General features: G+C 35.1%; 7 protein-coding genes, 1 long non-coding RNA gene and 1 other non-coding gene across 13 annotated transcripts; 4 read left to right on the forward strand and 5 right to left on the reverse strand.

The window, feature by feature from the left end:
* Positions 1 to 16958: 16958 nt before the first annotated feature.
* Positions 16959 to 17179, forward strand: LOC125582851. Its single transcript, XR_007320295.1, has one exon. It is a non-coding gene; the product is annotated as a small nucleolar RNA U3 (small nucleolar RNA).
* A 4152-nt stretch (positions 17180 to 21331) lies between these two features.
* LOC125581569 lies at positions 21332 to 27512 on the forward strand. 4 transcript variants are annotated; one of them, XR_007319173.1, is made up of 4 exons: positions 21332 to 21593; positions 21666 to 21815; positions 22111 to 22292; positions 27312 to 27512. It is a non-coding gene; the product is annotated as an uncharacterized LOC125581569 (long non-coding RNA). The 4 variants fall into 4 exon arrangements; XR_007319175.1 differs by lacking the exon at positions 27312 to 27512 and adding an exon at positions 23025 to 24405; XR_007319174.1 differs by lacking the exon at positions 27312 to 27512 and adding an exon at positions 23030 to 24405.
* LOC106380959 (NDR1/HIN1-like protein 26) lies at positions 25114 to 27058 on the forward strand. Its single transcript, XM_048747228.1, has one exon. It carries the CDS (start codon positions 26280 to 26282, stop codon positions 26919 to 26921), a length of 642 nt encoding a protein of 213 aa, XP_048603185.1. The 5' UTR covers positions 25114 to 26279; the 3' UTR covers positions 26922 to 27058.
* On the reverse strand, positions 27476 to 29326 carry LOC106377904 (RNA-binding protein 38-like). 2 transcript variants are annotated; one of them, XM_022695986.2, is made up of 4 exons: positions 28132 to 29326; positions 27908 to 28040; positions 27799 to 27826; positions 27476 to 27670 (listed from the first exon to the last, which is right to left on the reverse strand). In XM_022695986.2, the coding sequence occupies exons 1-4, from the start codon at positions 28291 to 28293 to the stop codon at positions 27598 to 27600; spliced, it is 396 nt and encodes a 131-aa protein (XP_022551707.2). In that variant the 5' UTR covers positions 28294 to 29326; the 3' UTR covers positions 27476 to 27597. The 2 variants fall into 2 exon arrangements, with proteins under 2 accessions (XP_022551707.2, XP_013673574.2); XM_013818120.3 differs by having other exon boundaries at positions 27799 to 28040.
* A 947-nt stretch (positions 29327 to 30273) lies between these two features.
* On the reverse strand, positions 30274 to 35483 carry LOC106379296 (retrovirus-related Pol polyprotein from transposon TNT 1-94). Its single transcript, XM_013819293.3, has 3 exons — positions 34548 to 35483; positions 30712 to 34461; positions 30274 to 30624 (listed from the first exon to the last, which is right to left on the reverse strand). The coding sequence occupies exons 2-3, from the start codon at positions 33286 to 33288 to the stop codon at positions 30274 to 30276; spliced, it is 2928 nt and encodes a 975-aa protein (XP_013674747.2). The 5' UTR covers positions 33289 to 34461; positions 34548 to 35483.
* LOC125575344 (growth-regulating factor 7-like) lies at positions 33593 to 34444 on the reverse strand. The gene has a single exon (XM_048748742.1). It carries the CDS (start codon positions 34442 to 34444, stop codon positions 33593 to 33595), a length of 852 nt encoding a protein of 283 aa, XP_048604699.1.
* Positions 35484 to 40578: 5095 nt separating the features above from the next.
* LOC106379297 lies at positions 40579 to 41490 on the reverse strand. Its single transcript, XM_013819294.2, has 2 exons — positions 41100 to 41490; positions 40579 to 40864 (listed from the first exon to the last, which is right to left on the reverse strand). The coding sequence occupies exons 1-2, from the start codon at positions 41220 to 41222 to the stop codon at positions 40766 to 40768; spliced, it is 222 nt and encodes a 73-aa protein (XP_013674748.1). The 5' UTR covers positions 41223 to 41490; the 3' UTR covers positions 40579 to 40765.
* Positions 41491 to 43010: 1520 nt separating this feature from the next.
* Positions 43011 to 46908, forward strand: LOC106380340 (putative FBD-associated F-box protein At5g53635). Its single transcript, XM_048748061.1, has 3 exons — positions 43011 to 45071; positions 45204 to 45344; positions 45452 to 46908. Exons 1-3 carry the CDS (start codon positions 44118 to 44120, stop codon positions 45731 to 45733), a joined length of 1377 nt encoding a protein of 458 aa, XP_048604018.1. The 5' UTR covers positions 43011 to 44117; the 3' UTR covers positions 45734 to 46908.
* A 4140-nt stretch (positions 46909 to 51048) lies between these two features.
* Positions 51049 to 51949, reverse strand: LOC125581261 (auxin-responsive protein SAUR32-like). Its single transcript, XM_048746351.1, has one exon. The coding sequence runs from the start codon at positions 51712 to 51714 to the stop codon at positions 51328 to 51330; it is 387 nt and encodes a 128-aa protein (XP_048602308.1). The 5' UTR covers positions 51715 to 51949; the 3' UTR covers positions 51049 to 51327.
* Positions 51950 to 72089: the final 20140 nt, after the last annotated feature.

Consider the following 72089-nt stretch of genomic DNA (forward strand, 5'->3'; position numbering starts at 1 on the left):
CCTTTGGAATGTGCAAAAATGCCCTCGCGAATCAAACCCAAAGTTTCCAATGTGCGATTTAGCCCAAGCGAATATTACGAATTTGCAACCTTGGTCCCTGGGTTCTTGTTAACATCACAGTGGACCCAAAACTTCCAAACTTTGCAGTATAACCCTTGAATTTCGCCCCAAACTTCCAAATAAGCATTCCAACCCCTATGATATGCAAATGAGTATGCAAATACAACACAAAGACCTAAATGCAACCTAAAATGATCATAATAAGCTAAAATATGAATCTAAAACTTATAAAAATCATGAGATATCAACTCCCCCACACTAGTCCTTTACTTGTCCTCAAGTAAACTTTTCAAAAACATGGGAAGTGATGTTTCAATACACAAATGGAAATTCATGACCTTAAGAAACTCTTCAATGCCATCGTTGTGATATCCTTACAAAATCATACCAAATAGCAAGAGCAATTTGTTTTTATTAGCTCTAACTTCTCTCGGCCTATCAATTCCTTTGATATTTTAACTCAGTATCATGAATCCTCAAATCAACCAACTCTCACATTCAATAAGAAATATCATAACTGAATTCTCGCAAATTGACAATTGGTCCAAATCATTTGGTTTGGTGAGAAAAAAAATGGCTTAATGTGAAGAATGAGAAGGGTCCAAATACATTTTGCTATGGTGACTTACACTCAAGAATAGGAGTTTGATCATTATGCAAAATTTATCTAAGAAAAGGAGCAATTAATGCATACATAAATCGGTTCTCATCATTGTACCCTTTTCCTAGACAATTTTTAAGTTCTACCCTTTCTTTTCTTCATCTCAAATCCCAAATGTACACCCATTTTTATCTCTTACCCAATGAACACTCTTTTCTCTTTTTTTTTCTTTTCTTTTTGGGGTTTTTATTGACACAATCTGAGCTATATATATATATATTTATTTATTTTAGACACTTTTTTTTTTTTTTTGATTTATTTCCTTTACATAATCTTTCCCAATTCAATCCTCAAGATCAAAATAATTAAAGCACATCATTCCAACCACCATCCTAGATTCTAGCCCAAAAGAGGTCCTTATGCTAGCAAGAGATGAGAACAAATCAATGTCGCTCCTAATACTCTCAAGATTTTGCACATGACAAGCTTTCACAAAAAGACCTCACTCAACAATTAATGATGGTTTGAAAGAAGGGAAGGGTTTAGGGTATGGACTACCACTTGAGTTGTCAAAAAGATTGGTAAAATGGTTTATACAAGCTCAAGTGTGTGTAAAGCCATGATTTAGTACTCAAGAGACCATAAGCAAGAAGCATTAAGTTCATTTTAGTCAATTAAGATCGGAGTTGGTTTCAAAGAGTAAGATTCAATGAGTCTTAAGAGGAGTTTTCAAGGCTCGAAGTCTACAAGAAATTCAGAAGAAGCTCAAGCTACTTATTATGATTCAAAAGGGTATCAACAATGAGTTCATTGCATGAGTCCTGCATAGGGATTTTACCTATGCATTATATATGATCTAGACTCAAACCTAAAGATGCAAATGTATTTTTTTTTTTATGGATTTTCTATGCAAATGGATATGCAATGCTTATGACAAGCAAACAAAACAGAAAACATGTGAGATAAGTAGACTCTCCCCCCCACACTTACTTCACACAGTCTCTTGTGTGAGAGCAAGGTGAAAGAAGAGGTCTAGAAGAAACAAACAAGAAGACTATATATTTACAATGGTTGTAGAGACACTTAGCTTGGAGTTGCTAGAAGGAGTTGAATAATTTTATCACTTGTAGCTTTGCAGGATGGCCATCTTTCTCTTTGATTAAGAGGAGAATCACCTAAAAATTTTAAACACATTTATTAAACACACAAAAGAAAAACCACACAAGTAAAACAATAATATATATAGGGATAGACATGGGACTTCCTCCCAAGTGAGCTTGTTTTAAGTCTCTAGCTTGACTTTGTGTGCTTGCTAATCATAAGTATCAAAAGGCTGAGCCAATGCACCTTTGGTCTTTCTCCTACAAGAACAAGAAACCAAGTGTGCAAAGAAACACACTACTGTCCATAGAAAATAGACAGATTTTTCCTCAAAGAGCTTCACTAAAGATATGATATGAGTTATGAAATGCTTCTTGAGGTTCAGATGATCATGAGAATCAAAAGCAATAGGTGGAAACACAAAATCAACTACAGGTTCAAACGAGGTTTTAACAAAGTAGTCAACTCTATCTCCATCAATCAAATAATTCACAATGTTCACATTCTCATGATAGTTTTCAGCATGGGGGTTTTCTATCTCAAGCAAGAGCTTATCCACATCAAGTTCATCCCCTAAATCAGCAAGTTCAAGAAGAGGTCTAGAATTCTCAAGCAGCAAAAAGTTGGACTCAAGATCAAATGAAGCACAAATATAGTTCTTGACAAAGCAAACTTCAATGTGATCTTTAGCAAGCTTTTCTACTCTCAATTCATCTAGTTTCCTAGTTTCACATATCAGATCAAGACATTCATTTATGAGCACAAGAGAATTAAGACCAGAGACATTATTCTCACCACAAGGCAAGCATATTTCCTCAAGTTGAAGTTTTAAAGTGAAAATTTCTATACCTTCCAGCTGGAGTGGTGGAGCCCAATACATTACCTCATCAAGGGCACAAGCAGCATCAAACTCATACTGGTTAACATCTCTTCCTTCAAACTCTGCTCTATCCCTAATAAGGTGTATCCGGACCATTTGTGCTAGTTGTCTTATTGGCTTGCCCCAACACTCTTTCGTTCTCTGAAGCCGGTGTAACTCCACTCTTTGATCTGGTGTGAGTATGCGTATATCAAAGGGTGGTGGCTTCACATATGGCTGATCTTCAATGCGATCTTCAAATGTCTCATCCTCTTCTTGTGGTTTCTCAGAGTAGCTTGAAGCCATCTCTACAAATAACAAAAGCTAGAAGAAGAGGTTAGTAGCTATACAAAAGCAAAACAAAGCATAAGAAAATAAAGCTTAATCTCAAGAAAGTTTGAAATCTTAATGACAAATCTACTTAGTTCCCCGGCAACGGCGCCAAATTGATTACGCGTTTAAGCACACACCAATTAACCTAATGTGCCAACAATACCACAATCGAATGGTATGTCATTGTAGCATTTTAGGATCGAATCCACAGAGAACTAGAGACTTATAACACCAAGAATACACAAACCTTCCTAATTTAAGCAAACAAGAAGATAGATGATTTGTAACAAACTAATATCCTAGAAATATAAATAAGGTGATCTCAAATCCAATCAAGAAATAAGTGCAAGAATTCAATCAAATACTAAGGATGGATCCATGGTAAGGATAATTGATATAAGGTGATCAAGGTTCAATCTAAAGGTGGCAACTTTCAATCAAAGTAATCTCTTAAGTCTAAACACAATTCTAGACAAGTCCTATGTCTAGGTAAATGTCCATTTGCTTAGAAATCATTAAACATCAAATGTCTTTGGCTTAATTCAATCAAGCAATCTTTAAGTTCAAGTTCAATAACTATCTAGCAATTTTAACATCAAGTGTCCTTGGCTAATCTCACTAGAGCTTAGTTGAGCTGATTCAAACACTTCATCTAATCATGTCTGATGAGAAGTGTTTAGAAATCAGGTTTAGAGTGATCAAGACTAAACAAGCATTAAAAATACTCAACAAGCAAGTTCATACAAGGATCTACAATAAAACACCCTAAATCTACACTTAATCACCCTAATCTACCTTAACCATGAATCCAAGGAGTGTCTACTCTCTAATCTCCATGAGAAACCTCAAACCCATGATGGATTCAAGGCTCACCATGTTTATGAGAAGGAGAAACAAGATATAAAATTAAGAACTTCCTTAGATTATGATATAAAGATTCAAGCTTTTTTACAAAGGGAGGCAAGTTCTTGAGAGAAAAATGAGATTCTTTTAGGTTTTTAGGTTTAAAACTATATATAAGAGATGCCAAACTCGAGCTGGTTTAGTGAATTAAACCGGGTCAAACCGGAATAAACCGGTCAATCATTTTTGAGATCGCGTTTTTGTCTTCTGCGAGCGACCTTTGCACCTCGCTGTGGCAAGTCGCTGTGATGCTGTCTTTGATGATGGATTTCCCGAGCGAGTTCATCACGTCGCTTCAATCACTCGCTCCAGCCAACGCTTCGTTCCAAGCTGCGTTCGAGATACAGCGACCACAACACCTCGCTCCCTTGAACTCGCGTCCGAGCCCGCTGAGTTCCCGAGCTGTGTCCCAATCTCTCTCCGTCGCGGCTCGTCTCACTTCACCGCGAACCACCACGAACTCCTTCTTCCTCGCCTTGATCAAGCCGTGACTGCGCCACCGTCTCCTCCAAGCCGCGACCAAGCTTCCTCCGTCCAAGCCGTGCTCTCAGGTGCTCGAGTCTCATCGTCGTCGAGCTTTGCCGTGGTTGGAATCAGCTTCACCGTCGTTCGCGTTGAAACCAAACTCTCGATCTCCTCCAATGGAGACTTCTTCATTATTTTCAAGACAGGTCCCTGGCCTTTTGATTCTTTACAAAACGGACCCAGCCTTTGGAATGTGCAAAAATGCCCTCGCGAATCAAACCCAAAGTTTCCAATGTGCGATTTAGCCCAAGCGAATATTACGAATTTGCAACCTTGGTCCCTGGGTTCTTGTTAACATCACAGTGGACCCAAAACTTCCAAACTTTGCAGTATAACCCTTGAATTTCGCCCCAAACTTCCAAATAAGCATTCCAACCCCTATGATATGCAAATGAGTATGCAAATACAACACAAAGACCTAAATGCAACCTAAAATGATCATAATAAGCTAAAATATGAATCTAAAACTTATAAAAATCATGAGATATCAGTAAGCGACACTATTTTCCTTTGTTAATACAGGAATGATTTATTTTTGAGAAAGGAAATTCAGCATGCATAATTTTTAATATGATTTTATAACATAACAAATAATTGCAACTTGCACGTATAGTAAAAAAAATATTTATTTTTTCTATTTTATATAAAATGTGGCTTCATGGAGGGAGCTTTGAAAAAAAAAATGAAGGGAAATTTAAAAAATTTATCTCGTACATTCACTAGACTTTATTGGAGAATTGATTGATTACATATCTTCGCCACAATCATTCTAACAAAGAAGTGATGACAAAGCCTATTAAAAATGATAACATGAATCCTATCTAATTATGTTAATTTTTAACACAAATATGAAACAAGTTCAATTATAGAAATTCAAATATAAACAATAAAAATATGGTAATTACTATAACTAAAAAAAATAATGAGCAAATTAATTCAAATCATAGATCAAATTTATCATAAACTGATACACTATACAATTTAATAAAAATAAATAAAATTATTCTATTTTTGTAATGTTTCTGATGAGAAGATATTTCATTTTTATACTTATATTTTCATGATTAAAATTTTCAGTTATGTTTTTGATATTTTTAAATATAGTTTTTACATGATACTATAATTAAGACATAAAATACCCGAATATAAATTATCATATGTAAATAAATAGTGCTTTATATTATTTTATTTAAAATATTTTAAAATTGGCAAATAAACATTTTTCCCAAAATACTATGTGCTTCATATTACAAAAAGTTATCTATTTTTTAAAAAATATATTTCAAAGAATATAATATTGCTTTTAGAAAATTATGTCATTACCATATCTCTATAAATAATTTAATATTACTTTTCAAAAGTTATTACGTAATATTAATATTGTAATATGATCAATTTATTATAGATATTTACATTCTGAAAATATTTAAAACTTTTATAATCTTTTCATCATTATCAAAGATAATATAAATTATATTAATATTTATAATTTTATTTATATATTTTTTTGTTGGATAGTTAAATAATTCTAATCAAGTTTTTAAATTACTGAACGTATTTCAAATTTAGTTGCGATAAAATCATTTTATTGTGTGATTAGCATGATTCATTATGTTTAGTAAATATTTTTGTATGTTAAATCTTTTTAAGTAAAACAAAGAATTATTTTTTATTTTTTAAATAAAAATCAAGTTTTTAAATTACTGAACGTATTTCAAATTTAGTTGCGATATAATCATTTTATTGTGTTATTAGCATGATTCATTATGTTTAATAAATATTTTTGTATGTTAAATCCTTTTAACTAAAACCAAGAATTTTTTTATTTTTAAATGCAATCAGATTAGAAAACTAAACTAAATAAAAATACAAATGATTACTTTATATATTTTTTAAACTAAATGTAATGAATATATATATATATATATATATATATATTCTTAAAAATAAATATTTGTTAAAAAAATAATATTGCAATGAATAGCGCATGAAACCATTTAGTAACGTGGTAAAACCAAAACATTGTAGATGTTGGTTGAATTGTAGCTGTATAATTTAAGGTGTGTGATTTGGATGAAACTGTAAATTTTTTTTTTTTTTTTGTAACTTTAAACTGTAAATTTATTAATATAGACTTTTGTAGAATTTTTTAATATAGTTATATTGGTTATAGCTGTAAGCTTTTGGCTATAGATATTTTAAGATATAACATATGAGATATGTGATGTAAATAAGAAATAATTATTCTATATCAGTTACAATACTTTATACTAATAAGAAATATATACTATTATTTAATGTACTATATAATGATTTATGTTATTTAAAATTTTATAAATTCTTCAAAAGTAAATAAAATTATGTATTTATTTTTAAATCATAGTAAAAGTTAATATCTATATATAAATAAATTTTACCTTAAACTGTCTAATTTATTTGCTATTATACTTGAGTTTTCATTTTAAAATGCTACAACTTAAATAATAAATATGTAGAATTTTGCCTAATTTATATTATAAGAAAAAAACAAAATTGTAAACAATATTTAGAAATAAAGGTAATTCATGATTGACAAGAATTATCAGAGTTTTGATGTAGACTTTAAATTTTAAAATCAAAATCATGATTGATAAAATTAATGATTTAAAAATAAATAAAGCTAAAGAACAAAAGATAAAATCCAACCAATCACTTATGATTGTGTGTTGTCTATGTAATTATCTATTATCTATTATACACCATATAGACTTATAGTGTCCTCTATATTTTTTGATGAAATGTTTAATATATTGATCATTTAGAAAAGAATGTTTATATACATAAAAATACTTAATGAAATGAAATAGCTTGCCTGAACTAGGCCTGACCAATATGACCTCCAAACCAACATTGCAGCAACCTCTTCAGCTTCGGTTTCTCAGTATAACCAGTAGATAAAATTCTCTGCGTTATTGTTTTGTCTATGATCCTTGCTAGTTGACCCACCGGATGAGCAGTTTGAGAATGCCTTCTATCATTTCTCTCACGCCATGACATATGTATACTGAAACTTGAAAAGATAGTCTCAGAAGAATTGAGGGTAACAGACCATGAGTGCCTGTCATAATAGCATGAACATTCTCCTCTCAATCAGGGCCGTCTAACAGCACGGACAAATGGAGCGGTCGAACAGGACCCCAAAATATAAAAATAAAAAATTTAAGGATTTTTCAAAATATATAGATAAATTATGGTAAGAAATTTTAAAATTTTAGATATAATGCTAAGTTTAGAACTTATAATTAAAAAAAAATCAGACAAAGTTATTAAATTTTAAAATTACGTGATAAAATGTACGATTAATATTTTTTTTGAACAGGACCTAAAATTAATTTGAGACGGCCTGCTCCCAATCCGGAGAAGGAGCAGGCTGCAGCAGAGTGCCTATCACCTGTAACCAAAGAGTATAGGTGTATGGACACTCGAAATATAGTGTCCTGTATTTTCTCTATTGATGAACTTTTCATAACTATAAAATTTGTATTTCTCCAATTTTATATTGAGTTTATGGAACTAACTAAGTCATGATTACTTTATAATTCTTTTAGGTAAATCTAAATTGTGGCACAATCATGATTGCTTTATAATTCTTTGGGCAGCTATTTGTTGAACAGATAATGATCAGTGGCACAATCTTAAGATCTCCCAGATGAATTTTGTAGAACAAATTGGTATTTATTACTTGTTCGAGTCAAAACTTTGTTACTTTTATAACACCAGAGTGTCTCTTACTGGAGTTGTAAATTTTGTTTTCTTTTTAAATGGTTTTTAAATATATGAAAGTTGTAAGATTTGCCAGAACACTACAAGAAAACACAAATTTAACGACGGCCAAAATCGTCGTTATTTCCTCGGAAAAGAAGAGTTACGAGGAAATGGCGATGAAAGGCGTTTCGTCGTTATATGATTGTCGTAAGAGAAGATTCGTCGCCATTTCGTCGTTAATTAGCGAGGTTAAATTTTCCTCGTAAAGAAGAATTAAGATTTCGTCGTAAATACCACGTTGGGTTTCCACGTAACGCGGTCGTTGTTTTTCCTCGTAAAAAACTCGTAAAGGATTCGTCGTAAAAGACTCGAAAAAACCTCTAAACAAATTCTTCGTAATAAAAACGTAAGGAACACGAAAAGAATTCGTCGTAATAGAATCGTAACGGAATCCACGTAAAATCCTCGTTAATTAATCCTCGATATTTCGTCGTTAATTTTCCTCGTTAATACATCGGGAATTAGCGACAAAATTACTTTGTTTTCTATTTACTGAATTTATAAATAAAAATTATATTTATTTAATTTATTAATAAAATTTTAATTGAAATTAAATCGAATAGAAAATTTTTTTTTGGCCGAATCAAAATGAAATTATATAATATATAAATAAGTTTTGAATTTTAAAATACAATAACAAAAAAAAAAACTAATGCTGCATTGCCGCGTCGTAGAATTCCTCGCTCCTTCTCGAGAGATCTTCCTCGTTGACTTGCACGGATGTCTCGCCTGGAATGGGGTTTTGTTGTCTCATGGTCCTGAACATGGCCTCCCATTCCGGATTTGTGGCCGCTATGACGTCCAAGAAGTTCTCGAGACCAGTCATACGAGCTGTGAACGATGATTTTGTCGAGGCCAACTCGTTTTGTGTCGACGACAGCTGATGTTGTGTCGTCTCCAACACGTCGCGCAGCTGAGAGACTTCATCATCCCGTCTCTGGCCATAAGAGGAAGTCGCTCTCGGAACATCGTTGACGGAACCAATCCCCAACACACGTCCTTTTTTCTTAGGAGCGACCTTAAAAAACAATAAAATATATATTAAAATTTAAATTTTAAAGTAAAATGAAATTAATAAAAAATTTATATAAAATTTACCTCCTCGTAAATTCTATCCACTTCTATTGTGGATAAGACGACGGGTGATCCGTCGGCGGACTCCTGCGCCAGCTGGGTCTCACGCTCGTCAATACGAGCTGCCACATCATTGTAGATCTTCTCAGACCTCTCATCTACAAATGCGCCCGCCTTGTTCTTGTGGGTCCGATCGAAAAGTTCCATAAGAGTCGGTAAACGTCCCAACTCCTTGGCCTAAAAAGAGTTAAGAAAGTTTTTATTATATATATATATATATATATATATATTAAAAATCAAAAAGTTAAATATTTAAATTACGTACCATTTCCAAACGGACGCGGGCGTGTGGCTTTTGGCCCGTACTATGTTGCATCGCCCTGTGGCCGTGCTCATCTACCGAGTTACGGGAGGCGGAGCAAGACTGGGCGACTCTCATGGCATCAGGATCCCTCCAGTAACGGATGAGGCCATCCCACACGTCCGTGGTGATGGTTGAAGGTTTGCCCCGCTCATAGCCCTTCACGATCCAGTCACCCTTCCAGTTGGAGACCGTGTCCAACAAACGTTTCTTCGCCTTGTCGATAAACTCTTTCCGCACCTTCTCAGTGACCCCGATGGACCAATTAAATTTTTGCTGCAAAAAAAAAATTATTAATAATTAGTTTAGAAAAATAAAATTTAAAAAAATATAAATCAGGAATAAATTGTAAAAACTTACAGCGTAAATCTTGAACCACGTCCTTCTGATGTAGATCGGAGTGGATTTCCAGTTGGGATGTGCCATGGAGAAGTAACCTTTAATCGTCTCGGTTACTTCTGTTGCAAGGCAGTTATCAACCCCAAACCTGGAAAAAAAAAACAAATTCAAAGTTTTAAATATTTATTAAAATCACAAATGAATTTTAAAAAATAAATGTAACATACATACCAAAGAGTTCCTTCAGGTCGGTCGGGGTCTATGATCGGTAAGCCTTCTCTGCCTGGGAAACCGAGAATGTCCTCAACAGTGTACTGAGAGTAAGGACAACTCGCTGGCACCATCAAATCAGCATGAACCTGATGGGCGGGCATCTGAGGAGGCACATGAGGAGCTGGCATCGGAGGAGGAGGTACCGGAGGAGGCACATGAGGAACTGATGGCGATGCCGTAGAAGTAGGCGAGACTCTCTGAGAAGATTGAGTCTCGGGGACGGTCTCCTGCTGACCCGAAGAACCGGGAGCTGAAGAAGAACCGGGAAGTGAAGGCAGGTCTAACCGACTACCCGGTGGACCGAACATCTGCGAGTAGTGAGCACTACGCTGGTGCCTACGAATAGTCTGCAAAATTTAAATTTATAAATTAAAGTCAAGAGTTAAAAAAAATTATGAATAGTATTAACTACGTAATTAATAAAATGAGGAAACCTAAATTTTGTAAACTAATTTCGTAAACTAAATTCCCTAAACTAACCACCTAATCTAAATTCCCTAAACTACTTAGAGAGGAATGAGAGACTTACCATTTTCAGAGGAAATGGAGAGGCTGTAGAGTGGAATTAGAGAGGAAATGAAGAGGGCTGCGGTTTCGCCTATATATAGAATTAGTGTTCGTCGAAAATTCGTCGCAAAATCACGAGGAAAGACAGAGGCCCGTCTTTCGTTTCGTCGTAAGGGCCACGTAAATTAACGAGGATATACAGAGGCCCGTCTTTTATTTAACGTCGTTCTTGCGACGATTCTTGTTTTTATCATCGATTTTACGTGTGAATAGCGAGGCTTTTTTTGCTAACCCCTAAAATCTTAAACCCCAAACCTCAAACCCTATCTTTCTTATCTCCAAACCTCAAACCCGTGTACGCTGTAAAGTACATTGAATGTCATGCTCTTGGGGTCTCCTTTGACCCTAAAGACTTTGCTAGGTGCAACGCGAAGAAAATGAGGGATAACGAGCGAAGTATTTGTATTTCAACTTGTCTTTGTATAGATTTGTAAATATATAAGTTGTCTGGAAGAAATAAGTCGTCTGGAAGGTTTTCCAACTGGACGACTTACAAATAAGTCGTCTAGAAGGTTTGGACGACTTATTATAAGTCGTCTGGAAGGTTTCCCAACTGAAGAAGTTCAATAAACATAGAGAAAATGAAGAAGTTCAATAAACATTGCCGCAGACGACTTAGCATTAAGTCGTCCAGAAGAGGTAAGTCGTCTAAAGAGGTCACTTTTGCAATTGAAAATTAAAAGGGACGACTTAATTATAAGTCGTCCGGCTTTGTTTGTTAAAAAAAAAACTTCAGACGACTTATAAATCATCTCTAATTCCACGTAAGTTAACGAGGCTCTTACGGCGTTTGCTTTCCCCGGACGACTTTGCTTTCCCCGGACGACTTTAAATTAAGTCTTCTGGACGACTTCTAATTCCGCTTTTTTATTATAAATCGTCTCTAATTCCACGTAAGTTAACGAGGCTCTTACGACGTTTACTGTTACCGTGAAATTTTAACTTTCCCAGAGACGACTTTAAATTAAGTCTTCTGGACGACTTTGCTTTCCCCGGACGACTTTAAATTAAGTCTTCTGGAGCGAACCTCGCTCTTTCCACGTAATTTAACGAGGCTCTTACGACGTTTTGGTCTTACGTGGAAAAAGTGATGTCCGCTTTTTTAATTATAAATCGTCTCTAATTCCACGTAAGTTAACGAGGCTCTTACGACGTTTACTGTTACCGTGAAATTTTAACTTTCCCAAAGACGACTTTAAATTAAGTCTTCTGGACGACTTTGCTTTCCCCGGACGACTTTAAATTAAGTCTTCTGGAGCGAACCTCGCTCTTTCCACGTAATTTAACGAGGCTCTTACGACGTTTTGGTCTTACGTGGAAAAAGTGATGTCCGCTTTTTTAATTATAAATCGTCTCTAATTCCACGTAAGTTAACGAGGCTCTTACGACGTTTACTGTTACCGTGAAATTTTAACTTTCCCAGAGACGACTGAATTATAAGTCGTTCCCGTGAGGTAACGTGGAAAGTACGACGAATGTCTCTAAACCCCTAAAACGAAACCCCAAATCCCAAACCACATCTTCTTTATCTTATACTTCATATATCAAACACTTCTATCCTTTAACCTCAAGCAATTCATTCTAATCCAAACCGAAAACTATAAAAACACAATTCCTTTACTTATAATTAATATCGATATCTTATTTATAAATAAACTCCCATTATCTTTAATTATATATAATAATTCAAACTCATACAAATATGAAATACATTAATCGGATTCATCGACATTCTCGTCATCACTTGAAACATCATCATTTACATGAAACTCGTCTTCAACAGCTTCCTCCGTGGGATCTTCGGTAAGATCTTCATACTCGTGATTATGCGGATCAATGAGAAGGATGTCATCAATTTCTTGTTCAGGTTCATGAACTTCATTTATTTGTTCTTCTTGCAATGGTGGTTCTTCTCCTACGATGATTCGTCCTCGAGGTGTAACTTTGATCACGGCCAACCAATTTATACCCGACTCTCTCATCCGTGGGTATGGAAGGAAGCTAACTTGGTCTGCTTGTGAAGCTAAGATGAAGGGCTCGAATTTGTTGTACCTCCGGCCACCGTTGACATCTACTACACCGAATTTGTTCAACCGAACACCTCTATTGACGACGGGGTCGAACCATTCACACTTGAAGAGGACGCATTTTAGCTTCAATATCCCTGGGAATTCGACTTCAATAATCTCCGTCAAGATTCCGTAGAAATCTGTTTCTCCTTTCACACAAATTCCATAGTTACTGGTAGCCCGCTGTTTACCATACTCATATGTGTGAAAAGTATAGCCTCGTGTGAAATACATCTGTGATGTGGTGACCTTTACAAGTGGAGATTGAATTACTTCGTGTAACCACTTAGGATAATCTGCATCGTCGTCATAATCAACCTATTTAAAAATAAAAAGAACGTTGAAATACAAATCATTCATGTATGAAAATTTTAAAAGTATTTGATTAATACCTGATTCTTCAACCACTTAACAAAGTGTTGATCTTTTCTTTTGTCTACGTCACTTGTGGATATACCAGGAAATGTTTCTTCGACTTGTGAAACAAACATGCTGTAAATTCACATTTTACATGAATTAATCTCTCTCAATTATATAATGTATACTCAATTTAAGTTACCTTTCAAAATAACGCATCAATGGATCCTCGCAATTGAGTAGAATATAGGTGTGTGCACTATGAGCGTCTTCTTCACTCGACCACCAAACCTGTTTTGATTTCCCACCAAGTCGTCCAATCTGGCTAAAGATTTCTGGAACGCCAACAACTGCATATGTGGGCGCAACGCCACCATCATCATATCTTCTTGGAGCTCTTCTTCGGGTACGTACTTTTGACGCAAAGTAGTACGATGTGAAGTGAGAAACTTCTTCTGTCAAACTTCCAGCAATTATAGAACCTTCAACTTTGGCGAGGTTCTTTGCTTTTCCCTTCAAATATTTCATGGCTCGCTCGTACTGATACATCCATCCGTAATGTACCGGTCCACGAAGCAATGCCTCATATGGGAGGTGGATAGCTAGATGCTCCATCACGTCAAAAAAGCCTGGAGGAAATATCTTCTCCAAGTTGCACAATAAGATAGGAATGTTCTCCTGAAGCTGTTCTACGACTTCTTCTTTAAGAGTGCGTGTGCTCAAATCCCTGAAAAATGCTCCAATGCCTATTCCAAAAACAATTAAACACATTGTTAGTCAAATACTATTATTGTAAACTAAACCAATTTAATATTATTGTCCTATTGTAAACTACCTGCAAGTGCTTCATGTACGTTTGTTGGAAGTAGCTCCGCAAATGCAAATGGCAGAAGTCGTTGCATAAAGACATGACAATCATGACTCTTCATCCCGGAGAACTTTTGACCCTTTTCAACACATCTTGAAAGATTTGAAACATACCCATCAGGGAACTTCACTTCTGATGCCACCCAATTGAACAAAACCGACTTTTTTTCTGAAGACAATCTAAAAATTGGAACGGGAACTTGGCCATTGCTTTTTATATGTAACTCACTTCTTGAGCAAATATCCGGCAAGTCCAACCTCGATTTTATGTTGTCTTTTGTCTTCCCTGGGACATTCAATATTGTATTCATGATGTTCTCAAAGAAATTCTTCTCTATATGCATCACATCAAGGTTGTGGCGCAGAAGAAGATCCTTCCAATATGGTAACTCCCAAAATATACTCTTCTTGTGCCAGTTGTGATGAACACCGTAAGAATCAGGCATATTACGAGGGACATGCCAATTACCACCCCAGCGAACTGTTTCGTTAGCTCCGTAGTAGTCGATTTGCGCTTCAATTTGTTCTCCAGTTAGATATGGAGGAGGAGTGTCTCTCACAACCTTTTTGTGCCTAAACAAATTCTTGTTTCTTCGGTACGGATGGCCAACTGGAAGAAATCGACGGTGACAATCGAACCAACTTGTCTTTCTACCATTCTTCAGTTGAAATGCATCTGTCGTTCCATTACAATATGGACAAGCTAATCTCCCATGTGTAGTCCATCCAGACAACATCCCATAGGCAGGAAAGTCACTTATGGTCCACAAAAGCATAGCTCGCATCGTAAAATTCTTCTTCGTTGAGCAGTCATACGTCCTCATCCCTGTTGACCACAAATCCTTCAACTCTTTTATCAGTGGTTGTAGGAAAACATCAAGTGACCTTTTTGGATGCTTCGGACCGGGTATTAATATGGTCAAGAATAAAAACTCCCGTTGCATGCACATCTCCGGTGGCAGGTTGTATGGCGTAAGAAAGACAGGCCACAATGAATATTGTCTCCCTGACATTCCAAATGGACTAAATCCATCTGTGCATAATCCGAGGTACACATTCCGGCTATTGCTAGCGAAATTCGGATGTACTTTGTTAAAATGTTTCCAGGCTCTTGCATCTGATGGATGAGTCATCTCACCATCCGTCTGAGTATGCTCGGCATGCCACCTCATCTTTCCAGCAGTCTGCTCCGATTGGTACAATCTTTTCAATCTATCTGTAATTGGTAGGTACCACATCCTTTGGTACGGTACCCTATTACGTCCCCTTCCTTGCGGCTTGAATCGTGGTTTCTTGCAGAATCGACATTCTTCCAACTTCTCATCATCTCCCCAGTAGATCATGCAGTTGTCGATGCAAACATCTATCATCTCCGAAGGCAACCCAAGACTATAAACCAGTTTCTGAATCTCATAATAAGAATCAGCAGACTCATTGTCTTCCGGCAAATACTCTTTAAATAAATCTGCCCATTCGTTCATGCAACTTTCAGGTAGATTGTGATCAGTTTTAATATTCATCATTCTAGCAGCCAATGACAATTTAGAGAGACCTTCTCTACAACCACTGTAAAGTGGTTGATTTGCCGCATCTAACATTTCATAAAACTTTTTTGAATCTATGTTAGGTTCTTCATCTTCATCATCATGAGCTACGAATGCATCAGTTACCATATCATGAACCCTATCATAATCTACCATCGGCTGATCCTCCTGATGGTAACTATGTGCATTATGCAATTGATGATCAACCGGTTCTTCTTGAAAGTTGTTATTACTACTACTAGCTTCATTCTGATCATAACTATAACCTTCTCCATGTTGAAACCAGATATAATAATTTGGCGTGAAACCTCTATTTACTAAATGCTTCCAAACATTTTCACGGTTTGCCAACTTTGAATTGTTACATTTCCTACAAGGACAGAATATTTTACCGCTTTCTTGGGCGAGCGGTGTAGAATCTGCTTGATGCATAAAACGCTCCAACCCAGCAAGATATTCTTTCGTCACTCTCCCGTTAGCATCTCTATGCATATACATCCACCTCCGCAACTCGAAAATATTTCCCAAGCCCGACATTTTTTTCACGTTTTTTTTCTTGTTGGTGTGCGTAAAATTATGTTCAAACCTCCATATATATAGAAAATTTTCGAATCTGGTAGTTGAATTTTGCTAGGAATTTACGACGAAAAATTAGGTTGGTGGCAAAAAAAACGTGTTAAGTTGGTGGATTTCTCGTTCTTTCCTCGTAAGTTATTTCCTCGTAAAACTCATGCTAAAATTACGACGAATTTGCGACGAAACACATTTTTCTCGGAAAAACCACGTCCACTTACGACGATTTTACGAGGAAAAGCTTTACTCGGTATTTTACAAGGCCATTACGAGGAAACTTTATTTCCTCGTAATTTCATCGTTAAGTCATCGTAATTTCACGAGGAATAGTTTTCCTCGTTAAATTTCCTTGCTAAAACTGTGTTTTCTTGTAGTGGAAACTCAAGATTTCAAAATATTAGTGTAGATTATAAAACCTAAAGCAAACATAATACATGGAACTCTTAATTGTGATTGTGACTTGCATTCCTAGAGGAGACAGTTGGAGAAAGCCAGAGAATTTACCATCTAATTCACTTCAAACGTAGATGGACCGTTCGGCTTAAATAAATGATTTTCTAACCAATTTTTGTTACAACGTAATGGAGAAATAAAGTTTTATAGATGGGCTTTATACAAATGAACGGGCTTTCGCCCATAACCTATATATGGTGAAAAATCTCGTGGATAACTCCCACATCAGTACATCACTGGTTTGTTAAGAACCTTTTGTATATTAGTATATAAGTCAGAGAAGGCAACGAGGATCACGACCTTACTTGAAAAGGATCTGTTCTATAGGCTCGTACCTTTGTGTCCCTGATCTCTAAAGAGTCAGACCCTAAATCATGGTGGATGATGACTCATGTCCGTGCGATTAGAGAGTGATTAACGGCCACGATCATCTCTAGATGTGTCTGGTTCTGTAGAGGATCGTTCTCGGCTCAGTTCTATCCTTGCCGGGGTGGTCGCACAGCGGCCTGATAGATTTCCTTTTTGTGCTGAACGAACCAAAATGAATTGAACATAGCCTGTTCGACGGAATATCCCAGAGAGAATAGTTCATTTATTAATTAATGTAATTACCAACAGTCCTTGAGTGTTGGTTTACGTTTCCGATCAAAGACACTACTACTACCAATATCTTCCGAGAGCTACACTTTTGACTTAAATTTTCTGAATATTTTTAATACTACTAGTTTCAGTTATGTGAGGGAAGAGCTGCAGTGATGCTAGAGCAATCACGCTTGTAAAAAGAGGGAACAACGGATTCAAATGGGAACATTTATGGCCATCACTTTGTTTTCACATAAACGATATGCAGTGACCAAAATATTGTGTGATCATGAGAAAAACATGTATTTATAAGTTCCTACTAAACAGGGTCAATTCTCCTGAAAACATACACAAAAAGTTTTTATCACAAAAATACCAGACAAAAAAATGATCAAAATAACATATATTAAAGAGTCGAAAGACTAATTTACTTTTAATACATAATATATTTAATGTACATAAATATTTTACAATAGTTATTAAAAATATGATTATTAAAATTATATACTCTAAACATTTAGTTATAGGGCTATTCAATCTGGATTTCGGTTTCATTTCAGTTAGTTTTCGGTAATTTGGATTATTAAGATTAACTACCATATTCAGATCATATCTATTTTAGTTTGATTTGGTTTATATACTTTTAGTTGTTGGTTTATTCAATTTTATACTGAAAATCATAAATAATAGAAATTGAGTTTATATAAATAGAAATTGAATTTATTAAAACAAATATAATTTTTCAGTATTCTATCTAATATTTTTTTCTAATTTATTTAACTATTATTTAGTAATTTCATAAAATGCAAATAATAAAAAGTTAGTAATATTATAATATTATTAAATAACTAAATTTAGCTTAAATATGTGTCACCAATATATATAATTGAATTAATAAAAATGAAATAAAATATACTTTTATTTAAGGCAAGATAATAAATTATTAAAATTAGCATTTTAAATATTAAATTATTTATATAAAATAAATCATATATATATATATGCTCATTTTATTCTATAATTTACATATAACTATACTATTATATTATTTAATTGATTTTGGTTTACTCAGTTTGATCGAGTTATATACTAAGCATATACTGCCAGATTTTAAAAACAGCATTTATTCTTTTTATTCAGTTACCAAATTCAAACCACTTTTCAATTATGTTCGGTTTTCTCTTTTAATTTGTACCATAGGCTTAGACGATCATATAATGAAGGCTATAAACATCCGATGAATCCTATCATCTTTACATGCATAATGTGAAGTTCTGATTTGGGCTATGAAATACATGAAGACCATACAAATCACATAGGTTGTTTTTACAAAAAATTGTTTTCAATTGATGGAAATGTTGTCGACACCATAAGAATGACCAGCTTTTGCTACCCATACGGACGAATTTTGGCGATGTAAGAATTTTTTTCTTTAATTTCTCGATCAAGCATATATCAAGAGCAAATAATACAATGACAGACAAGCTTGCATGCGGTTTTAAGAGTTATCTTTCTGTTATGCTATATGTTGATTTATTACCTCCGATTTGGTTATCCGAATCAGCGAGTATGTCTACTTAGTTGTAGTTATTGTTGTAAAAAAAAATTGGTTCAGTTTTACCGGATTAAACACCTTACTAAATCTTCGTCCCCAAAAATCTAAACTCTATTTTTGTACTATTTAACCCTAAAGCTATGTGTATTTATACGTTTATAATTTTGGTGATTTTTTTTCTTTCTGTGCTAGTTTTATGATAAAAACTATTTTATGCTAGTATATGGTATTTCTCTTTAAAATTTCATACGAGATGTACTGTTTGTATTTATATCATTCTATGAGTACTGTTTGTTTTATTATCCTAAAAATCTCTGTACTTTTCCTTCTTCCATGAGGAATGGTTTAAGTAGAGCGATGCAATGAAGATTCTAAATCGCACAAACGTTCATTTAGCTTCGCAACATATTCACGCCTTTCACATCATCCTGCCCCATTCAGTTGGCCGCCAAAAGGGCGAATCCACAAATTATTTAAATATGGACAAACGAAACAAATATCTTAAAATTTTAAAACAATATCGAAATATTTTAGCTAAGTTCAATACCTCAAATATATTACTAGGGAATTTAGTGTCTAATCTTCAAAACATCTAAGGAATTTATGGTGACAACTCTTTCAACTCTTTTTTATGGAAAACTAATGATATTTGAATATTATCAAAAAATAATAATATTTGAAACACATACTAATCGCAATTAAGCATTGTCGAATATTACATATTGGCAAACACCGATCGAGCCAAGTTTATTTTGTTTTCTTTCTTTAGTGTTCTTTTTTCGTTAACTTCAGTTAAAAAAGTGTTCTTTTTCGTAAACTGAAACCTGACGAATAAACAATGTGGAAACGGGCTGGTTATACTGATTTTTGAATGCGCGCAAGACTTACTTTTGTACTTGTTGAAAATGTTCAACTTGTCCCGGTGTTTAGGTTGCATTTAAGTCTTCTAAACAACCATACAGGAAATAACATTACTCTCATATATTTTTTCAGTTATTTAAAATACAAAAAGTTGAATCTGTGTGGGAAAAATCAACAAAAAGTGACTTTTAAATACCAAACGAAGAAAAAACATAATCTCTTTTTCCAACTTCATTGTTTGATTAATTAAACCGTAATGCACCAAAAGCTAGGTCCAAAGCAAGAATATCATGATGATAACAATGAGCAATTTTGAGAAAGTATTTCAAAAGAAGTGGAGAAAATTATAAATCGTACACCACCAAAGTCATATGGGGTCATTTCTTATAAGTTTATTTAATTTTTGCACCTAAAAGCATATAATATAACCCGTAGATCAATTCACACAGTAATCTACGCTGAGAATTGTCAATATAGATAACAGAAGATGCTAAAATTTAACACTGATCCCCTGTATATTATTTGAGAAGCATTACAACTTCTTTTTGTAACCACATGTCATCACTAGAATGATTTTTAGAATCATTAGAGAAATATGTTGGTTCATCTAATTATATAATAACATTTTTATTAAACTAACAATAAATTCATCATTAATGTACTTTATTATTTCCTTAAATAAAATTTACGGAATTGCCTAATGTGGCTAAAGTATATATGAGAATTAATGATTTTGAATAATAAAGATTTGATAAAAAATAGTGTACCTTCTATCTTATTTGTTTAATTTTAAACTATTAAATAAATTAAACAACCACAATAACCATATAATAAAATTTAGATTTTTATGTATATGTTATATTTTGAAATTTTACAAACGGCTATAAATTACTAAAACTGTTAAAAGTCTCACATTCAAATTTTATGATCCATGGTTTAAAATTTTTGTTATGACAAAATACAAATGATTACAAAAATTATATAAGTAAGAAGTCTAATTTAATTAATTATTAAGATTAATATATATCATTTTAAATTAAACTATAAACAATATAAAATACAATATTTTAGTTTCAAATTTTACTTTGAACAATTTTTTTGATAAAAGTTTTGAACGATCATTGACAACTTATTTTTTTTAAAATTATAAATTACTAAACTATTAATCCCACTATGAAAATTTTGTTATCAGTAATTTAAATTTTTTCTATAAAAGATACAAATGATCAAAAAACTATATTAGTAGAAATCATCATTTAATAGACATTAATATTAAAAATATACTAAAATATATTATCTATGCCAGTGTCATTTAAATTTAATAACATATCCTATCAAATATAAAAAAAAATATTTTTTAGATTAATAAAATTGATTTATATGTTCGCACCAATTTAATTATATATTTAATAGTTACTGACTTTTAATTATGTAATATATATTTTTTATTTCATGTAAAAATATTTAATACATAAAATAATTTATATATATAATGTTGATTCCGCGCAAGGCGCGGATCTTAACCTAGTTATATAGTATTTTTTATAAATGTACTTAGCCACTTAGACCATCTCCATCTGGAGGTTTTAAAAGGAAAGGAGGTTCTTAAAAAAAAGACAAAAAAAAAAATCAAAAATAGGCTAAATGCACAGAACCGATCTTTAATATGGTGTTTTTAGAATCGGTTAAAACCCCTGCGTGTCCCTTTGCCATTGGGTATATAATTTTCCATGTCTTTCTTCATCGCTCTTCCTAGATGTTCCAAGGAATCAATCCCTCTTTCTCCTCCAATCCCAATCACTCCATCTTCTCTCTAGCTTATGATCTCCATATCCTTCTCTTTCAGAGAGGTTGATGTCTGGCGTTGGAGTAATCGTTTCGGATCCATGACTACAAAGCCAGTTCATGCAAGTCGAGCTTCGTTCTCTCAAGGTAACTCTGGATCCATGGCTACGCAATCTCGTTTTACAATCTGTATATAAACCTTTCTGATTCGTGTTTTAGTTTGCGGCGTTTACGTTAGAGGATCTTCCACTTGTGTTGGTGAAGTCACTCACCTCTGCGTTCAAGGAGAAAGAAATCAGAGAGATCTTACCATATTTGGCTTCTGATTACGCAGCCTACGATGATCTCGATTTCGAATCGTTTCTCACGGTTAGTTTTATGAATCTCTTTCGATGTGTTAAATGTGGTTTTTGGATTTGATGATAATTTAGATAATGTTTTCCTTTTAGTAATTCAAATCAAAAAGTCTCTTCCTTTTATCTCCTGAACGGATCATAGAAATCGATTGTCATGTTATTAGTCTGTGTCATACATCTAAAGGTTTATGCTTTATTGATCAAAGTCTCTCTCTTTTGTACTTGCTGATCACAGTGTAACATGTGACACAGACTCTTATTGTGTGTCTGTGTGTGTTGTTTTTTCTTTAAATTTGGTTTCTGTGTAGCTAATCTAGCAAGAGCTTCACTGGATTCTGGAACACAGCAGCAAGATCCTAGCAAGCAAACTCAATGTTTCACATACCGAGAACTCGCCACCGCAACTAACAATTTCAGGCTCGAATCTATGATCGGACATGGTGGCTTCGGTTCTGTTTTCAAAGGAAAGTTAGTGTTTCCTCCTGGACAGGTAACTCTCAACATATATCATCTACAGTTGTGATTTAACTGTGCTCCTCTTCTTTTACTCTGTTACTGTGCTCACTCACTCTTAGTTATCACTTGTGTATCACCATAACACACAAGTACACACTCATACTCTCTTGACTCTCACGTTTGTTTTCTTATCGTAGAGAGAAGAGAGAACACACGTATGTCTACATTGTTAACTCTTTTCTTATTGAATTGGATGCACATATTTATAGTAGTTTTATCTAACTACTACACACACATATTTAGACATTTAACATGACCACTGAAATCCAATAATTAACTTACAAAAAAAAATAAAAAATTTAGGAACCTCGATGAGGTTCTCCCATTGGACGATACAAAACTTAATTAGACTACCAAAAGTTCTAAACTTTTCAAATCACAAAATTAACTATTAATTTATTCATTAGAACCCATAAAGGTTTCTAACCAATGGACTTGCTCTTAGGGCTAGTATACATAAGAGAATCCTATAATATTCTATGGTTCCTCGAAGTTCCATTACTTTGAAATATACATCTCTTCAATTTAGAGCATGATTAATTGGGAAAAACCCATTTTGAGTTCTTAGAGCATAATTTGATACCTTTCTGCGAAGATACATTTCTTATATCTTTTATTTAGAAGACGTTTCTTAATTAAAAAATAAAAAACATATTTTATATTACACTAAGAATTTCATTCTAAAAACATGCATTGATGGTCTTAGAACAGGATTATCGGAGAGCAAGAGGGGTTTTTAGTGGGGTTTTTAAGGGGGGGAGGCGGCACAAGAAGGAAAAAACCGGTCGCAGAAAGCCCAGATTAAGGATCGACTATTGTTGGGGTGTTGGACTTTTCGCGGGCCCCACTGACACGTGGCGGCCCGCGGTTGGTGCATTTTTTTAATTTTTTTTTAACCAAGAAAAAAAAAATTTTAAAAAAAAATTTAAGAAACCCATTAAGGATTTTATGGGATAATCATGGTCTTAGTTTTCCATAGAATTGTAAGGGCATCATTAACCCCGGTCTCTTAGTCGGATTCTTAACTCATGATTTGACTTTTTTTTTTTTTTTTACACTTTTCGGATAAGAGACGGTTTTTATATCTCTTATTTAAGAGACGGTTCTTAATTTTTTTTAGTTAAAATCTAAAAAACGGTAAGAACCGTTTCTTAGTCAAAAAAAGCTAAGAGACTGAGGTTAATGATGGTCTATCAGCTTACTTGGTGAACAATGTTTTCATAAGTATATGTCTACGAGAGTAATAGAAACCTTTATTTAAAAACTAAAAGGTAACTGTGACATGACATCTAAAGAAATTTGGATGCATACACGAGTTGCTCTATCTTTCCTTAACGTAAAAGGCACGACCACATAAAGACACAGAAAGCCTCCATGAAATATTGAAATGATTGAGATTCTCCCACGGCTTTTATTTCCTTCTTTTTCTCTCTACAAATTAAAACTTTCTTCTCTTAAAAGGCCAATTATATATTTGATTCTTCATGTCGTCTATGACATTAACACATTTAGACAGTTTTTCTACTCTGCTTATCCAGTAGTAGTCTTTTATTACAACTCACAGACCAACCGGACCTCGTGGTCTGGTGGTAAAGGAACCTCAGCTGAGATGCCCGCCATCACGAATTCAAACTCCGGCCACAGCGGATTTAATATGGTTTCCGTTTGGTTTCCAGGACCTTCCTCGCCAGTTCCGATTGGATGCGGTAGGATAGTCGGACTAAGTGAGAAGTCCGGATACCTGGATTATTAAAAAAAAAAACTCACAGACTGTGGTCTGCTAATTTTTAATTTGAATGATGATACAGATTTATAACACTAAAACTTTGGTTAGTCTCCAATCTTTCACATAATAACCAAAAATATATATGAAACTTAAGCTAAGAAATAAGTAAGGGATATTGTTCAATACATTCCTCTAGTTTGATGCTCTTTTTATTTATATAATAAAAGATGTCCAACTATTATAAAATAAATGTGGAAAAGCTGCTTTTGTGGAAGGAAAACAACTAAGCTTTTCATAGGATGAAAGTTTATAAAGCAATTTGAGGTGTTGATTCTTGTACTCGTACTAGTTTTATAGTATACTAGGTGTTTTGCCCGCACTTGCGGGCTTAATAATTTTATAAAATTTTATAAAGAAATATATTATCAATTCAAAAAATTTGAATAAGTTATTTTCATGTTTTTTAAATATTTAATAATTAATTTAATATTAAATTTTCTATATGCGCTAAAGTTTTTTATTTTAATAAAATATCTATTATTATGTAAAATAATCCTCAAAACATTTATATATACATAAAAATATACATAAAACTATATACATGAGTTTATATTTATTTTAATATAATATAGTAAAAGATAGAAGATTTATGGGGTTTTAACGTTAAAACCTCTCAACTAAATTTTTTTTATATTGATATGTAATAAAAATTATAAAAAAATTATTTATTAAAATTAATAATTGAGTATAAAATATGATTAATATTTTTTGAATAATATTAAGTTATATGTTTTCTGTGTGTTTTTAGTTTTAATTTTTTAGTATTTAAATTTTTATTAAAATATGTTTTCGGATAACAACACAAAATATATAGGAATTATCTTTTATTTTAAAATATATCTTTCAGATTTTGGATAAGTTTTTTTTATTATTAATAATAAATTATCTAACCAAATAGTTTTAAATTCGTTTTTATGTTTTAGTTAATTTATAGATTTTATTCATTAAGGGTATAAACGATATTAACCACTCTAACTTTTAACGTGAGAGCTCGATTCCAAAAATTCTTGTACTCGTACTAGTTTTATAGTATATAAATTTAAAATAAGAAAATAATACGTGGCGCCTGTTTCATGCAAATACTACAAACCGGTTGGGCAAAAAAAAATACTGCAAACCGAGCAGGATAAGCATATAACGGTTTATTCCAAGGAAAGGATCTTCGACGCCGTCATTCACGTACTATAAATAAGTAACATGAGAAGATGTTTATTGCCGGTCTTTTAAGTTGGATCTCTTAGCATAATAAGATACAGTCTCTTATTTAAGAAATGTTTCTTAGTTTTTTTAGTTAAAATCTAAGAGATCGTATCTTATATTACGCTAAGAGACCCAACTTAAAACTTACGATAATTATGCTCTTAGGCACGCTCTTCTTATGTGTATATTCATGTGAATAAGAATATTTAATAAAGAGTTCTTAATTTATTAAATTAAAAAATATATTGTTTACAATATTGCCATGGAAGTTTGGACCAGATTTCTATAAGATTTCAAGGCGCTTTTTACCGGTTGTGGAGCTAAAGTCTAAATCACATTATTATTGTAGTGTACTGTAATTTTTCTTTTTCTCTAAAGAAAGACTAAAACAAAGACATTTTAAAGATAACAAGTCAAATAAAAATAGATTTTATACTTGCTGTACAGCTTAGCTAGGTCTTTTGGATTTATTATATCTGTTTCTTATTTTTTCACGAGGTTTTTTCTTTTAACTTTGCATGATCTCACAAATTTTACCATTCATATATCCCAAAAAGAAGAAAAAAGTTACCATGCACTCACCCAAGTGTGCAAGAAAAAGAAAACGTTTTAAAGTCACACAATGTGTTAGTGTGTTACCTTCATTGATAATTTGCTTGTTTGCCTTAACTAGTCCAGCATGTTTAATAATATAAGTAACTATAACGTTCACGCAAATATATTAAAAAGGAAAAAGAAAACACAGTCCATTCATCTGTTAGTCCAAAGGTTAATCTTTTCACACCATCACAGGTCACAAGTAACCTCTCAAGTCATAAAAGCATTTTAAAGACAAAGATAATTGCCGCTTAAGTGCTATAGCTTTCTGTTCGACCAAAAAAAAAAGTGCTATAGCTTTCTATTCCATTACTTCTCCCTTTATTTAACACCTTCACCTCCTCTCTTTCTTAATTCTATCCCTCTCTCCCTCATAAAATGTCTACAATATCTGAAACTTCTCCAAAACATTGCGCCAAGAAAGGAGGGATTAACATCAACAACCGTCGCAAGAAACTATTCTTCACGTTCTCTACTTTCTTCAGTGGCCTTCTCCTCATCATCTTCCTCATTTGGCTCATCCTCCATCCCGCGAAACCCGAGTTCTCCCTCACGGAAGCCGATATCTACACCCTCAATGTCTCCTCCTCCACCACTCATCCCCTCAACTCCTCAATCCAGCTCACTATCTTCTCCAAAAACCCTAACAAAAAAGTAGGAATATACTACGACAAGCTACTCGTATACGCAGCATATAGAGGACAACAAATAACATCAGAGGCTTCTCTACCGCCTTTCTATCAATCTCACGAGGAAATCAATCTTTTAACAGCGTTTCTCCAAGGGACTGAGCTTCCGGTTGCTCAGTCCTTTGGTTATCAAATGGTTCGTGATCGGTCAGCCGGTAGAGTAATCATCGGTATGAAGATGGACGGGAAGCTAAGGTGGAAGATTGGGACATTTGTCTCTGGCGCATACCGGTTTAATGTGAATTGTGTTGCACTAGTGGCTTTTGGACCGAACATGACCACTTCTCCATTAGGTTCAATACAGGGGACTCGTTGCTCAACAGATATATGAGACATATATTGAATAATCAACCATAGATATATACTATAGTTTCTTTCACTGTATTTTTGTGCTGGTCATTAGTACTACTTGTAAAGATATATTAAACTGTTTATCTATAATTATATAAACTATACTCTTTTGATGCATGCTAACAAAAACATAGCACATCTTTTGTTGCAATGTATTTGCCCAATTGACCAAGCAATTCACCTGATTAATTTCCCCCACTTTTCTTCAATAATGCATGGTGGTTGTATCTTTTTCAAGCTTGACGCATACAGTTTTCAGATGGTTGGGTCCATATATTGTGTGTGCTTCTTGAAATCATTTACCCTTCTTTTTAAATATATTGACTCTACTTTCCCGAAGAATCTAATAAAGTGCTTTTCCCTCTTCTAGTCTTATATTATTTTCAACAGATACGAGCGGCGCAAAAGATTCATGGAAGCAAAGCATATTGCAGTTTAAGGAAGGCGTTCTTGCAAGAATAGATTCTTTTATGCTCTTAAACTAGTCTTTTTATGGCATAAATGATACTATGTTTCAGCTAAAACAGAGGAGAAACAATTCTGTAGATGCATAATAAATAAATTTTACCAATATAAAGTCAGAAAAATTAAACCAAATTGACTATGATAATGTAACAGAACAAGAAGCTCTATATATCTCATGATTGAGATTGCGTTTAATACGGATAGGTGCTAAACCAAGGGTAATGTTGGTAATACTGCTGATAATACTGCCAATAATACTGGTTCCTGAATATGGAAAAACCATAAACTTATATTAGTTTCATGCAAAAAAGTACACACAAATTCTTGAAATAATGATCAATTTTGGTTGTTAAAAGAAATATTTTGACAGATGAAGAAGAATGAGCAAATACCAGTAGGGTAATACACAAATAGCTAGACCTGCGGTTACGAGAACAACTATTATAACGTGAAAGTATCGCTGCAAACAATTAATCAAATTGGGGAAAATTGAGACTAAACCGTTTTTGTTTGATTGATTATTGTGAACCCTAGCACCAAGATAAGCAAGTTTGCAATTGGTCTTTCGTCCGTCTATAGTCGGATTCGGATCCTCGCAAGCTCTATTTGCAGATTCAGCTTCTTTAAACGTGATCTGAGAATATTAACTCAAACTCATGATTAAAGAATAATTTCTACATGTTACAGTAATTACTCTACATGTTACATAATGTTTTGATACTTACAAATCCGAAACCCTTTGATCGTTTGGTTGCTCTATCACAAACAACATTTGCATAAACAATTTCTCCAAATTGTTCAAAGTAATTCCGAAGGCTTTCAGTTTTTGTGATCCAAGGCAAACCCGCAACATATATCTTTGTCTCTATATCGTTTGGTAGAGACATGGCTAGAAAAATTAGTGGAGAGTCGTAGAAGAGATTAGAGAATGTGATAAGTTTTTGTAACACAAATCTCTTTATAAGAAGAAGATATAGGCAAAAATAATGATGTGGATAAGCATGTATGAAGAGATAGCAACATATTGTTCAATTACATGTATACCATACTATAAAATATATAAATATTGAAAAACTAAATTGAATAAGTTTTAAAAGTTTTTTTGTTGCTAAAATATATAACCTTGTTAAGTTAACCAAAAGTCTGAATTTCAAAACAATATAATAGACTTTTGGGATTTATGTAGATAAGATGAAGATATATCATGATTATATCTTATTCTGACAGTTAGACAAATAAAACTTAATTTGATAATATAATAATCATAGAATTCTCGATATTAAATTCTTAATTTTATCCTTTTATTCTTTATTCAATAATATGGTAAATTCTAATTAAAAATAGCATTGACCGATTAAAGTCCATCTTTATTTTGGGATTAAACGTTAAAGAAAGTAATTAAAAGTAACTGCTTCTTAACAGTTTACAAGTGCAAGATTTAAATAAGAAAGAGGCAAACGAAGACAAAAAAAAAAACAAAGCCGTCATCACCAAACTCTCCATAACTCCTAAATCTGGCTGCTTTCATCAGACACTGAACCAGTCACTTTCTTCCCCACTCTAGACGGCTATTGAAATCGTATACTCTCAAGATCCAAATATAAAGACTCATTTTATTATAGCTTAAACTCAACTCAAAACTTTTTCTCTAAATTCACAAGTTATGCCACAAGATTGACATCTCCTTATATAACTCATATAAACTCCTAATTTCATTAGGAAACTTATCTTATGGATAACTATCAATATTCCTAAACTCATTAGGATAGCTTATAAACCAAGCTATGTTCAAGCTAAGTCAACATTCTCCCCCTTAAGCTTGAACTCACCATCCTTCACATCTTGAACTCCAATGAGATCCCTCATCTCTTTGAACTTGATCCTATCAAGTGCTTTAGTCTGAATATCAGCTTTCTGGTCTCTACCAGCCACAAATTCCACGTCCACCAATCCATCTTCTAATGAAACCTTGTGTGAATATGCTTGCTCCTCCCGTGAAACACCGGATTCTTAGAGAGCGCGATCGCAGATTTATTGTCAATACGAATGACTGCTTTCTGAGCTCCTCTGTTCATGATCTCCTCAAGTAGTTCTTGTAGCCACAAGGCCTGTTTAGCTGTCTCCGTCGCCGCCATGAACTCTGCTTCACAAGAGGATAATGCAACAACCTCTTGTTTTTGAGAACACCAGGTAACAGGGCACTCATCCAAATAAAAAACGTGTCCAGTCGTGCTTCTACCATCATCAGGGTCTGCATTGTAACTACTGTCGCTGTAGCCAATGATTCCTTTCTTGTTTCCACGCTTGAAGTGCAGCCCGAGTGAACAAGTGCCGCGGAGATAACGTAGAACTTGTTTTAACGCGGCTCCGTGTGAAGTCTTGGGGTCGTGCATATACCGGCTTAGGACTCCCACAGACTGCGCAAGATCAGGCCTAGTATGTATCAGATAACGAAGGCAGCCGATGTTTCTTCTGAACTCCTTTTCGTTTACTCCTTCTTCCTCGGCTTTTGACAACTTGAGCCCTTGATCCATAGGAACATGAACAGCATTGCATCCCCACATTCCTGCTTCCTCCAAGATTCTTGTCGCATATCTCTCTTGATTCAAGAAGATACCTTCTGTAGTTTGGATCACTTCGATCCCAAGATAGTATGTAAGCTTCCCCAAGTCACTCATTTCAAATTTCATCGCCATCTCCCTCTTGAACTCTTGAATAACATCTAGATTAGTACCTGTAACGAGCAGGTCGTCCACATATACTGCAACCAACAAAAGACAATCCTTCGTTTGCTTTCTAAAGAGAGACGGTTCTTTAGAACACTTCACGAAACTAAGCTCCTTAAGTATTGACTTCAACTTAATGTTTCAGGCTCTTGGCGCTTGCCGGAGTCCATAGAGAGCCTTGTGTAACCTATAAACCTTGTTCTCACTCCCTTTAACCTTGAATCCCTCAAGCTGCGAGACATATACTTCTTCTAATAGATCTCCATCTAGAAACGCGGTTTTTACATCTAGATGATGTATTTCCCACCCGTTTGATGCTGCCAACGCTATAATAACTCGAACCGTTTCTATCCTTGCCACAGGAGCAAAGACTTCCTCAAAGTCTATGCCGTGACGCTGTACGTAGCCTTTAGCTACGAGCCTTGCCTTATACTTCTTTATGGTTCCATCTGCATTCCGTTTGATTTTGAAAACCCATTTTAAACCTATCGCCTTGCAACCATCAGGGAGATCGACAAGAGTCCATGTTTTGTTTTTTCTTATCGAAGAGAGTTCGTCTTCTTACGCCTCTCTCCAGACTCTCTCGACTTTTGCTTCGTTCCAATCCCATGGCTCCTCATTGACAAGCAAAAGAATATGTTCTGTCTCAAGCTCTTCGAGGAACAGAACATAGTCATCCAAGTAACTCGGACGTGTTGTTTCCCTAGTTGATCTTCTCAGAGAAGGTTGTTCTTCTGTTGGCTCGTCATCTTCATCGCTATAGGTTTCCTCTTTAACAATAAAATCATCGTTAGCTGAATCCTTGATTGCTTCATCATCGTTAGCGGCTTCTTCAGTCGCAATTCTTTCATTCTCACCATCAAGACTCGGGTATGTGATCAAACTCTGATCTCCTGTTGCTTCCTTTCCTTTTGTTTCCCATTCCCAGCTCCTGAGTTCATCGAAAACAACATCCCTACTGACGACCGCTCTGCGCACCTTTGGGTCAAATAAGCGATAAGCTTTTGTTCCTGGTTCAACACCAAGATGCACCAACACTCGAGATCTATCGTCTAGTTTCTTTAGATGAGGAGCTTCAGTTTTTGCGTAGCAGACACAACCGAAAACACGTAAGTGACCCACGTTTGGCTTCTTCTTCTTAAGACTCTCGTATGGAGTCTGTGTTTTCAAGGTTCTTGTTGCTACCCGGTTGATCAAGTATGTTGAATGTCTGACTACCTCACCCCACAACCAATTTGGCACTTTCATATGCTTCATAATGCTTCTTGTCATCTCCATTAATGTCCTATTACGTCTCTCTACGACTCCGTTCTGTTGTGGTGAGTACGGAGCTGTTAGATGTCGCTGTATCCCTTGACTCTTGCAATAGGCTTGGAACTCGAGAGACGTAAATTCACCACCTCGATCTGTTCGGAAGGTTTTGATTCTTTCTCCAGTTTCTTGCTCGACAAGATTCTTAAATGCTTTGAATTTGACAAATGCCTCGCTTTTTTCTTTCATTAGGATGGTCCACATGTATCTGGAATGATCATCAATCAGAACAAATACATACCTATTACTTGCTGCGGTTGGAGGTGAGATGGGTCCACAGAGGTCTCCGTGAATGAGCTCCAGAACGTTGGTGGCACGGTACGTCGTTGCTTTGGGAAATACTCGACGCGTTAGTTTTCCCAGAAGACAGGAGGCACATGTTTCTTTCTCAATAGATATTCTCGGAATACCTGTGACAATGTCTCTGCTTATCATTGTTTTCATGGTGTCGATGTTTACATGTCCGAGTCTTGCATGCCACACAGCCGAGTCATCTTCCTTCGAGGCCTGCAAGCACCTATTGTTCTCCACGTCCATGGCCACTTTGTAGAGTCGGTTTTTAGATCGAACTGATTTGATCAATAGGTTGCCGTCACGATCGTATAGAGTCAAGTAATCATCTTTCATTCTTACATCACAACCAGCCTCCGTTGCTTGACCAAGACTGATAATATTACTTCTTAGATCCGGAATGAAGTAGACATCAGATAGTATTTTCTTCTTGCCATCCTTACTAGCAAAAAGAATTGATCCCTTCCCTTTTATATCTATCCTGGAGTCATCACCAAACCTAACTTTCCATGTGATCTTTTCATCAATCTTAGTGAAATAATCACGGTTTCCAGTCATGTGATTATTTGCCCCATTGTCCAAATACCATATGTTGTCTTTATCGGAATGAGACTCGAACCTGCTTGGCATAACTTTCTCTTCGTTGAGATACACAACTTCGTGCATCATTAACTCCTCTGCTTCTCGTGTGCTTTCGTTTTCATTCTCCTGTGTTTCTTGGAGTTTAAGTAAACGATCAGGGCAATCGTAAACATAATGCCCTGTTTTATCACACCGATAACATACAACTTTAGACGCATCTCTCCCCTGTCTCCAGTCACGCTGATTATATCTACCACGCCCCCTTCCTCGATTGTTGTTGTAACGTCCTCTGCCTCTACCATAGCTGCCCTGCGGATTTTGACTTTGTGAATCCATGTTTGTATACATAAGCTTTCCTTGCTCTTCCTCTTGATCACTATCTTGAATCCGTTCTTCATAGGCTTTTAACCTACCGACGATGTCTTCAAACGTCGTTGTATTCAGGTTTAAGACTTGTTCCAGCGCAGATATGATATGGATGTACTTCTTTCGTGGGAGACTGCTCAAAAACTTCTTCACAAGCTTGGATTCTTCGATATCTTCACCTAGGGCTGATGACTTGGAAGATAACTCAGCAAGTTTCCCAGAGAACTCATCAATGGTTTCTGATTCCTTCATCTTCAATCTTCTGAAGTCTTCCATTAAGGTTTGTAGTCTTGCCTCATGAACTCTATCTGCTCCCACATGTCTAGCTTTTATCGCTTCCCATACGTCTTTTGAGGTATCCAGGTTGCCAACGGTTAGTATTAGGGTTTCTGGTATTGATTGAAAGAGAAGTGCTCGAGCCATGTCGTTTTTTTCGACCTCATTCACTCCTGGTTCTATCGCTTCCCAGACTTTATGTACCTTAAGTGTCGCTTTCATCCTCATGCTCCATACCGTATAGTTTGTAGTTGTAAGCATTGGGCATTGAATTGACGATGAAATTCTCTCCTTTGCCGTAGGTGTTGTTGCTGCTATTATACCCCCCATGTTTTATCTTCTTACTAATAACTCTGTTTCACGAATTTGGATGCTTTTGAACCGATTTCAATAGAAGCTCTGATACCAATTATTGAAATCGTATACTCTGAAGATCCAAATATAAAGACTCACTTTATTATAGCTTAAACTCAACTCAAAGCTTTTTCTCTAAACTCACAAGTTATGCCACAAGATTGACATCTCCTTATATAACTCATATAAACTCTTAAACTCATTAGGAAACATATCTTATGGATAACTATCAATATTCCTAAACTCATTAGGATAGCTTATAAACCAAGCTATGTTCAAGCTAAGTCAACAACGGCGACGAGCTCGGAGTAGGAGTCGCCGTCAAGCTATTCGCTTCCATTTCGCCAGAAAACGCTGAACTCGGGTTCGGCCTCAGTATCTCCGCTAATGGTCCCCCGGGCGTGGCGGAAGTGGGAGCAAGCCATCTCGACATCTCATCAAGTGAAGAAGACACGACAGCGCCATATGGACCATACCCGTGAGGATCATCACGGCCCGGCCCAATTACCCTTAAGCCCAGTTCATCGTGGCCCATTAAGCTGTTTCCTCCCATAGAGAGATCAAGCGAGTAAAGAGAAGGATTGCCATTGGGGGAAGAAGAAGCAGGGGTACTCAGTTTCTCAGATGATCTTACTCCATCGGACCACACATCTATAAAGTTCAGATACTTGTTTTCTTGCTCGTTTGACGCCGATGCAGGAAAGATCTCGATTCCTCTGTAGTTTGAGAGGGCTGATGAAACCTCCTTTGGCTCGACGACTGTTGTGTCTTTTATAGAGCTAAGAACTCTGTTTTTCTCGGAACCACCACCAATGTTGCTAGGGCGAGAGTAAGGAAGTTCCACATGCTTTCTTGAACGAGGACGGCCTCTGTGCAAGTGTCTCTCACAGTATTTGTGATTAGAGACTACTTCTTTCGAGCATCTCCATTTCTTCCCGTCTGTTCTCCGACATCTCCCCGGCTCTAAGTCTCCGACAGCGTTTTTATTATTACAGGGAGGTGCATAGGATGATGAGACAAGGAGATCAAAAGGAACGGGAATGGATGCGATCATGTACTTGTAGATCATCGCTTGTCTCTCGAGCTCCTTTAGTTGCGCGTTTGTGAAAGGGTAATAATAGTAACATCCCATAACTCCATTTCCTGCATCTGTTACAAATCATGAGAGGAACATTCGTTAGTCTATGTTTTGAGAATCAAATCAAATGAAGAGAACAGAGAGGAGAGATTGTTACGAGGAGTAATGACATGAGGATGAGGATGAATCTCCATTTGTTGTTGATTCAACCCAAATAGAGAGTTATTTCTATAGAGAGTTGTTGTCTTGTCAGAAACTTTGAGAAAGTCCATGAGGATTTGAAGTTTAAAACTATTGTAAAGAGTATGGGAATATTTTCACTTTTTTATCTTGTTGAGAATAGACTGAAGGATCTGAAGGTTGCAGGTTGTGAAGATCATTATTTCAACATGTGGCTTTTTTCAAAAGAAAGAAAGTGAAGATCAGTTTTACTGAAGGTTGCAGACTTGCAGATTGTGTGGGATATAAAAATTGGTGAGAAATGGAGATGATGATTAAATGTTCCTTGCCTTTACTCCGTATCATAGTAATGTAACATATATATACATTGAAGAGAGAGGGAGAGAGGGAATGGGTTGGATGCAATGGATGAGTAGTGATGGGTTGCCGCCAAGATTGTCCTATAGTATGCCTCCATGCTTCCGACATTTGGATCGATCCTTAAAAGACAGACCCATCTTGAGACCATTATCAGTTAGGGGGATGTAACGATCTTACGGTGGAGAAGTTTTCTCTTGAATCTCTAGTATGTAGATGGATAAAAAGTTTAAAGATTAAAAAAGATAATTAAGATCATATAAACATAATAAATGGTTGGTTATTAGAAACGTTTGGTCTAATGGATATGGTGGACTTTAACTCATTGCATATGCTAAATTCTGAGATGTTGTGGTGGACCAAAACCCTGCGGACTGGTCCGATCTAGTCTGAAAAAAAATCGGTAAATAAATGACCCATCAAGCCAGGCCAAAAAACCATCATATTTCTCAATTTTTGTGTTTGCATTTGGCTACTAAACGCAAACCAACCTGTAGATCCCATGGTCGACAAAGTTGATTAGTGTACTAGCTAGGGGAGCTCATAATCATGTTCAATATAAAGAGAAGATGAATTTGTCAACATCCTGAGCTTAATAGCGTATACAATATTAACTCTAATATACACTACCCGTCTGTATCAAATTGCTGAAATATCTTTTCTCTTTGTTGTAGTTTCTCAAAAGGAATCATGATACGTTGGATAGATAAGAAATGGGCTTGAGATTGTGACAAGAGCACAGAAAGTGAAGTTGTTGGGTAGCCAAGTAATGTCTTTCCGTTTGTCTCAAGCTTTGAATCCAAAGAAGCACAAAGCCACCAGACAAAATAAGATGGTAAAAGTTGATGTGTACACTCTCTTCTTCAGGACCCATGTCCCCATTTATTGTCTTTTTATTCTGACTTCTCAGTCTTTTCCCATTTCAATATTGATGTTCTGTTCTTTCACATCCAATTAAAAGTTGATCTTTTATTTTAAATGCATATGTTGTTTTGGCTCTTTGAAAGCAGACTTTTTTAAATAATGTTTTTTTGTTAACATGGGGTATTTCGTTTTATGAAAAGGTTTAGACTAATTCTTTAAAGGGGGTGTAGCTCAAGGATAGATTTTTATCTGGATTTTCAGATGAATTTCAAACTATGATCTTATATCCGGACAGCTACACAAATTTAGTGTCGTAAAAAATTTCAAACCTAGATCTCTCCAAAACTAGACCATTCCCATCAGAGGCAAGCCTATTAAATGAAATGGAGTGTTATATGACACGCCTTAAATCTTGAAAAACTATTAAGTGTATGCTAGAACAGTATGAAATTGGTAGCAGTTTTGGTAAAAGTTGCTTAATGACCGCACTAAAATCTAGAGTACCAATGACTTTTTTTGTTGATTAATTTTTGGGCTGGTTAAAGTGGTAACTGGTCCGTCACTAATTCCTATATGTTTTCTTTTTTCTAAATAAGGTTGTTGATTTGTTAAAAGTTGTAGTTTGGATGTTTTGCTTTAAAATTTAAGCCGTAAATTTTTCATCTTCATTTTTAGATTTTATTTAAGTAGAACTATTTCAAGGTTTAAAAAAAAAATACTAAACATAAAATTGTAAAAAAAAAATAGAGAAAATATATATATATATATATATATATATTTAAAAAAATTGGACTGTACCTTTAGATTTTCTAACTAAAGCTTAATTGCTCTGATTTTATTATTACGGAGAAAATTTAGGTTATGTAGAACAGCCATATCCATTACCAATCGCCTCCAATGTTTCGTTAAATTTAAATGTCAATGCAGATAAAATCGTCAAATGAAACTATGTCTTCATGTGTGAATAGAAATGTACTAAAGAACTTATATAGCAACTATTGTTCCATCAAAGTAGTTTTTACCATATATTTCAGGTTTTCAAATTCATAATTTCTCATAGTATTTGAAATCAACTTTTAAATATTCCACCATCTATTTTGAAAGGGATTAAATATAATAATAAACAAAAACGGTCCTTTGTAAAATAGAACATATTAATAATATTATTGAAAAAGTAGTAATATAATAATATTGTATTATTTAAAAACTTTCCAAACAACCATTTAACTCTTTTTTATAAAACATTTTTATTTTATTTTTGATATATTTTGTAGAAAATTTTATTTTTGATATAACATTCTCGATTTTTTATTTCTGATAAAACATTTTTCTTTTGCTACATTTTGATTTTTGCAACATCTGCAAAATCAGTTGGAAAATCCGTCATTCATTTTAAGCTACATTTGAATTTATTTAAAATGTAGCTTGAATTTTATATAAAATTATAAATATTCCGTTCAAACCAATTGCTATTGCTACTTAGTTGTGACTCTAACTTTTTCCTATAGTGAATTTTCTTTAGTTCAATGATTTAACTATTAATAATTGTACACAAAAATCGAGTTTGAATTTTAGATAAAGCCAATGATGTAAGATTAATGGATAAATTGTTTACATAAAAAATTTGACGTAAAGAATACAGTTAGTATAGCGATTCAAAATGGTACATATAAACATAAATTTCGTAAAACAGAAAAAAAAATGTTTTGTTTTTAAAATGGTTTATACAATATTTTGTAATTTATAGTAGTACAATTAATTAGTATCAAAACAATATGAACAAACCAAGTGGTTTTGGTCTAATGGTAAAAAACTCATAGATGTGAGTATTGTCCTGCATTCAATTTCTTTTGGTCATTCAGGTAGGATTGGTTATAAAAAAAAAACTATGAACTGATCGACTTTTTAATTCGAATCAAATAGATGGGTGCGATCCCAAAGTCTCATCAAACATTTACGTTTTCGATAATGTTTTATTTCAGGAAAATGATGGAACAGCAAAACCATCCATCTTGAAGTGTCGTATATATCTGCATGACGAGATGTGTATATAGTTATGAAGAGGAGGTGTCGGGTGATAACGAAGCCACCTTACCACCGCCAAGGAGACAAAGGCATATTGCTCTCTCTCCCATATCATTATTTCTACTTTTCTTGGAATTTATCACTAAGCCAAACACCATGTGCTCCTCGACATGTCCTTCCATTATGATTTATTCGTTATTTTCTTTAGGGTTTTCTGCAAAAAAAACCTTCAATGCGGTTTTTTTTTGCAAATTAATCCGCGAACTCAAAAACCTACGGGTCAACCCTCCAAGTGCCAGTCAACCCGCAATATAACCCTCGGCCGTATTTATGTGTATTTGATTGTGTATAATTTTAACATTTTTTCAATACTAGATCGTTTTGGCGCTAATTTTTTAATGAAAAAAAATTGTTGAAATCGTGGTTTGAAATTTGAACCTTAAATACCATGTGCATGCTATATAACCATCTCGGCCAACAAATATATTTGTTTACTTAACAAACACAATTATATAGATTTCTAAAACGAAATGACCTTGTTTTTCTCGGACATGAGAGCTTGCGTAAATGCACAATGAAGGTGGGGTTCAACAAATTTTTTTCATTAAAAAATTAGCGCCAAAACGACCTAGTATTGAAAAAATGTTAAAATTATACACAGTCAAATACACATAAATATGGCCGAGGGTTATATTGCGGTTTGACTGGCACTTGGAGGGTTGACCCGTGAGTTTTTGAGTTCGCGGATTAATTTGCAAAAAAAAACGACATTGAGGGTTTTTTTGCAGAAAACTCTTTTCTTTATTCATTGTGTTTCTTTAATCACGTGAGTGAAACTACTACTTTTAGTTTCTAAGAAAATCTCAAACCTCATTCTATTTTTCACTCTAAAATAAAATTTAGAGTAAAAAATGCTCAAATGATACACTATTTTTCACTTTATAATAGAGTAAAAAATAGGTTTACTCCAAATATAGAGTAATTTTTTTTTTTGTTCATCACTCTATTTTCTACTCTAAAATAGAGTACCATTGGAGCAAATTCAAACTCTATTATAGAGTTACTCTATTTTAGAGTAAAAAATAGAGTAAGCTATCGGAGATGGTCTAAGCTGAATTGGTAATGAACCAAAAGATATTTGTAATGTAGAAATGGCATTGAATTGAAATATAATTGTTGTTATATTTGCCTTAAGCTCAGTTTTTTTAATCATCTATTAAATTGATATTATTTTGAATGTTACCTTACACAGAATCGAAAAAGATGAACAACCTTACCGAAACCATAAGCAGACGAGATAAGTTACCACCCGGATTCAAGGACTGGAGCAAACGCTTATCCCCATTAACTAATTTGGACTAAGGAAACAAAGATACATAACCAAAGCCAAAAAGAACAACAATAAATTCAAGGAAGACAGAGCCTACAGCTTGGTTTTACAATTGCGTTGTACACATATTAGTATTTACATATTTTTCTAAATAAAGCTACAGCCTCAAATGTTGAAAAAATAAACAAACCACAAATTAAACATTTTAGGAAATATTTTTTTGTTCAAACATTTTAGGAGCTTTGCATTTTGCAAACAATACTTTGAAAGTCATCTTGTTCCTTATGTATAAATGCATATATGTAACAAGGTTTCAGATATGTGATTGCGGTACGAAGAGTCTTGGTAATATTTAAGTGTTTTTAACTATTAAATTTACTTATTTTGATCCAATAAAAGACTAATTAATTTATCAAGACTTTTCAAATTTTTTGTTTGGTGCAAAACCAGAAACTCCAAACTAAGTATGGGTGTCCGGATCTTCCGGTCGGATTTGGACCGGTTCCTTTCAGGTCTGATTTTTTGGATCCAAAATATTTAGACCCAATAGATACTTGTAAATTTTCAGTTCGGATTCGGCCCAGTTCTTCTCGGAGCCGGGTCGATTCAGCTCTATAATTAAAATACCTATAAAATACCAATAATTTCCGGTCCATATCGCATTCGCGTATTTAGGATCTGAAAATGACATGACATACCTAAACTCCATCAAATTTAGTCGATATTTGTCATATATATATAAAATTTTACAAATTAATTTTTTTGAACACAACAAAATAACTTAAATTAAACTATTAATAATTAAAATAAAATATTTTTAAACTCTAAACTTTACATTTTAAATCTTCATATTAATCAAAAATATTACAAAATAACAACAAATATTGTTAACAAAAAATATTTCAACTAAATCATAAAATAATATATATAAAATAGAACACAAATAATCATTGTTTTGGATATACATGTTTTTAAGTCGGGTACAAACTAGTTCTTATCGGGCCAGGTCTATTCGGGTCGATTTTTTTCAGGTTCGGATCTATTTGGACCGGTTTTTTTCGGTTCCAATTCTTTCGGGTAAAAGAAATTTGGATCCAAAAGATACTTGTAAATTTTCGGTTTGATTTCGGATCAGTTATTTTCGGGTCGGTTCGGATTTTTCAGGTGCAGGTTAAAATGCGCAAGCCTACTCCAAACCGTGAGTGAGATTGCGGAACTTCTGCTCAGGTTAATTGGGTCTTAACCCACCAAGATATTAGGCTCCTTGGTTCGGCCCATAATTGATTTTTCACGAGATACCAGATCAGTATTCTTATGGTCTTGCTTATTAAGCTACTACGGTACTATCTGTAAATCCAAGTTTAAAGGGTGGCCTAGATGAAATTTGATTTGAGCAAAGATCAGGATTCCACCGACTTAAGATCGAAAACAATAAACTGAAACATAAATTTTTGAAATGGCAAAAGTATTACAGCAAGTTTCAATCCATTGTTGACTACATTAACTTCATTGTTTGATAACAGTAGTCATACAGGAACTTTCAAGTTTATTCATAAACGCGAAAAAGAGCAACTCAAATAAACAACATCATCAGCAAGAAAGAGAGTATGAAACATATACTAATCAGTTGTTGTCTGAGGAAGCTGAGGAGCTTCACTTCTTCTCAAGCTCTCAAGAGTAGAGATCTTTGTATCCAGAGAGTCATGAAAAGCCTTTGCCTGTGAGAAACAGAGATCATATTATGAAACACTCGAGAGCATGTTCATGTATACAACCAAGAAACCCTAATTCCTAATTCATATATGAATATCAAAATTGAGTGATTTACTAAAACAAAAAGAATAAATATATATATATATATATGAAACCTGGAAGCTATTCGCAGATAAAATCTAGAGAGGAATAACTTCTACGAAAGAAATGAGGAAACATAAATCGAATTCGATTGCAAACCTGGTGAGAAATCGATTCGTGAGCGACTTTGTAATCCTTGTAGAGAACAGATAGGCCGATCAAAGACGCGGTCGCAGCTCCGGCGAAGAAAGATGCCATTCTCACCCTCAACACGTACCCCATCTCCTTCTTCTTCTTCCTCTTCCTCTTCCTTTCTCAAATCTCTCCGATTCTACAATTTTAAAAAGCGACCAGCACAGACCCGAAACGACGTCGTTATAGGCAGAAGTAATGATCCCTCAGGTATTACTAAAACGGCGTCGTTGAGACGTTATAATCTTTCTACAAATCCACACAATTATCCCTCCCTCCACCATAAATATGGGATTAACTAACTTTGGTTAGCTCTAATACCCAACAAGGCATCGCAGAGACAGATCGATCAAACAATTCATCGCCAGACTTACCAGTGTGTATTATGATCACGCTTCACGCATCAGAGTGTAACACAGTTTGGAGTGGGCCGGGCCTGAGTCCAATGCCCAAGTTAGAGATCTCTTCTATTTGGTCCGTACGATGAAGCAAGTATTACAACTCTCTTCGACTGGTTAAAGCCATTGGCGTAAGCTTCATAAAAAAACAATGTAAAAACGGACGGTTATGAACTTCCATGGCCGTCTCTTACCAGGTCAAACCAAAACATTTATGAAGATTTTCTATGGTATAAAAACTCATTTGATTTTAGTTTATCGTATCCAGACATAACAAATCTTCAAGTAGTACACTTAAATATCTGAAATTATACCAAACGGATTGGTGGGTTCAAAATAGCCTTCATTCCGCAACCGGCTTAAGAGAAACGGTATCGAACCAAAAAACTAACATATAAAACGATGTCGTTAATATCCTATTTCCACGCACGGATCAGTAGTATCTTAGAGAAACCGTAGATCAATGTTTAATGGGATTCTTTGGGTGGGTAAAGTTCTCAGTGGAATATAACAACCCGTGTCTTAACTTTTAGTTACAAAAAATAAAAATCGGCTTTTAAACACCCTAAGAACTCGCATTAAACATACTCTAATGAATAGTATCTTCCAACAGATATCTCAAATACAAAACAATATTATTTTAATACATTAGGCAATTCTCTTAAATAACTCTTTTTTAAATTTTATCACAAAAATAGTTCTAAAAAATGACCAAATTAACCAATTTTTATTTTTTATTTTTTAAAATTTAAAACTCTATCCTCAAAATTTCATTTCTTAGCTTTAAATTTTTTGTATAGATTAGTTAATCCTAGGATAAAAATATATTTTTACATTTTAATAAAATTTATTTTTGTCAATTTCTTCATTGAAGTCTATATATTTTTGTGACAAAATGTTAAAAAAGGCTATCAAAAGGAATTTCTCTAATACATTTGTAAAACATAATTAGTTTTTTTAGTTGTCAAAAAAAGTTAAGTTTTTTTTTCTAACATAATTAGTTTTTATTTTGGGATAATTTGCAAAATACCCTATTTAGGATTTGAAATTTGATAATTGCATTTTCTATTTTAACTTTTGAAAAATACACTTCTTTAATTATGAATTGATTTTTTTACCCAAGATATAATTCGAAATTAATATATAAATTCGAAATTAATAAAATAATATCATTAAAATTAGATAAATATGTGTGTTAAGATAAATATGTTATTTTACCATTTAAATTTTACAATAACAAAGATAAACATGTGAATTATGACTTGTTTTGATTTTATCATGATGTTTATACAGATTTCCCTTTATTTTATTTTCTTCAACTTACATAAATAAGTCATGTTGTTAAAAAAGAAAAACAAGTCACGTTTGTTTCTACAAAATTTTCATCTTCTCTACTGGAGCCAAGTAAGTTCTAGCTAATATGATGTATTCAGATATGTATTTTTTTTTTTTGATTTTGAATATAAAAAAGAATTGCACTGATTATTATTCATCGGTTTGTTCTTCTTTTTTTACGTGTCATGAAAATCCAATAAATCTGTTTGAGCCAATGATTTGATTCATGTATCTTACAAATTTTTTAATGTATGTTGTTTATATAGAGATGGAGTACAAGATTCAAAAATGAAGTAATGAAAAAAGAAAGGCAGAAGAAGAACAAACACATACCAGCAATTTAAAGTCACATAAAACATATGGTGTTGCTTGCATTGAAGTCTTATCGAAAGATTACTTTCATGTGTATATGAAAGAGTTGGAAGAAATTCTGAACAGTGGATTCACAAATAATTCTCTATCTCTAATGATTTTCTTTTAAAATAATTTTTTTTAAAATTGTTTAACTGGAATTGATAACTATTAAGATTGGATAATTTGGTAAATTTATATATAGATAAGTGTATTTTTCAAAAAGCTTAAACAAGGGTGTATTTTTCAAATTATATTCTTTTGCATTTATCCAAATTTTCCCTTTTATTTTATATAAAACGATGCAATCAATTATATGTTGACTCATATATAGTTCAATTTTTGTTCAGAGAATATCTCAAAAGTTCTCATTGGATATATTCTACAAACAAAAAATATTCTCTTTCATTCTTTTTCATTTTATTTACTTTTTGAGATATCTTCACAATTTTACCATTGGAATTAATTTATCTTATAAATACAACCTCAATTACTTTGATTAGCTCTAGTAGCAAAAAGACAATCAATCGCACAGCGTTACGGGTGACGACGAAGTCGATTCGTTCGTGGTAGTCAGATTCCACCCCTTGGGCAAAATCACGGTTAGTTCGTGTTCTTCTTCTTTGCCGTCTTCTTTTACCGTTGGTTTCGTTCTAAATAACCACATCAGAAAACATGGAAAACATCGAAAACCTTAGCTCCTTATTATTATGTATTCAACCGAATGTTTGATGTATGTTATAATTAGTTTGATCTGGTTATGGAGCTTTAAAAACCTCTCTTCACTTGTTAGAGATTTTTTTTATTACGTTAGGTTAGTTAAGTCAAACTAATACTCTCTCTGAAACTTGTATTTTCAATATTTTGTTATGCAGAATAGTTTTGTTTAGATCGAAAAAACATGGTTCGTAAACTGAAAGCGAGTCAGGCTTGTCCCACGTTGACAAAAGATGCGATAAGCCAATTACCTAATGATTTGACATGCCAGATACTTTCTCTTCTCTCCACAAAGGAAGCTGTTAAGACTAGTGTTTTGTCTACTAGATGGAGACATCTTTGGCTTTCGCTTCCTTGTTTGGAGTTAAAATCCAGGGAGTTTTTAGATCTCAAAAACTTTACGAGTTTCGGCGACAGATTCTTCGATTCCACTAGGGTTTCATGCATACAGGAAGTCAAGTTAACGATTCATAAAAAAGACGTTAGTGATGGTTATTTTCTCACGTCATGGTTTGATGCAGCGGTTAAGCGTAAGATCCAACATCTACATGTTGGTTCTTACTCTTACGCAGACCGTAGATTTAACAAGATGCCGCAGAGAGTTTATAACTGTGAGACACTGGTATGCTTAAAGCTCTTTCAGGTGACCTTGTCTGATGCTGAGTTTGTTTCCTTACCTAGCCTGAAGACTATGCATTTAGAATATATCGAGTTTCCTAATGAGGCAACTTTTGAGACGCTTGTCTTATGCTCCCCCGTGCTGGAATGTTTAAAGATTGTCGTGGCTAGTGACGATGAAAAAGTATTTCGGGTGCACTCTCGGTCATTGAAGAGGCTCACTTTCGAACGAGTTTCTCCTTTCCTGTTTGATTCAGCAGGAGTTGTTATTGATGCTCCTCGTCTATGCTTTTTGAGCATCAACGATAACATATCAAAAAGTGTCATAATACACAAATTGGAGTCCAACGCCGTCTTACAAATGTCTCTCCTCGGTATCGTCTGTTTGGAAGAATTTGATGATGAGTTTTTCGACGATATTTATGAAGTAATCGTTTCATCGAAGATAAGTAACATCCACAAGTTTCTTCATGGGATCTCGATGGCTAGGAGTATGAAAATATGTAGAGGCACCTTAAAGGTATACACATTTTTTTTTTGGTACTGAGGTATACACTCTGATACACATATGTTAAATGTTGGTATAGGACATGTGCATTTTCTATCATGAAATCTTCTCACCCACGTTCTTTTTTTTTCATTTTGGTTCCAGATTATGTGTCACTACTCGAAACTCGAACCGTTTCCTCAGTTTAGTAACATGTCCTACCTGGATATCACTCTTTATCCACGCGATTTTAAATGGTTACCAGCCTTTCTTGAGAGCTTCCCAAACTTGAAGTACCTCGCCTTGGTGATGGTTTGCTAAACCCTATGTTATTTTTTTTTGGAGTAAAAATCTCTATAAAACTTGCGCATATTTTCTTAAGTTATAACCCTCTCTTTTTTTTTTCTCTCTAGGTATGCGATGACAGAAAAGGTGGTTTTAGTGAGGACATTGATCAAGTGAGTTTCTCATCTGTGCCTGAGTGTTTGCTATCGTCTCTTGAGTTTGTTGAGTTGATAGCACCAGTCCAGTATGATGTTGAATTGAAGCTGGTAAAGTACTTGTTAAAGAATTCGGCTGTCCTCGAGAAACTCATTCTACGTTTGGCTTCTTATAATTCAAGAAGAGACTATATGTTGAAGAAACTACTCAAAATACCAAGAGTCTCTACCAAATGTAAAGTCGTCATCCTCTGATTTGTAGTGAGAGTATCGTGAGGTTTGTCTCTGACATGTTAAAAGGTTGCAAGGCTTTTATTTGAAAAAAACATGGATGAAAATGAAACGGTTTTATGGATGTGCGTATCAGTTTTATGGCAACGGTTTTTGCTCGTACGGGTTTCTGGATATCCCAGGGTCCATTCTTTTTGCATTGATCTGAAATATCAAATTGAAAAACTTGGACTAGATTAACCGGATCTCTGCTAAAATATAAAAGGGAAAATTGTCGAACAAACTCTAACTCAAAAAGGGACTTTCATACTTTCATCTAAATATATATAAATATCAAACTTAGTTGATAAAACCATTTTAGCTACATGGTTATTTTTTAATTTTTTTGAAACATGCTACATGGTTATTCAACCATCAATAAGACACCTAAAGAACATTTGCCAAACAAATTTCTTTTGTATGACAAAGCTTTATGAGTTCTTTTCTTTTGTATTTGTAATTTCTATTTCACTAGACGCATGAGTTCTAATTTATTCTGGTTTTGAGATTGCTTGATTACATAGAGAAGAATACTTTGTAGGTTGTATATGTGGAATACTTTGTAGGTTGTAGGAAAAAAAAGAGGAAGACCATCTAAAGAGAAGCAGCAACCAGCAAAGAAAGCTAGCAGTTCTGCTCCTAAGATACCAAAACTCAAGAAATGAGGTAATGATTTCGATTCTGTTTTTTTTTTAAACACGTTAAGACAACAATTACATATATGAAACAGAGTAGTTTTGCTTATACGAGTTGGGTAATGTAAGGCCTTTGATAAATAGATTTCAGGATCTCTAGGAAGACACTAAACATGGCCTGGTTACTACTTCCTTCTTCACAGTTATGTATAAACTCTCATTAGAAAATATAAATAGAATAATGATGATTCATGTTGTACATGATTGCCTTTAAGCAGTTATGCTGAGGCCAAAAAACACAGAAAAAAAAGATATCAAACATCAAGACTGAAGAAGAAGAAGAAGTAGAAGCAAGTTCCTTACTCTGTTTCACGTAAATGCGAAAGCATTAAGATCAAGAACAGAGCAGTAAAATTATAGTCTCTTAACTTTACTAAAGTACCCCCCGTTTCCCCTGTAAACATAATTATCTACTTATCTGCTTCAGAGGTAAAATCGCCACTTTAACAAAAGTGGAGAGGGGCAGGGGGGTCTAGTATAATATGTCCACCAGTCTCTCTTTGATTTATAATCTCATCTCTGAGACTCTGACCAAAAGCGTGTCACATCTTCTAACAAAGGTAAAATGTTATTAATCTGTGAGCAAGGGTCCAAGTGTACCTCATGCGAATGTGTAACCGGACTAGTTATGCATCCTTAGGGGTGGGGTGGGGTGGGGTGGGGTGGGGTAGGGTAGGGGTTCTATAATATGTCCACCAGTCTCTCTTTGATTTATAATCTCATCTCTGAGACTCTGACCAAAAGCGTGTCACATTTCTAACAAAGTTAAAATGTTATCAATGTGAGCAAGGGTCCAAGTATACTTCATGCAAATGTGTAACCGGACTAGTAAATGCATCCTTAGAAGGAAGAGTGACCAATGGCTTTTTGGAAGTTGGCTCTGGATGATCTACAGTGTAGATTCTACACGAGATGTGGAAGAATTTTGCAGCAGCTTAATAATGTCCACCATTGGGATCTCTCATTTGTGACATGAGGCTCTTTTGTAATAGGAGCAGAATCTTGTACGGCTGAGGTGGTAATAAGCACCTTTTCTCCTTGTGACCAAGTGCACCATACCTTTCACATGCACTAGGAATCTAAGAGTATTCAACTTCTACCAAATAAATACTAATTTTCTTGTCATCAAGTGCAATGAACTTCGAAAATGGTTTATCCAACTCCACCTAAACTAGTATTTTTGCTTCTCTCACATTTGTTGGATCTAAACGGGGCTTGTGTGTAAGCATAGGCTCTTCCAAACCCGATGCTATGTGGCTGATTCCTTATCTAAAGAAGCAAGAAGCAAGAATCTGGAATATTCTTTAGAATTACCGACACCGGCAGGATTCCAAGGAGCCACAAAGAGTAAACAATCATCAACATGCCACACGCTTCTTTGAATAACCCCTTTACGAGTATTTTTATGGGGAAAATGGAATAAATATGACGAATTTTCCAACTTTCGGTAGGAAATCTTACATTTCCGACTCCATAACCTATTCAAAACTGCATGGATAAGACCTCCATGCGGATTTGAACACATATGAAACTGTCCAACAACATATTCTTCCTTGTTCTCCGGTCCTAATCTAAGTACCTTTGCGGGAATTGTGTCACTTGAGGTGTATCGTCCAGACGATAAGTTGGTTCAGTAGCACAGAAAAGGTTTCTAGAAAACTGGTTCATGCGTGCATCCCATGAAAAACGAAGACTACCATCTTCCTTAAGCGCTGGAAGCTGAATTGTTTTTACCGGTATTTAAGGCTTTGCTTTCTCAGGAAACAACATTTGTCCTTTCTTGGTCTTGGGACCATTTACGATAGCCTCACCGATCGCGAGAGATTATTGAGGCAAGGCCAACTAGGATCTGGAGTCGTAGCTTATTTTTCATCAGTCAACTACGTTGCAAGAGCTAGGTGGTATGTTTGCATCAACTCTTGTCGTCGAAGCTTCAATGGTCGTCTCCATGGTTGAAACAACTGAGCTTAGAGATGACACAAAGGTTCCGGAGTAGAGCACAGAACTAACCGGCAATGATATCTCGACAACGATTGAGATCGGGATATAAATGAAATATTAAAATATTAGCCAATTTCAATTTAAAGTTCATTAAAAAAAACAGGAGTTGAAGATTATAAACATTGCTTTAGGCCCAAATCAATTGTATATACACCCGCAGCTAAGGTTTCAACATTGCAACACCGTGAAAAGTTTTTGGGAGGAGGCAGAGCGATGTTTAACGAGAGGAATATATGGAGTCGACGTCGTCCCAGTAGTACTCGGCCTGAAAAGTATAAGAAGCTGCGTGATATGGAGCGCTGCTCTGAAAAAGTTCTCCTTTGCCCTTTTTTCAAAAAAAAAAAAAGATATGGAGCGCTGCGCCCGACAAGCCCGATTTAACAGAAGTTGGAGGAAGGTTATTATTATATACTTTTAATATATTTTCATATAGTATATCTCTGTAAAACGCGATTGAGAAAATTTCGGCTTTTGATTTTGATTCTCAATTACAGAAAAAGTCATCACTTGCTACTACCAATTCCACCATGCCCTGTCTGGATGCTCCTTTGGTGAAGGTTATTTACTTTAGTATTGAGAAATTTATATGTCATCTACGGCTTTTGTTATTTATTGATTTTGATTCTTAAATTATTGTTATTCATTGATTTGATTCTTAATTACAGAAAATGTCATCACTTACTACTACTTCCACCATGCCTGTCTTGATGCTCCTTTGGTAAAGTTTATTTACTTTAGTACTGAGAAAATTTATATGGCATCTTAAAGGCTTTTGTTGTTATTCATGGATTTGATTCTTAATTACAGAAAATGTCATCACCTCACGATGTCACTACTACTACCACCACCATGCCTCGGTCGCCATCAGGGTATATATACATTCATATATACATTTCATCTGTAATATATAGAGAGAGGCATCAACTGAGGTTTGCAGAGACCTAAATTACATAAGACAACAACAAGTAAACCAAGCGTTACTTCGGAATTTGACATTACCAATGATAGGACCTTCTTGAACAATGAAGTTTTTTTATTCCAATAAAATGAAATATTCAAACTAAAACGCCAATTCCTCGAAGTCCCTTCAATGTTCCAACGCGAATTTGATGAACATTTTTCTACACCATTGTCATGTTTACTAAATCTTATCTAGTCATTTGTATAATTGTAAATGAAAAGAACTATCATTAGTAAGCCTTACAAGGTGGCTGGTAATGTTGATGTATCAATCATATGATGGATGGAAGGAATACTCGAATCAGCTCTTTTGCAGTCACTTTTTTCCTACAAGTAGGACCCTGAGTAGGACATTTGTTTTGGCGAGATATTGCCATCTTTATACATCCCTTCCAGAAGATGTGACCGCATTTGGTTGGCATCTCCTCAGTAAACGGGCATGAAACTTTTGCATTTACTTTTTGAGACATGATCTTGTTCTTGATCAAAACAAGGTAGTCTTCTTGAACAAAAAAAAACGTTGGATTTGAGGGCGGGTAGGGTTACGCTTTGTCTCATCTCGGGATTATAGATGAACATTTTTCTGCAAACAATGTATAAAAACCTAGCCCCGAAGAATAACCATTTTGCGTCCTCCCATCCATGACAGACCCAATCCAAGTATTTTATGAGCCTTGTACTGAGATAAAAAAAAAAAAAAAAAATTTATATTGTAGTTATATTAGTGTAAATTTGAAAGCGTCCTAATCTATATATTTTTAGCAATTCAAGACCATATTTTCTTAAAGAAAGTTATCAAAAAGGAAAAAAGATACAATGCAAATGTATCACGAGCACCTGTTCTAAGCTGGTCCATGGCTTTGGACGAATACAACAAGATACTGTGAAACTCCGATGAAACCCTGATGTACCTGCAGTTAGAGTCAAAAAAATTAGTTTCTCAGATTGTAGTAAATCTTTGGATGCCCAATCCCACAAACTCCATGGTTTATAAGTTTTGAGATTGCTTATTACATGGTATCAGAGTTTAAATATTTGAATTTCTCGGTTGTAGTCTATCTTTGGATGTTCAGTCCAGTTTATATGTCTAATCGTGAAAGTGAAGAGTGTATTAAATGTTTGACTTCGAAAGTTAAACGCAAATAGCAATAACTAATATATAAGTGTATGTATAAAATCTTCGGCTGTTAAACTAGCTTTTGATTGTTTAAAATTAGTCCCTATGTATTACTTTAAATGATGTCATGATGTTTTAAGAGAGAAAAAATTGTTTCATTCTAACTGATGTTTCCAAAATAATGTCTGCTATTTATTATATTTTGATTTTCGTCAGTTATTATTTTGGGGCCAATAAATGCAAAATCAATATAGATACGCAATTATGTAAGTATCACAATGATTAGCCGTGGTAAGCGCACTAATTAGTTGACTAAATTAAATGTAAATATAATTTATGACGATCCCAATCAAAGTTACCATACAATGCTTTTTTTTTTTTTTTCTAATTCTAGGATTTTGTTGAATTTATCACTTTCGAAATAATAAAAAAGTAGAATATATTCGGGACACTTGGCGTGGTGGATGTAATCCTAACGAACAAAGCAATTTCTATAAGAAAAAGAACAACAAAAGCAACATGGTCCATGGCCAAACGCGTTAGAATCAATTACATAATTAAAAAATATTCCAAATAATAAATACAAATGGAACGTTATTCCAATCAGGCAATCACACATTGAAATTCCTTATTCCTCACGATTACATTAGTAAAAGATGAGAGAAGCATTCACATTCAATTGCACTCTGTATTTTTCATCATCATCACTAAGCAAACTAAACCAATCTCAAAAGAGAAGTCAAACCAAACCAAACCAATCAATTACATGTCAAACCAAACCAAACCAATGCCAAACACAGAGATCTTCAGAAACATCGCAGATGGTTGTTGTGGTGGTGGTGGCTATGGTTGTTGTGTCCGTTACCGTGACTATGACGGCGATGAATCTCCTCATCGATAATCTCCTGAACATGCTTAAACTTATCGACACGGCAAGGAATCGTAATCGGACCAGCGTGTTTGAAACCGTACTCTTCTTCAGCTTCTTTCAAGAGCCTCAAGAACAGAGGATGGTTCAAGAACATCAACGGAACAATGAATCTGTGTAGACCTTCTTCATCTCCCTCGTGGCCCACCATGATCGCAACACAGCCTTTAGGAACATGATGATGGTTATGATGATGGAGTATGTGGAGATGAGGAAAGTGAAACTTGAACACCATCTGTTTATGCACGTGTTCTTCAAAACCCATCAAAGAGATAGAATCTCTCTTACCAAACACTTATCGAGAAACACGAAGATTGATCGAAAGCGATTAACGACGGAGAAGAGCAGCTGGTGTTAAAAGACGGTGATAGAAAAGGGCCAAGGATCGACGGCAGAAGAGATTGTGAGAAGAAATATAGAGAGAGATGAGTCGGTGAGAGATCTAGGGATGTTGCTCATGATAGGCTAAGCATACATGTATGGTTTGATAAAATGTTTTTTTTTTTTGTGAGGAAGTTGCGAGGATAATGGAGATGTAAGCTTGTATATATATACATATTACACATCGGTTTAGGGCTTTGCTTTCACGCGCACACCGCTAAGGCTTTTTCTCCTATTTTGGTTTTGCTTTTTCGTGTTTTTTTAATTGATTAATGAGCTGGAAATTGACGTGGTAAAAGTTGCAGCATAGTTAGGAAGGGATTAGGGTTTACCGACTAAGCAGGCTTGTTAATTGTTTTAAAGGTCAAAAACGTTTTTCCTTTTATTTTTTTATCTAGTAAATGATTATCTTGGGTGGAAGCATGATATTCATTTTAGTGAGAAATTTAACATTAGTATTGAATGGTGCTTTTTTGATCAACTCACTACAAGAAAACATATTTATTACAAGGGTCATATTCCTTGTTAATTCGTTGTAATAGAAGGGTTACAACGAATTAACAAGGAATAGCGTTTCGTTGTAAAACGCCCGTCGTAATGCAAGATTCGTCGTAACTTCCATGTAACATTTACGACGAAATAAATTCGTTGTAAAAGCGAAAGAGAGTATTTCGTCGTAGTTTCGTAGTTACGTTTCATCGTAAAAGACTCGTATATTTTCCTTGTAAAGTCGTCTTTAAGTACTTGTACAATTTACGACGAATTTACAAGTCTTTTAATGTAAAGTCCTTGTAATATTTACGAGGAATTTACAAGTATTTCCTAGTAAATTTCTCGTAAAGATTACGAGGATTTTACAAGGAAGTACTTGTAAAATCCTCGTAATCTTTACGAGAAATTTACATCTCATTGTCATATTATTATATTATTATGAAATATTCAAAATCAAAATATATAATTTATAAAATAAAATATTGAAAATTAAAATATTTTTTTTTTAAATATATAAATGTCATAAAATAATATTCAAATTAATAATAGAAAACAAAAAAATTGAAAAATAAAAAGCTAAGGGAGAACGCCATCGAAGTAGTTGTTAGAGGTGTTTCTTCCTGGAGAGTCTCGTACTTCATCTATGGGCTCCGTCTCGAAGAGTAGGATGAAGTCGTCCTTGTGGCTTCATTGATGAAACTTATTCATACCGTCAGTTCCATCTTTTTAGGAGCCACCTTGAAAAAAGAAACATATTAATATAATTAATTACATAAAATTATAAGAAAATAAAATATATTTCATTTTTTTAAAAAATATCTAATCAGTCGTTTAAATGCCTCAACCTAATATTTGAATATAGTTTTGTTACCTAAAATTACCACCTAAACTAACCACCTAATCTAATTAACTAAACTAATCACCTAAACTAATTACCTAAACTAACCACCTAAACTAACCACCTAAACCTAAATTAATATTAAAAACAACATACCTTTGAGAGAAGGAGAGAAGTGGTTTGAGATGAATGAAGGAGGCATTCCTCATTCATGTTTCGAGTTTATATAAGAAAACAACATTCCTCGTAAAGTCGTCGTAATTTTACGAGGAATCTACCAGGCCCGCGTTTTTAGTGTTACGAGGAATCTACCAGGTCCGCGTTTTTAGAATTACAACGAATTTACAAGGAATATTTACGACGAATTTACAAGGAAAATTTTACAACGACTTTACAAGGAAAGCTTTACAATGAAATTACAAGGAAAGCATTACAACGAATTTAAAAGGACACATGTATTACGAGGAATCTACCAGGCCCGTGTGTTTTCTATTACGACGAATTTACTAGGACTATATCTGAAACCCCGAAAATCAAATCCCTAAACCCCAAAATCACTTATCTATTTACACCATACCCTTTTACCACATCATCCCCTTTATCATATTTTTTCTTAAACCCTAAACTCCAATTGAATCCTTAAAACGCAAGTTATAAGTACTATAATCAAACAACCACTTGATAGCAAATAATCAAACTATTCTGTAATCTCTAAACCGAGGGTATGAAATGAAGTTAACTTGCTTGGCTTGAGAATGCTTACAACAAAATCAGTTTGGTAAATTTTCACCAAAAATAATGGTAACATGTTTCGTGAAAAAAATCCTTGTAAAGTTACAACGAATTCACAAGGAAAGCATTACAACGAATTTACAAAGAAAGAATTACAACGAATTTACAAGGACACATGTTTACGACAAATCTACCAGGCCCGCGTTTTTAGAGTTACAACGAATTTACAAGGGAGCATTACAACGAATTTACAAGGAAATCTTTACAACTAATTTACAAGGAAATGATTACAACGAATTTACAAGGACACGTGTATTACAGGGAATTTACCAGGCCCGTGTTTTCCATTACGACGAATTTACTACGACTATATCTGAATCCCTGAAAATCAAATCCCTAACCCCCAAAGTCTCTTACCTATAACCTCATATCCCTTTTACCCTATTCCCCCATTCTCCCATTTATCCTATTTTCTCTTAAACCCTAAACTCCAATTAAATCCTTAAAAGCCAACAAATAATTATTATAACCAAACAATATACACTTGCATTAAGTCTTAAACTGATATATATATATATATTTTTAAAAATATTTAAAACATATATTACATCATTCTGAATCATTCGAGTTTTCAACAATATCAGTACAATGATTATCATCGCTTGCATCGAACTCTTCTTCACTTTCTTCATCCGTCATATCGTCGAAAAGATCTTCATATTGACGGTTATCCACATCAATTAGAAGGATGTCATCAGTTTGTTGTTCAGATACTTCCACTTCAGTGATACACACTTCTTCTTGCAAAAGTGATTCTTCTCTAGCAACTATTCGTTCACGAGGTGTAACTTTGATAGCAGGTAATCAAGTTATTCCAAAATCTCTAAACCGAGGGTATCAGTTTGGTAAAGCATGCTTAAAACACGTTTTCACAAAAATTAATGGTAACATGTTTCGTCGTAAAAGCCTTGTAAAGTTACAAGGACTTTACAGTGAATTTTCTCTTTCCTCGTAAAATCGACGTAAATTTACATGTAAATTACCACAAAACATTTTCCTTGTAACTTTACTACGACTTTACGACAAAATTCAGTTTTGTCGTAAAATCGTAGTAATTTTCTCGTAAATTTACGAGGAATATATTTCCTCGTAATTTTTCCTCGTTATAGGCATGTTTTCTTGTAGTGACTAGATTTAAACTGAATGATGTTATAAAATAAACAGTATAAAATTATATTTTTTTGAAACACTTTGATGATAAATTATATACTTATAACTTATTTTTGAAATTAAGATTCTTAATTTACTTTTTATGAAAATGATTAGGTTCATTTATTTTACGATGTGGTGAGATTTGTAATAAATATTAGATTTACATACAAAGTTAAATTGTTTTGTCAAATAACATAATTAACTTATTAGATAAACATAATATTATATGTAAATATTTATTTCAACCAGTCAATGAAAAGAAAACTATCAATCATTTATGTTTGGCGGATGCATCATAACGTTACTTTATATAGTAAAGCTATAACTTGGAATAGATCTCCAAAAATATTGTAAAATATAATTGTTCAAAAACAAAATATTGTAAATATAATTTAATGTGTCACATATTCATTGCCCTCAACTTCTAAATAAAATCATTGTTATCTAAGGATTGGGGATAACGATTTTAACATTATTACCTTCTAAGCTAAGTTAAAATCGTAATAATTAATCAAATATTGGTCGCTACTCTAATCTGATCAGTCGGCTCAACAATGCCCTTTTGACACATCAATAAGCCAACGACCCGGTAATTTCAATTGATAAAGTAGCATATACTTCAAAACGAAAATATTTCGGGGTTTTCTCGAACGTTAAGAAAAATCGGAATTGAGATCGAAATTAACTAATGTTTATTTTACTAGTTCATTGCTCTCACCGTGATTGAAGGTAAATGGATAAACATGATTAAATGTCAAACTAATCCGATATTAGTAGTGATAAAACAACCTTTTCGTCTCCGATGACTACACGCTCTGACGACACAAAAAAGGATAACTACGATCTATCTAAATTCGCTTCCGTCATTCCAAGAGGTGCATGGATGGGAAATTACATCCCTCGTCATCTTTTATGTATACGTAATCATCTTCGTTCGTTTTTGTATAATATATTTGACTTTTTAAAATTTAAGAAGTCATACGGGATCAAACAAAGCACAAACCCGTATACCTAACGTGTTAGATATGTATACGATCCGTTATTCTGTTCGAGAATATGCTTATAGATCATTCACATTCTTTTTTGAGAAATTTACCACCTAAGACACTTTATGACTTATTAATTATTCTTGGAGACACAATTGACTTTGCACACACATTATACATGGATAAAGACACAAAAATCCTTCACCTTAACCAAACTAAACTTTTTCAACTTTGTATAAACAAGAGCAATGGACACGCACACACTCCCTAACACGTGTGAAAACCCTTGAATAATGTAAATCAAATCTCACACAAAGTTCAATCGTCTTAAATTTTGCTCACCTTTAGATTCCCGATGCTTCCTTCAAATCCAGCAAAACCATTCTCAGATCTAGAAGCGAGATTGTGAGATTAATCTAGAAGCCACACGACAAGGATTTCCGTCACCGACGCTGTAACTTCAATGGCAAGTGTATTGGGAGAGGGATGAAAAAGTTGGAGGACAAGAAGAGACGAAGACGGCGAACATGTCGGAAGCGGTGATGGCGGAAGCGGATGAGGATGTGAAGAACTGGAAGCGATGATGAAAGATGCGGAGGAGAGCCTAGAACTGAGGTTGGGGAGATGGCGGATGCGGCGGTGGAGAGGTTAATTAATAGAGTGACAAAGAGTGGGTTTCAGTCTAAGAGGAGAGCTTCTGGGATGGGAGAGGCTTCCTCCTTCCCCAAAAGATACGTATTTTGGTTTTGGATCAAGATAGGCTCTGGTTGTTACTCTGTCCACAGTCCGCTCGTCCACGCCTTTGTCAAAGGCATCATGTACACACATCCCCTGTACACAACTTCTCTTTACCCAACTCTCCTATCCACACCTCCCATGTCCACACACCTAGCTAGACTAAGAACAACTTCATGGTCTATATTTTGTTATTATGGTAAATGAAAAACCAGATCCATAAGTCATCCGTCCACAAATTGTCCATCCATAATTTACATGTCCACATAATTAGAACTCATGTCCAGACATTGTTTATCCACAAAAAATTATTTATTAATTATTAAAATTATTAAAATGGATGTCAAAGTACAAAGAAAAAAAAATTAGAACAAACTATACCAAATATATTTACTTATGTATTTTAAATTTTGAAATAAACTCAAAATAAGACATAAGGGGTGAATATATAATAAAAATAAAAAAACTAATAATGTAATACAATCTTATTATCTACCGTTGGATCTTGTTGCTTCTAATGAAATCTAAAGGCATGCAAATCTCAAATTTAAAATCGTTACACACCCGTTAGATTTCTTTAGACAAATTTAAACTTGTGGTTCAGATTAAGACACAATACCAAACTTTTTTAATGTCCATAATTCAGCTGAGTTACTTTAACCTAACCATACAAAACACAACTAACTGGGTTTGAGGGCATAAAGATCAGAAAAAGGACAGCTGTCCAAAAAAAATGTCCCAATAGCCCAATGTGTCTATATATGTTAAAAGAACTCAAAATGTGCCTTAAATGGTAAACAACTCTTTTTTTTTTTTTACTCAGATCATTCACATTCACCCAAAATTCATTCGATAGGCAGTTAATATAAATATATATATTTGAAAAGGGTCATGTTTGAGTGACCAATGGGACTAAAGTCCTTTCGGGCCCGGGGATTAGGGGTTCGGTTTCGGCCTCCTCATGTAATTCAAAAAGAAAAAAAAATGTGTATATATATATATATATGCCATATATAACAAGTTTCAACAGACACAAAAAATATATAAAACAGTATAAATCATATATATATATATATATATATATATTTCAAAAAATAAATTCATATCTAGGATTTATAAACAAAAGTATGGATTCTGATTATATACTATTTTGTATATAAGTGTTATGGTATTATTTTATAGAATCCTAATTAATTAAACAAAAAAAAATGGAATTATGTTAAAAGAAAAAAAATTTGATTCCAAGTTTCCATGGCCCTGGAAAATCCTGGCTTGCTTTTAACCACAAGCAAGAAACATGTGGCCTGGAGGTTTGAGATGAGAATGCGAGGTGGAAGGGCAATATTCATTGGAACATGCCCCTCGTGAAAATTTCAAATTCCATCTTAATGGGAGATGTTTGAAGCTTAGTGGTTAAGGACAATGCCACATCAGCAAACATGGGCCCAAGACTATTCATGAACTGGCTGTCATTACACGTCAGCAAAACCCACAGGATGACGCGCAAATGATAAAAATGTCCTTTTGCCCGAGTAAGCGGCGGATGAAACGGCGCCGATCAATCATATGTCCAGTTACTAGATGACACGTGTTGATTACTTGGTTTATTTGGGATCACTTTGGTTTGCCTCTTATCCCGGTTCATTTGGTTTTTATACTATTATAATTAGGTTTAATAAATTTTAACAAGATTTTGTTCAATTTTATCACGGTTTGAGTTTCTTTATACAATTGGAGTGATGATTTTAATTCAATAAGCCAAAATCTGAGACCGGGTTTGGACTTGCTCTTTGAGTCCTTGAGATTATTATAGTATTTTTTTTGTTTTTTTTTTGTTTTTTGTTTGAATAGTTAAGGACTCCACACTATTTTGTTTGTCCAATGGTGTTTCCATTTTAGGAGTTCTTAGAAATTAAAAAAAATGTAAAAAGTTACCCGCCAAAACCAACATTCATGTCCATCACATTCCTCACGCTAGACCAGTTTACAGCTAAACGTTCAAGATAGACATCATATACAATCTCTGACCATTTCTCTGTATCTTTCTTGGATGTTTTTGTGTCAGCCAAAACACTTTGAGGCTTTACACTCACAAGCTGTTTATGCCATAGCTCAGGCCACTTCTGGACACCTCCACTCGGTAACTTCGAGATGCATTGGCGGAGAGGAGCATACCTAAGATTTAAAATTAAAAAAGGAGATGATAGAAGTGTACATACAAATATAGTTTTATGTGAATGTGATACGAGTTTTTTTATACCATGAAGCATTTACTTCCTCTTTAGAACAAAGAGGTAGCAAGACTCTGAAGTTGGCTTTTGATATATCACGAGTCCTCTACCCGAGGAGTCAACCGTCTTTGCCACAACCTTCCAGCAAATGGATTTAGTCAGAGAAACAATTGTTGCAAAAACAGAAACATAAAGAATCAAGATTCAAAGATCAATGATGAATTAAAAAAAAAAAATCAAGAAACACTATTGTTTTCAAACCAGTCCATATCTTGCTCAATATGGCAGAGGATACGAGTGTTTACAAAACAAAACAGCACGTAGTTCCTTGCTTATCAATTACAAAAACCACTAAAAACATACTTTCGATCTTTCACTGGTCATCTTGCTTCCTGTAACACACGAACACATGTCTTAATTAGTATCATCAATTAGCACTAAAAGATACCATTTTTAACGGACGATTTGAATTAAAGTTTCGAACTTTATTAAACAGAGGATTTGAATTAAAGGTTTGAACTTTACGATACCTGAGTCGAGCTTTAGAAAACTCCCAATAGCAACGAGCATAGTGTTGACCTAATCCAGCAAAAGCCCCAATTCTTGATGTGGCGGCTGCGACGGAACCTGAGGTGAGAACTCGATTGGGATCAGATGAGATCGCTAGCTTAGCAGTTGGTTCAGACGAGATCGATGGCTGGGAGAAGGTGTTGACGGCGCATAGTTCACGGGACCAAGGGATCAGTCTAGGGTTGGGCTACGAAGAAGAAGAGGAAGATGATAGAGGAGCCATGGTGGGCGATGATGGGGCGAGCGAGGAGAGATTGAGAGAGAGCCAGGGAGGAGAGATAGAGAGAGCGAGGGAGAAAGATGAGGGTAAGGAGATACGTGTATTAAGGATCAAGTCCTTCCAATCCTTTTTGAAGGACTGATCCGTCGTTAGTTAAGCCAAAATATTATTATTATATTTCATTAATCTTAAGGATTAATGCTAAGAATTCCTTACGGACCGCCGTTGCGGATGGCCTAAGAAGGTTCGAAAGTTTTGCGGACCAACCATCAATATCATGTCGGCACGATATCATAGTGGACCTTACGGATGACTAAGAGCCGTTGGATTACCAAGAAAGTTGGAATCATGTGCTCTTCTAGTCTGTTTTTCTTAATACAAAAGCGAACGACTTTTTTTCAAAGAGACAATATACGCCAGAGAGGACATAACTAAATGCAATTTAAAAATTCAAGTATCGTTAGATTTAAGATTATATAAGGACTAGTTTACTTCTTAAATACGGATTGACCTTTGAATAGAATCAAATTTAAATAAAACCGCAGCAATGTTCACAATAAACCAAACCTTTTTTTTTTTGGTAAAATGTAATAAACCTAACTTGTCTTGGATTGTAATGAAAACGAACAAAAAATACATCAAACTGTACTTGATAAAACTGGACTAATATCTCTAATCAAAACCGAATAACAGATTAGCTATCCCTACCTTTATAATAAAAAAGGAGGGTGTTTTTGGTTATCATAACAAATCCATATGAATTAGAAAACAAGAGAAAATTACAAAGGTCGAATCATATTCGTACTGTAGTTAATAGAATATGATCAAAGCGTCCTCAAGGTTTATGGACCAGAGCATCCCACAAGTTTTAAAAATTTGTCCTTCGAGTGGCTCAAAGTGTCAAACTCTCATCCAAACATATATATTCTTAAAGTTATCTGAATCAAAAATCTATGTCAACTAGTTAACTAAATGGCATGTGTATGTTTCTACAAAGAGAGGTTTTCCATTCGTACACTCCAAAGCTTTCTAGTTTCAAGTTTTCAACTACTATGAAAATAGTAAGCGGCCAACATTTTATATTTATGTGCATCCTCGAGTCGCCAATAAAATTATATATATATATATATATATATTATTTTTTGAATAGGAACATCTTCGATATTACAAGTTTACAATTTTTTTTTTGTCTAGCGGTAAATGGCTTACGACTGTGAATACCGCCATGGATTCGATTTCTCTTGGCCACTCCTGACATCTTAAGTAGGGGTGGACGTTCGGGTACCTGTTCGGGTTCGGTTCGGGTTTATTTGGGTTTCGGGTTTTTGGGGTTAAAGATTTTAGCCTCATTCGGATATTTCTAAATTTTGGTTCGGGTTCGGTTCGAATCTTTGCGGGTTCAGTTCGGGTTCGGATAACCCATTTAAATGATTTTTAAAATTATAAAATTCATTATATACATTAAATTTCTCAATTCTATTAGTAAAATAAAATATCACATATAAATTTGAATAACATATGTTAAAATACCTAAACTTAACAAATAAATTGGTTTGGTTTCAATATTTTGATAGGGAATCAATAGATATTTCAAGTATTTTTGGTGTATTGAGTATATTTTAGCTATTTTTGACATTTATTTTTGACAATTTGTATATATTTTCAAATATTTTAGACAACTTAAACGTATCTTATATATTTTGGATGTTTTTAGTATACATTAAATCTAAAAATAATTAACATATTTAGGTGTAAATCTATTTCGGATACATTTGAGTACTCGAAATACTTCGGTTCGGGTTGGGTTCGGATTCGGTTCTTTAGATACCAAAATTTTGAACCCGTTCGGATATTTACTCAATTTCGGTTCGGGTTCGGTGCTAGTTTTTCGGATCGGGTTCGGTTCGGTTCTTCGAATTCGGTTGTTTTGCCCAGCCCTAATCTTAAGTGGTAAGATTACGCGGATCATGCGGGACTTGTGATGATTAGTATTTGGGCCGAGAAAGTGTTTGGGATCACACCACGGTTATAATAAAAAACAAATTTACAATATGTTTATACACAAAAAAAAAAGTTCACAATATGGAAACTCCTTTTTTATGACCTGAAAGTGAAACCTAAATCTAACGCATGAGCTCGTCATGTTAAACTTCTGAACTTTTTTTATTATTTTGTTCATACTATTATGTGTTTTATTTTATGTTAACATCCTTTTGACTATGCGTTAAAGTCTTATGGAAAAATAATACAATGTTGTGAAAACGACCAACACGTAGCTAAACTAATGCAAAAAATTAAGCGACGTCGATGGAAATACGAGTGAGCATGACTAATGGAGGTTTTTAGGGTGGGTTCTTGGCGAAATATAAGAATTCGTAATTCTTAGTTTTTTTTAGTTAAAACTTAAAAGTTAAAAGACGGGTTCTTATATTCTGCTAAAAGCATCATTATCGCGGATGTTTAGGTAAGTCTCTTAGGGTAATTGCAATTAAAAAATAATAAAAAAAAAAGAAGAAGAAAGCAGAAGACACGGCTCTTAAGTAAGGCCGCAAATGACCGTATCTTGCGGACAGGTGTCAACAAATGAGAGGGTGGAGGTTTGGTTATGCGTTGAACGCGATCAAACTTTCCTCTCTCTCTCGAATCCTCTCTTCGACGAAAGGGAAAGGCGATTTGTATCCTTCGCGGTGGCTCTGCTCTCGTTGGCGATGTCTCGGAGCAGCAATCAACAACAATGGCGGTTTCTCTCTCCTCGTCGTCGACGATCACTCCCATAACGCTCCAGCCGAAGCTGAAACCGATTCATAGCTTAGGGACACTAAAATTCAGTTATTTGGTGAATTCTCATCTTCCTAAAACCAGAACCGATGTCTCTCTCCGGCGTAGCGCTGTCGTCGCGTCTGCCATTACCGCTGCTTTCGGTAAGCTTAAACACCTTCTCTTCTCTTCTGTTATGTTATGTTCTCATTTGTTCTGTAGAAACTGAGATTCTGTATTCCTTACGAGATTGTATCGAGTCTCCGACAGGAACTGAAACTGCCGATTTGCTAGAGATAGTGAAAGTCTCGGACTTGAGAGGAAACGAGATTCCGATCTTGATAAAAGCCAGAAGAATCTGTTAACCATATGGACGATTAAAGCAGTTGTGGCTAATGACCTCTTTACTGATGACAACTTTATGGTAACACTACAAGAAAACATCACCTTAACGAGCGCGGTTTTCCTCGTTATTTCGTCGTAAAAGAGGCTTTACGACGAAATAGCGAGGAAGCGCGTTTGCTCGTTACTCGTCCGTCGTAACACATATTTCCTCGCTAATTCGTCGTAACTTAGCGAGGAATATATTTCGTCGTAAAGACGAAGTAGGGTGATTCGTCGTAAAGACCACGTCAATATTCCACGCAAAGACGTCGCTACAATTCCTCGTAAATACCTCGAAATGAGTTCCTCGTAACCTACACGTAAATACCTTGAAAGAGTTTCCTCGCAAAATACACGTAACAACCACGAAACGATTTCCTCGTAAAATACTCGTAAACTTTTCCTCGTTATTTCCTCGCAAATGTTTCCTCGTAAAATAGTCGTTAATTGTTTCTCGTCATTTCCTCGTAAGGTTTCCACGTAAAGAGGTCGTACATTAGCTACGAATTTACTTCGTTTTTATTATTTTTACAGAATTTAAAAATATAATTAAAAATAATTAAAATTATTTAATTTAATAATAAATTAAAATTTAAAATAAAAATAAATCAAAATGAAAATATTTTATATATAAATAAGTTTTGAATTTATATAATACAACAACCAAAAAAAAAACTAAGGGTCGTTCATCGCCTGGTAGAATTCATCACTCCTCCTCGTAACATCCGCCTCGTTATGTACGTCGGATGACTCGCCTTGAATGGGATGTTGTTGTCGCATGTTCCTCAACATGGACTCCCATTCCGGATTTGTGGCCGCAATAACGTCCAAGAAACCCTCGACTCCACCCATACGAGATTTTGTCGCGGTCAACTCGTTACGCAGCTGAGCGGACTCTCTACGCAGCTCAGTGACTTCATCATCCCGTCGCTGACCATAAGACGATGTCGCTCTCGGAACATCGTTGACGGAACCAATACCCAACGTCCGTCCCTTTTTTTTAGGGACAACCTTAAAAACAAAAAATAAATATTGTAAGTAAAAATTTAAAGTTAAATTAAATGAATAATAAAAAATTAATTTTTTTGAAAATTTACCTCCTCGTAAATCTTATCCACGTCAAGTGTGGATAAGGTGACGGGTAATCCGTCGGTAGACTGCTGGGTCAGCTGAGTCTGGCGGTCTTCAACCCGAGCAACTACGTCGTTGTAGATTTGCTCGGACTTGCCATCTACAAATACGCCCGCCTTGTTCTTGTGGGTCCTCTCGTAAAGTTCCATAAGAGAAGGGAGATGTCCCGTTTCTTTGGCCTAAAAAACAGTTAAGAAAGTTAGAATAAATTAATATATATATTAAAAAAATTATTTAATAAAATATTTAATTACCATTTCCAAACGGACACCGGCGTGGGGTTTTTGGCCCGTAGTGTGAAGCATCGGCCCGTTCCCGTGCTCATCGACCGTGTTACGGGAGTTAGAGAAAGCCTGGGCGATTCTAATGGAATCAGGAAGGCGCCAATAACGGATGAGGCCATCCCACACATCCGTGGTGAGCTCAGCGGGTTTGCCACGCTCATACCCCTTCACGATCCAGTCACCCTTCCAGTTGGAGACCGTGTCCAACAAGCGAACTTTCGCCTTCGCGTTAAACTTCTTCCTCACCCTCTCAGTGATCCCCAAGGCCCAAGTATATTTTTGCTGTTGGAAAAATAAATTAACAATTAGTTTTTTAGAAAGTATATATATAAATCATGAAAAAATTAAAGTATATATAATTAATTAATAGAAACTTACAGCGTAAATTTTGAACCACGTCTTTCTGACGTAGTGAGGCGTCTTACTCCAGTTTGGATGTGGCATGGAGAAGTAACCCTTGATCGTGTCGGTTACGTCCGATGCAAGACATCCGTCAACCCCCCACTTGGAAAATACAAATTTAAAATATAAATTATTTTTTAATGTTATAAAAGAAATTTAAACGAATTAAAAAAAAATTAATGCAACATACCACAAAGTTCCGTCCGGACGGTCTGGGTCGATGACTGGTAAACCTTCTCTGCCTGGCAGACTGAGAATGTCCTCTACAGTGTACTGCGAGTAAGGAGCACTCGGCGGCACCATCAAATCAGGATGAATATCGGCGGCCATCGGAGGTGCCATCGGAGGAGGCACAGGAGGAGGCATCGGAGGAGGCACATGAGGAGCCGATGGTGCAGTAGAAGAAGTAGACCCAGAGACTCTCTGAGTGTACTGAGTCTCGGGGACAGTCTCCTGGCCCGAAGAACTGGGAGCGGAAGAAGAGGCCGGGTCTAAACGACTACCCGGCTCACCGAAGATCTCTCTGTAATGGGCAGTAAGTCTTCCTTTTCGAACCTGGAAAAAAAATGAAATTTTTAAAATTAACATCAACAATATATTTCCCAACATTATCCACATAATCAACACTAAACAACATAAAATCCGCAAACCTATCTAAATTCCCTATACTAACCACCTAATCTATCATAAACTAACCAAATTAGAGAGGAATCAGAGAGGCTAACCATTGCTACGAAATGGAGAGGAAGTAGAGAGGAAGTAGAGAGGAAAGAAAGAGTGGGCGCTCGGGTGTATATATAAGATTACATATCGTCGCAAATTCCTCGTAAGTTTACGACGAAATAGCGAGCAGTTACAAATGCCCGTCTTTTTTTTACGAGGAAATTGCGAGGAATCACAAAGGCCCGTGTTTTTTTATACGAGGTATTAACGACGATTTACCTTACGAGGAATTAACGAGGCTTGCTTTCCTATAAATATACCCACAACTCTCACTCTCAAACCACACACAAACTCCCAAATCACACCTTATCTCAAATCACAATCCTCAAAAAAATCCTATTCAAATTATAAATATTTGAAAAAAAATAGGAAAAGGAGAAGATATTAGAATTCATGTGGGCGAGACTTACGTATTATAATTGCTGGAAGTCTTGCCACATGTTAATATGGTATTTCTCTCCTTTTCCTTTTTTTTTTCAAGTTTGTACACTACGAGATATTTACGACGATTTGTACTTACGTGGAATTAACGGGTTTATGTATAAATCCGTTTACGTGGTCTTTACGACGATTTCTGCTTACGTGGAATTAACGAGTGTTTTGTTTAAATCATTTTACGTGGTAGTTACGACGATTTCATACTACGAGGACTTTACGACGATTTGTGCTTACGTGGAATTAACGAGTGTTATGTTTAAATCCCTAGAATCCGAAACCCGAAACCCAAACCCGAAACCCGAAACCCCATACCTGAAACCCGAAACCCCAACCCCCAAACCCGAAACCCGAAACCCAAACCCCCCATCTTTAATTTTCTACTTCATATATTCCAAACCCCATATTTAATTTTAAGTTTCGTCGTTATTTTTAACGAGTGTTATGGTTAAATCCCTAGAACCCGAAACCCGAAACCCGAAACCCGAAACCCGAAACCCGAAACCCGAAACCCGAAATCCAAAACTCGAAACCCCAAACCCAGAACACCTAAACCCGAAACCCCAAACCCGAAACCAAAAACCCGAAACCCGAAACCCGAAATCCAAAACCCGGAACCCCAAAACCCGAAACCCCAAACCCCAAACACGAAACACGAAACCCGAAACCCCAAACCCCATATTCCTTATTTTCTACTTCATATATTCCAAACCCCATATTTATTTTTAGGTTTCGTCGTTATTTCCTCGTTGTATTACGTTATATTTACGACGATTTCATCCTACGTGGTTTTTACGACGAATTCATCCTACGTGGTATTTACGACGATTTTGTCCTACGTGGAATTAACGAGTCCTTCGTCGTTATTTACTCGTTGGAATACGAGGACTTTACGACGATTTAAGCTTACGTGGAATTAACGAGTGTTATGTTTAAATCCCTAGAATCCAAAACCCGAAACCCGAAACCCGAAACCCCATATTCCTTATTTTCTACTTCATATATTTCAAACCCCATCTTTATTTCCATTCCAAACCACAATTCCCACATTTGCTTATTCATAAAACAAACTCCCACATTACCTTATTCATAAAACAAACCCCACATTATCTTATTCATAAAACAAACTCCCTCATCTTATTCATAAAACAAATACATCAATCGGATACATCGACATTCTCGTCATCACTAGAAACATCATCATTTTCATTAAACTCGTCTTCAACAGCTTCGTCTATGGCATCATCGGTAAGATCTTCGTACTCGTGATTATGCGGATCAATGAGAAGGATATCATCAATTTCTTGTTCAGGTTCCTCAACTTCATTTATCTGTTCTTCTTGCAATGGTGGTTCATGTACGTTTGTTGGAAGTAGCTCCGCAAATGCAAAGGGCAGTAGTCGTTGCATAAATACATGACAATCATGACTCTTCATCCCGGAGAACTTTTGACCCTTTTCAACACATCTAGAGAGATTCGAAACATACCCATCGGGGAACTTCACTTCTGATGCCACCCAGTTGAACAACACCGACTTTTTTTCTGAAGATAATCTGAATATCGGAACGGGAACTTGTCCATTGCTTTTAATATGTAACTCGCTTCTTGAGCAAATATCCGGCAAGTCCAACCTCGATTTTATGTTGTCTTTTGTCTTCCCTGGGACATTCAATATTGTATTCATGATGTTCTCAAAGAAATTCTTCTCTATATGCATCACATCGAGGTTGTGGCGCAGAAGAAGATCCTTCCAATATGGCAACTCCCAAAATATACTCTTCTTGTGCCAGTTGTGATGAACACCGTAAGAATCTGACATATTACGAGGGACATGCCAATTACCACCCCAACGAACTGTTTCGTTAGCTCCGTAGTAGTCGATTTGCGCTTCAATTTGTTCTCCAGTTAGATATGGAGGAGGAGTGTCTCTCACAACCCTTTTGTGCCTAAACAAATTCTTGTTTCTTCGGTAAGGATGGCCAATGGGAAGAAATCGACGGTGACAATCAAACCAACTTGTCTTCCTACCATTCTTCAGTTGAAACGCATCTGTCGTTCCATTACAATATGGACAAGCTAATCTCCCATGTGTAGTCCATCCAGACAACATCCCATAGGCAGGAAAATCACTTATGGTCCACAAAAGCATCGCTCACATCGTAAAATTCGTCTTCGTTGAACAGTCATACGTCCTCACCCCTGTTGACCACAAATCCTTCAACTCTTTTATCAGTGGTTGTAGGAAAACATCCAGGGACCTTTTTGGATGGTTCGGACCAGGTATTAATATGGTCAAGAATAGTAACTCCCGTTGCATGCACATCTCCGGTGGCAGGTTGTATGGAGTAAGAAAGACTGGCCACAATGAATATTGTCTCCCAGACATTCCGAACGGACTAAATCCATCTGTGCATAATCCGAGATACACATTCCGGATATTGCTAGCGAAATCTGGATGTACTTTGTTTAAATGTTTCCAGGCTCTTGCATCTGATGGATGAGTCATCTCACCATCCGTCTGAGTATGCTCGGCATGCCATCTCATCTTTCCAGCAGTCTGCTCTGATTGATACAATCTTTTCAATCTATCTGTAATTGCTAGGTACCACATCCTTTGGTACGGTACCCTATTACGTCCCCGTCCTTGCGGCTTGAATCGTGGCTTCTTGCAGAATCGACATTCTTCTAGCTTCTCATCATCTCCCCAATAGATCATGCAGTTGTCGATGCAAACATCTATCATCTCCGAAGGCAACCCAAGACTATAAACCAGTTTCTGAATCTCATAATAAGAATCAGCAGACACATTGTCTTCCGGCAAGTACTCTTTAAACAAGTCCGCTCATTCGTTCATGCAACTTTCAGGTAGATTGTGATCAGTTTTAATATTCATCATTCTAGCAGCTAACGACAATTTAGAGAGACCTTCTCTACAACCACTGTAAAGTGGTTGATTCGCCGCGTTTAACATTTTGTAAAACTTTTTTGCATCTATATTAGGTTCTTCATCTTCATCATGAGCTACGAATGCATCAGCTACCATATCATGAACCCTATCATAATCTACCATCTCCTCCTGATGGTAACTATGTTCATTATGCAAATGATGATCAACCGGTTCTTTTTCCTGAAAATTGCTATTACTACTACTTGCTTCATTCTGATCATAATTAAAACCTTCTCCATGTTGAAACCAAATATAGTAATTTGCCGTGAAACCTCTATTTATTAAATGCTTCCAAACATTTTCACGATTTGCCAGTTTCGAATTGTTGCATTTCCGACAAGGACATAACATCTTACCACTTTCTTGGGCGAGCGGTGTTGAATCTGCTTGATGCATAAATGTCTCCAGACCCGCAAGGTATTCTTTCGTCACTCTCCCGTTAGCATCTCTATGCATATACATCCACTTCCGCAACTCGTAAATAGTCCCGGAGCCAGCCATTTTTTTTCTTTCACGTTTTTTGTTGTTGGTGTGTTTAAAATGATGTTCAAACATCCATATTTATAGGAAAATTCGAATCTGATAGTTGTAATTTTGCTATGAATTTACGACGAAAATTAATTAGGTGGGAAAAAAAAACGTGTAACACCTATAAAGTTGGTGGATTCAAAAATTTCCTCGCTAAATACACGTCAACTATTACCTCGTAAATACCACGCAAAGTTTACGTCGTATTTACGAGGAAATAGTTTTTCCTCGTAAAATACTCGTAAAATTACATCCACTTTACGACGAAACAGTTTTGTCGTTACGTTACGAGGAAATAACGATGACTTTAGTTTTTCACGTAAATTCGTCGTAAACTCGACGCAAATTTACGAGGATTGTTTTTCCTCGTTAATTTTCGTAGTTAAGCATGTGTTTTCTTGTAGTGTAAGTCACTCTTTTTTCTAGTTAATGACAGTGAATTATCCAATGACAGTAATGTTAGCTATTTTGGCTGAATAACATTGTGATGCGATGTGTTAATTCACGGTTTCATTAACAGAGCTCTGTTGTGTGTTTTATATCTCAGTGTAATAAAGATTGTGCTTCAGTTCTGCAAAGAGAACTCTTTGAATCAAACGTTCCAGACACTACAAAGCGAGTGTCAGGTTTCTCTTAACACAATATACAGCGTGGAGACTTTTTTTTCTCATATTAATAATGGGAGATAGACTTTGTTCTTCCTCAAGTGTCTCAGCTTAAGCTTCCCAGGAATAAACTAGAAAACCTTTTGAACATGTTTTTGCTTTCTCTTCTCTTTGTGGAATTTATATAAAGTGTTTAAAGTAGTGCTTTGTGATTGTAAGTTTTGTTGAAGGATCTGTCATTCTACTTCTAAGTCTCACGGAAATCTATTTTCTTCTCAGATTGTATTGGAGATGATTGAACTTCGAGAGTTGGACACTACCCGTGCTATTTTGAGGCAAACTCAGGTGATGGGCGTCATGAAACAGGAGGAACAAGAAAGATATTTGCGGATGGAGCATCTTCTTGTTAGAAGCTATTTTGATCCTCGTGAGGTATGGGAGCTGTACTATTACTGGCTATTCAGTGTCATTTCACATAAGCATCGGTTAGATATGAAGTTGATATCCTTTTAAGTCTTAAGTGGAACCTGTGAGCTTAGCATCGGTTATATATGAAGTTGTTTCTAGATAAGATTCTTAAACTATAACACATGTTCCAGTTTTGTAGTATTACAATATCATCTTTCCATTTTATCAGCTCTTTTACATGTTGATGGATTTGACTTTTGAGGTGCACGGTCTCCAAGTCATTGTTTATGTTATATATAGAGAGCGGTTGCTGTCATGTAATGAATTCCTTGTGTTTTTGAAAATCACATTTTACTGATATTACAATACTTCTTAGGTTTATGGAGAAATGTTTGATATTTTTTTTTTAAAAAAAAATCCTTAATTAAGAGACTTGCACTGGAGCACATAAATGTTGAAATCTCTTAACTAAGTCTCTTAACTCACTTTTACTACTTAAAAAGTATTAAAAAATAATTAAGAGACCCTAAAAGGATCTTTGGGATAATGATTCTCTAAGAACTCCACCCTAAGAACTTTATTAATCATGCTCTAAAGTACTTTTATCAGTGCTATCGGTTTTGACCCACGATCTATGCTTAACATTATTTAATGGTATCACTTTAAAACTAGAACGCAAACATACAAAACTACGATCCAACAAAGAAAAAAAAAACGAAGAAACGACACAACAAATATTAAAAGCTAGTTAACGTGACGAGGGCTTTGTACTTTATTTTATATGTGCCACCGAGTACTCTACTACGTAGCCATGGCCAGCGCCTCAGTGCCTCGGCTCTCTCATATTCACTTTCATATGCAATCTTCTGCTTTGCATGTGCTATCTCCGTCTCCCGCATCTTCAGCTGCGCAGCTCGCAACTGATTCAACAAACTTCTCATAGATTACCCGGACAGAGTCTGAAATGAACCCGGACTAACCTACCATTGTCGACACACACATACTCGGGAAAAAATCTGACCGTAGACAACCATTGACACTGGCAAAGAAGGGAACAAATTCATTTCCGACCATCCGCTCAACGAGCCTGATCACATCAAACCCACTCACAAGTCACAACTTGTCCGAACGCGACGTGCGGCGGTTCTTCGTCGTAATCCGGGGCCTCCTTCGTGTGGAGGAGGTACTGAGATCTGTTTGGTTGTCCAACATGATTGCCCATTGAGAGGATACCTGGATCCGGTCGTGCTTCCTCATGCATTCCTCGTCTGGGAACTCATCGCCATAGATCCATTCGCCTCCAAAACCGTTTCCCTGAGTAATATCCCCGCCAAACCAAACGTGATCTGGATCAATGCCGTGGATGAGTGGTAGCCCGGAAGTTCTCTGCAGTCAATGGGTTCGTGTTGGCGAAGAGTTCTATCACTATTAGTATAGTCTCCGATTTACTTTGGTTTATTGTTGGTTAAGTTTCCTTTTGCTTAACCGATCTTATATATAAACAAAATGTTCATGTACATTTTAATTACGAGAATCCATACTATCTACATCAGAATGATCATGCTGGATTGACTCTTGTTACTGATCGCCTGACGACTGCTTCAAATTTTCATTCTTGGAGGAGATCAGTTCGAATGG

Source organism: Brassica napus, chromosome C2, assembly GCF_020379485.1.
Source record: "Brassica napus cultivar Da-Ae chromosome C2, Da-Ae, whole genome shotgun sequence".
NCBI classification, from domain to species: domain Eukaryota; kingdom Viridiplantae; phylum Streptophyta; class Magnoliopsida; order Brassicales; family Brassicaceae; genus Brassica; species Brassica napus.

Excerpts from the sequence above, each read along its gene's own strand:
- LOC106380959 (XM_048747228.1), top strand. The coding sequence starts at position 26,280 with ATGTCTACAATATCTGAAACTTCTCCAAAACATTGCGCCAAGAAAGGA.
- LOC106377904 (XM_013818120.3), bottom strand. The coding sequence starts at position 28,293 with ATGTCTCTACCAAACGATATAGAGACAAAGATATATGTTGCGGGTTTG. Across the intron at positions 28,041-28,131 it reads GATCAAAGGGTTTCGGATTT|ATCACGTTTAAAGAAGCTGA; the intron begins GTAAGTATCAAA and ends TAATATTCTCAG. Across the intron at positions 27,671-27,798 it reads ATTTGTGTATTACCCTACTG|GAACCAGTATTATTGGCAGT; the intron begins GTATTTGCTCAT and ends TTCCATATTCAG.
- LOC106379296 (XM_013819293.3), bottom strand. The coding sequence starts at position 33,288 with ATGGGGGGTATAATAGCAGCAACAACACCTACGGCAAAGGAGAGAATT. Across the intron at positions 30,625-30,711 it reads ACGAAGCAAAAGTCGAGAGA|GCGATAGGTTTAAAATGGGT; the intron begins GTCTGGAGAGAG and ends GATGGTTGCAAG.
- LOC125575344 (XM_048748742.1), bottom strand. The coding sequence starts at position 34,444 with ATGGGATGTTACTATTATTACCCTTTCACAAACGCGCAACTAAAGGAG.
- LOC106379297 (XM_013819294.2), bottom strand. The coding sequence starts at position 41,222 with ATGGGGTACGTGTTGAGGGTGAGAATGGCATCTTTCTTCGCCGGAGCT. Across the intron at positions 40,865-41,099 it reads ACGAATCGATTTCTCACCAG|GCAAAGGCTTTTCATGACTC; the intron begins GTTTGCAATCGA and ends TGTTTCTCACAG.
- LOC106380340 (XM_048748061.1), top strand. The coding sequence starts at position 44,118 with ATGGTTCGTAAACTGAAAGCGAGTCAGGCTTGTCCCACGTTGACAAAA. Across the intron at positions 45,072-45,203 it reads TATGTAGAGGCACCTTAAAG|ATTATGTGTCACTACTCGAA; the intron begins GTATACACATTT and ends TTTTGGTTCCAG. Across the intron at positions 45,345-45,451 it reads ACTTGAAGTACCTCGCCTTG|GTATGCGATGACAGAAAAGG; the intron begins GTGATGGTTTGC and ends TTTTCTCTCTAG.
- LOC125581261 (XM_048746351.1), bottom strand. The coding sequence starts at position 51,714 with ATGGGTTTTGAAGAACACGTGCATAAACAGATGGTGTTCAAGTTTCAC.